Source organism: Limanda limanda, chromosome 18 (assembly GCF_963576545.1).
Source record: "Limanda limanda chromosome 18, fLimLim1.1, whole genome shotgun sequence".
In the NCBI taxonomy this organism is placed as follows: domain Eukaryota; kingdom Metazoa; phylum Chordata; class Actinopteri; order Pleuronectiformes; family Pleuronectidae; genus Limanda; species Limanda limanda.
In genome coordinates this window covers 5,848,848-5,918,384 of record NC_083653.1, presented here as the reverse complement: position 1 = coordinate 5,918,384, position 69,537 = coordinate 5,848,848, and the positions used below count along the sequence as shown (strand labels likewise).

At 40.5% G+C, this 69,537-nt stretch overlaps 8 protein-coding genes and 1 pseudogene across 8 annotated transcripts in view; 7 read left to right on the top strand and 2 right to left on the bottom strand.

The window, feature by feature from the left end:
* Positions 1–8,303, top strand: part of LOC133024622 (protein eva-1 homolog C) — a 71,740-nt gene extending 63,437 nt beyond the window's left edge. The window contains exons 6-8 of the mRNA XM_061091781.1: positions 3,300–3,434; positions 6,103–6,312; positions 7,682–8,303. Of these exons, the coding sequence (XP_060947764.1) occupies positions 3,300–3,434; positions 6,103–6,312; positions 7,682–8,061 (725 nt within the window). The 3' untranslated portion in view covers positions 8,062–8,303. The remainder of the gene's footprint in view (positions 1–3,299; positions 3,435–6,102; positions 6,313–7,681) is intronic.
* Positions 8,304–10,386: 2,083 nt separating this feature from the next.
* Positions 10,387–14,374, top strand: LOC133024917 (EF-hand domain-containing protein 1-like). The gene is made up of 9 exons (XM_061092084.1): positions 10,387–10,452; positions 10,943–11,164; positions 11,242–11,529; positions 11,896–12,045; positions 12,218–12,404; positions 12,846–13,072; positions 13,177–13,317; positions 13,797–14,010; positions 14,217–14,374. The coding sequence occupies exons 1-9, from the start codon at positions 10,387–10,389 to the stop codon at positions 14,372–14,374; spliced, it is 1,653 nt and encodes a 550-aa protein (XP_060948067.1).
* Positions 14,375–15,300: 926 nt separating this feature from the next.
* Positions 15,301–18,578, top strand: LOC133024846 (EF-hand domain-containing protein 1-like). Its single transcript, XM_061092009.1, has 9 exons — positions 15,301–15,366; positions 15,837–16,058; positions 16,166–16,453; positions 16,542–16,691; positions 16,862–17,048; positions 17,190–17,416; positions 17,528–17,668; positions 18,016–18,229; positions 18,439–18,578. Exons 1-9 carry the CDS (start codon positions 15,301–15,303, stop codon positions 18,576–18,578), a joined length of 1,635 nt encoding a protein of 544 aa, XP_060947992.1.
* A 382-nt stretch (positions 18,579–18,960) lies between these two features.
* Positions 18,961–28,068, bottom strand: tram2 (translocation associated membrane protein 2). The gene is made up of 11 exons (XM_061091126.1): positions 27,881–28,068; positions 23,698–23,761; positions 23,385–23,494; positions 22,828–22,944; positions 22,676–22,734; positions 22,223–22,307; positions 21,968–22,038; positions 21,714–21,818; positions 21,103–21,246; positions 20,421–20,578; positions 18,961–19,720 (listed from the first exon to the last, which is right to left on the bottom strand). Exons 1-11 carry the CDS (start codon positions 27,998–28,000, stop codon positions 19,644–19,646), a joined length of 1,110 nt encoding a protein of 369 aa, XP_060947109.1. The 5' UTR covers positions 28,001–28,068; the 3' UTR covers positions 18,961–19,643.
* Positions 28,069–29,872: 1,804 nt separating this feature from the next.
* On the top strand, positions 29,873–36,447 carry rars2 (arginyl-tRNA synthetase 2, mitochondrial). Its single transcript, XM_061091591.1, has 20 exons — positions 29,873–30,039; positions 30,198–30,271; positions 30,552–30,654; positions 31,064–31,147; positions 31,235–31,335; positions 31,426–31,481; positions 31,844–31,927; positions 32,223–32,299; positions 32,379–32,537; positions 32,654–32,760; positions 32,923–33,018; positions 33,240–33,300; positions 33,702–33,778; positions 34,484–34,608; positions 34,854–34,921; positions 35,005–35,114; positions 35,399–35,494; positions 35,598–35,672; positions 35,981–36,044; positions 36,336–36,447. Exons 1-20 carry the CDS (start codon positions 30,004–30,006, stop codon positions 36,420–36,422), a joined length of 1,740 nt encoding a protein of 579 aa, XP_060947574.1. The 5' UTR covers positions 29,873–30,003; the 3' UTR covers positions 36,423–36,447.
* Positions 36,448–36,843: 396 nt separating this feature from the next.
* On the bottom strand, positions 36,844–40,923 carry slc35a1 (solute carrier family 35 member A1). The gene is made up of 8 exons (XM_061091042.1): positions 40,726–40,923; positions 40,321–40,501; positions 39,548–39,707; positions 38,626–38,778; positions 38,462–38,528; positions 38,115–38,291; positions 37,890–38,024; positions 36,844–37,592 (listed from the first exon to the last, which is right to left on the bottom strand). The coding sequence occupies exons 1-8, from the start codon at positions 40,733–40,735 to the stop codon at positions 37,465–37,467; spliced, it is 1,011 nt and encodes a 336-aa protein (XP_060947025.1). The 5' UTR covers positions 40,736–40,923; the 3' UTR covers positions 36,844–37,464.
* A 3,050-nt stretch (positions 40,924–43,973) lies between these two features.
* Positions 43,974–58,232, top strand: LOC133024924 (phospholipase B1, membrane-associated-like; annotated as a pseudogene).
* A 2,352-nt stretch (positions 58,233–60,584) lies between these two features.
* LOC133024845 (phospholipase B1, membrane-associated-like) lies at positions 60,585–61,507 on the top strand. Its single transcript, XM_061092007.1, has 3 exons — positions 60,585–60,593; positions 61,011–61,085; positions 61,262–61,507. The coding sequence occupies exons 1-3, from the start codon at positions 60,585–60,587 to the stop codon at positions 61,505–61,507; spliced, it is 330 nt and encodes a 109-aa protein (XP_060947990.1).
* A 4,330-nt stretch (positions 61,508–65,837) lies between these two features.
* On the top strand, positions 65,838–69,116 carry LOC133024844 (phospholipase B1, membrane-associated-like). The gene is made up of 3 exons (XM_061092006.1): positions 65,838–65,882; positions 68,479–68,553; positions 68,730–69,116. The coding sequence occupies exons 1-3, from the start codon at positions 65,838–65,840 to the stop codon at positions 68,973–68,975; spliced, it is 366 nt and encodes a 121-aa protein (XP_060947989.1). The 3' UTR covers positions 68,976–69,116.
* The last annotated feature ends 421 nt before the right edge of the window (positions 69,117–69,537 follow it).

Genomic DNA, 69,537 nt, shown 5'->3' with positions numbered 1-69,537 from the left:
GGTTCTCGGTTTTATTGCCTGGCTCCTTATGTGTGGTTTGTGGCCATTTGCTTTAACTTTGACAATTATTTTTAGACGGGCAACAGCAGTCGATCTACTGTTCTGCACAGAGTAGGAAAAACACGAGAAATGGCTGTTTTTGTTGGAGCAGGCAATGCATCCATTTGTGTTCACGTGCACTTTTGTGTCTCGATCTGTAGCTGGGTATGTCTATACGCGAGTGTGTGTGTGTGTGTGTGTGTGTGTGTGTGTGTGTGTGTGTGTGTGTGTGTGTGTGTGTGTGTGTGTGTGTGTGTGTGTGTGTGTGTGTGTGTGTGTGTGTCGCATCACGGTGCCTCTCAGCTGTGACCTTGGGCCACATGTGCAGTCAATTAGGGCCAATCAGAAGGCTGTAATCAGGGCGTGGCAAAGGGGATAGTGGCAGCGTGGCAGATGGGGGGGGAGTTGTGAGACCTAAGATTAGTGCGTCAGACTGAAGAGGAAGCACACGGGAGGGGAATCGAATTTCTTCATTCCGCTGCCTGGTTCACCTTCCTCACATGAGTTTATTTAGTTTGTGCCAACCAGACGTGGATCAAATTAAGTCTCAATTTTCTTTGAACCCTGGTTATGAGACAGATTGGTGCGGTTTGCCACATGAGATGATGTAATTACGCTGCAGTGTTTAAGTGTGTATCTTTCTCTCAATGCAGAAAGGTGGAGACGTCAAAGCAGATTGAAATAAAGACCAGAAATCCTTCACTACTGCTATTAGGTTACATCCACTGTGTTTTCAAACTAAAACGATCTCTGTCCACGGATGAGTTTTGGCAATTCTCCTCTTCCATGTGTGTTGCATGTTCTCTATCCCATAATAAGTACCAGAGTACGTTCGCCTGCCTCTGCACGGCCCTTTTCCTGCAAGTTAATCAATCTCCGCAGTGCAGAGTGGCCCTGGAGGCAGCTGCAGTTGTTCTTTTAAATCCCGACATCAGATAGCGAAGAATTTAAATCTCTTCCATACAACCCTAGTTGGCAATATCACAATAAAATCCAACATGTTGTACTTTAGGGCCAACTCCTTCTGTAATCTTCTGGTGTGCACTTGTCAAATACTCAAAACCCCGACGGGAAGTTTCAGCGGTGAAACGTCTCGCTGAGATTTGAGTTTTCAAAGTTTTTATTGGCTGGAGAAATATGTATTGAACGTGTGTGTGTGTGTGTGTGTGTGTGTAAGTGTAGATATAAAACTTTCCTGCACCTGCTGCTGTCTAATCTAATTTCCAAAGTTTAACCAGTCACTTAACATTCAGCTCTCAGTTGAATAGGTAGCAGAAATCATTCCTGCACGAGCTCCAAGTTTACTTCTGTGTCAGAATATCACAAGGGAAGTATTCTGCAAAGTGCAACGGAGCGTGTGGGTGTGTAATAAACATCATTTCTTCATCTTTAAGTATGTGTATCCCGAAGGAAGCTGCCACGTCACGTTCGCTCATGCAACCGCTGCCGGTGACGAGGTGCCGGTGTCGTATGCACATCGTGAAAGTGCGATCTTCTAGGAATACGTTTCCTGTCAATCTCCGAGTCTTCTCGTTATTGCTCATAATTGGAAAACTCTTGTAATGTGTCCCAAGACAAAAGTATTATCCAGTGAACGGGAGCTTTGTCAGCTCTGCTCTGCCTCTTCCTGCACTTTGATTGGTTCCTGGAGCTCTGCCAAAGTCCGTCTCTGGAAATTTGATCCGCGTGTTTAAACAAACGGTCCTTTTTCCTTTTTTTTCTAAACCTCAAATCACAAGTCACAATCTGACTATTAGTGCGTGTGATGTCACCAGAAACCAACCGCAGATATTTGTTTGTCTGGAGCGAATGAAAACAGCAGAGCAGGCAGACAGACAGCTGGACAGAAGTCATCTGTTGGGCTGTAAATCACCTCCGATTCCGACAGGGCAGACAAACACGCTGACCGGAGCGTGGCCCGGCCTCCCAAACCACATGTGAGCGGGCAGGAATGTTATAGCCCACTGCATTGTGGGTTGGTGTCTGGGGGGAAAGAGCGCCGACTCCCTGACTCACAGGACACCGTGAGGTTGGGGGGACGGGGGTTGGGGGTGGGTGGGTGGAGGGGGGGGCAGCTTAGCTTTCGGGAATCAAGAGTGCAAGGTCAGGGGGAGTGTGTGAATCACAGCCGCGATGCTGTTCCGCAGCCGTTTCCTTCAGAGCTCCTTACTCCTCTGTCATCATGTAGTCTAAGTAGTTTGACTTTCATCTGTACAGCACCCAAGGGAGGAGGAGAAGCTGCTGAGCATCAATTATAATTGAGTGACTGATAAAAAATATTGAAATATAGTAAAAATTCAATTTATTTGACGTAATGCATGTGAAATGTGGACTGTCACATTCCTTTAATTGTGTTTGGCTCCATCAACCGACGTTTAATCTACAAAAATAATGATTATCAGACGTTAAGGTAATTTTTTCCAGGGAGAAATCCACGGGTTCTGATCTGCTCGTGTCTGTTTGTGTTCAGATTAAAAAAAGCATTTTGAATCATTTTAATCACGTCAACTCAAGTTATTTTTCATTTTCTTCAAAGGCTGAGAAAGTAAACGGCAGATGAAGCGATAATGACATTTGTTGTAACTTGCTGCCCTTTTCCATAATTCAGTCCCGGGCCGGTTTAATTTGCACACAGACACATTTTTGGCTAAGTTGCATATACATGAGATACGATCTACAATGTTTTTTTTAGTTATTTAAAGAAGTTACAGTCGTCATATTAACTGTGTTGTTTTCAGATGTTGCTGTTTTGAGTGGCTCTGATAAATCTGCTGCTCACTTCCTGCTGGGGACAGATTCATGGACCAGTTGGTGAAGTTAGAGAGCCGTTTAATTGCTCTTTGAGTTGGAGGAGACCAAAACCAGAGCAAAAAGAGAGTGAATATTGGACTTGTGATTTTAGGTGGCCACTAACACAGCTTCAAACGGATACTAACATAGAACTGTGTGTGTGGTAAATGCATCAATAAGCAACTGTTGTAAATGTGGGTTCACTTCAAAAGAGTTTTAATGTGTCAGTGTTTTTCTGAGACATTGTTTCTGACACAACCAGCAGCAAAAATCTTTTTTTAAATGAATTTGAATTTGAAAAATAAGACCCAAGAAAGCAGCCTGTACAATTGATTGATTGTCAGTATATTGTTCGGGTCTAGTGTGGAAGAAACTTGTCTCATTCATATACTTATAATTGTCTTTTCTTTTCTTTGATTCCACCTTTCCCAACCTCCCCTCCCTCGCTCCATCTATTTCTCTCTTTTCAGTCCCAAAGAAGTTGCTCCAGGAGCAGAGCCCCAGACCACCGGTGTTCTCCCCTCCCCCCGGTGCCCATGACCCCAACATAGTGGGAGACGGTCCTCCGGAGGGGAGCTCGGTCCAAAGCTCTGACGCTGTCCCAGGTGAGCAAAACGACAAACACACAAGCTTTCTTTCACTCTCTCTCTCTCTCTCTCTCTCACACACACACACGCACACACACACTCAATGCCTCCCATGGAGAGCAGTTAACACTAAACAGTCACGAGGCCTCCCAGGCATCAAGAGGAACAGTGGGGTCAGGTCTCAAGCTCGGGCATAAATGTACGTGTATTTAATGTCACACGAGTTTAACTGTTTCCATGTGTATCCGAGCGGAGCCGCTGGTCTGTGCTATTTATGATCGGAGATCTTAAAAAATATATAGACGTCTCTCTCCGAGACCCAGTGATTGCACTTACATGTGACCACAGTCTAAATCAGCCTGTTATAATGTCAAGCTCCCAGAGAGAGAACGAGGGAGAAGACAGAGCGAGAACAATGGAATGAGAGAATGAAACGTGGGGAGATGCCAGCAAGGAAGGAGAAGTTAAACAAAGCTTCATTCATGAGGGATGGTGGCCTGCGTCCAGCACACTAATTACTCTGCTCAGCTACCGGCTCTGCACTGATTAGGAGGATAGACGGATGAATGAGGAGTTACGACAGGAGATGTGAGCCGCTGACACATGAATGATCCCTGCGCTGGTTTCGAACACTTCACCTTCAGCTCATCTGGAAAAACCTGTTTCCACGTCTGATGGGACGATGGGGGGTGAATCATATGAAGGTGAAACCCGACGCACGTCTCTATCCTCTCGTTTGATTTGTCTCATTAGGGCCCGAGCACTGACATCAAAGGTGTCAGATGCGACCCTATTGAAATTGTAAGGATTATTATTATTCAGTCAAATGAATTGGCTTTTTGAGGGCTTGACCATGTTCAACTTCTTACCAAAATTTGCAGAAAGTTAGAAAGTGGTGAAAATTTACGTATTCTGAAGGAATTTTCAATGGGCGTCGCAAAATGGCTCAAGGTGCTCAAGTCTTTAGGTGCAATTGGAAAAACACAACAGGAAGCCTGCTATTTTGCATTTAGTGGCCATTTTGGCCATATTCCACATTTTTACTTTGATGTACTTGTACCAGGGCTTTCATCAGATCAACTTCAAATTGAGATGAGTGTCATCACAACAAGATGGAGAGAAAAACTGGTTGACAGATTTTTTTTTTTCTTTCTTTCTTTTCAAACAAGAGACACAGATTCATTCTTTCCAAAATATAAAACTCTACGAATCTGAACACCGCTCGGCAGGACAAGACCGTTTTCGTAGAATCTGACCCGCCTGTTGGAAGGTTAAAGAGATTCTTACTTTTTATTGACTCCGTCTTTGGAGCTCACTGCTTATTACTGCGCTGTTTCTGCAGCCGTGTTCCTCAGAGATCCTTTGGCTGCAGGTTTTCTTTCAGTCAAGTCCTGTTTTTGGAGTCATGATGCCAACTAGCTCCTCTAACGTCTACAACGCACCTCTTTTATAGTATTTTTTATTGTAACCATGAGGCCTAATTACTGCAATTTAATATTTAATAGAGTATTTTTGGTCGTTAAAAATTATTTCACCTGGATTTATCGTGTCAGAAGTATTTAACAGGACGATCAGCTGCTGTACTTCCATTGTTTTGTATTTTCCAGCGCTGTAAGAGTTTTCTGCTGACTGATTGTTTGGCTGCTTCTACGCTTGTTACAAAGAGGGATTGTGGTTGAATGTTGGTGGATGTGCAGTGGGTCCAGGTGGAAACATTTACAGTGAGCACTTCCAGTCTAAACTGCATTTATCAGATAGAGTCGGCCTGACACACCTCGGAGACTCTGCAATTAGAGCTCATCGGTGTGTGTGACGGTTCACTGAAGCATGCTCACCTACACGGTCAAAAGAAAGATCAAGTATGACTATGTACACACACATCGATCCTGAATACTACTCTTTATTTTGAAGTCTTAGCTTCAGGGTTGTTTTTTTGCTCATTCATGGAGCTTGAGTTACTCTGTCCGAACCTAAACAACTCTGTCAGGTTAACTAGGAGCGATTATACTCAGAAATATGGCCGTTTTTTAGATTTAATTAAATCATTCTGTGCCTCTTTGGCCTCCTCTCTCATCTCAGCTCCTCAAGTCTTTAATACACAACACAGCCCGGCACGTAAACACTGACAGAAGTCATGCTGCGGTGCAGATCCAGCAGAGGAAACAGTTGTTCCCATCTATAAATAGATCGTTTTCTGAGATTTATTTTGAAATGTTGCCCAAGTGCATGTTTTTCCCATGTGGTTCTGTGTTCCTTAATGACCTGAGTCAGAATGAGTCTAACAGAAGCGGATGTTGTGTTATCTTCTGAATCACACAACCTTCTGTGGATGTGTGTGTGTGTGTGTGTGTGTGAGTGTGTGTTGCTATGTGTGATCCATCTTTCTACAGAAGCCTTAAATTTAAAAACCCACAGTGGATGAGTCACTGGTGCGCAGGCTGAAGTCACAATACCTCCGAGGCAACGCACACTCACTTTACCATAAATGAGCAAAGCAGCACCGTCATAATCTGACTGTGTGTAGTTGAAAAACACACTCGGTTGGTGTGTCATTGCGCATGGGACCACAGAATATGATCTCAGAGTGTATCCACTAATAAAACCTTTCAAAAACATCTTCTATTCCAAATATTTGATCACATTTAGAAAATCTAACTTAAGTTTCCTGCTCCGTTGGCTTTTACAGAGAAGAAGAAGGTCAGGGAGACGAACCCTTACGAGGAGAAGGCTTCAGACGCTGAGAGAGGAGGAGGAGGAAGAGGAGGAGGCGGAGGAGGAAGAGGAGGAGAGGAAAGTGCGCTGCGGCCCAGAGACATGAATCCCATCATCAACTCCACCTCCAGCGCCAACATGGCTCTCATCAGCAACGCACTGGCAGCCTACAACTACGTGTCAGGTGGGGAAATCAAAGTGTTGTGTGTCACACGTGATGTGGACAGAGACGGATATCGAACCTCTGACCCTCTTCTTTTTTTTTTTTGAAAGAGATGAAATTCCGCCACAAGGATCTAATGTTACAACATCATTGTCGTTATTGATTCCTTCTCGGCAAATGAAATCAGAGAGGTTGTGTGGTGCGTTTTTGTTTGGATAAAATCCCCTGTTTCCTTTTTCCTTGGACTGAGTGGAGGGTAAATGTTGGTCAGAGGAACCCAGATGTTGAGAGAATATAATGACCACACACACACACACACACACACACACACACACACACACACACACACACACACCATCACTCACCTGCTTCAGCCAGCTGGTAAAGCAGAATTTTGTGGGTGTTTGGATATTTCCTGATTTATTACCTCCCACTCAAATTAAAAGTTTATAAGTACTGAGTTCCATAGCACGTTCAGTTGAATGATTGCATGTATATACACTGTCATGTATTCCACTGTAGCTGGAAAGGTTTTTTCACATTTCTAAGCTGCCATAACATTTTATGATCTTCTTTTATGTGCAGCCTATGTTAGGTTGAGGAATATTCAACCAGTATAAATCTTTTACAGAATGACCCTAGATGTTTTAAGAAGATCACAGTATACGGGGGGATAACAGTGTGAAGAAGAGTAGACGAACATAAATGCAGAGGTGTATCAGTGTTTAAAGTATTTATACAGAAGAAAAAGTCTGACATAGATGAAGGGAGAAGTATTGACAGTTGTAATGAGAGCGGTATTGCCAGTAAACGCAGTATATGTGCATCTAGGTTAATTTGTATATCTAAGTAATCCAGTTGCTGCCTCCAGGGTCCATGATCACGATCAATGTGACCTGGAGCAGGAAGCTGCTTGGGTTCATTCATGAGAAATACCCCAGTATGAGTGGTGCTCTGGAGGGAGAATCTGCAGCTTCCCAGTATCACACCTAAGTCTGTGATTGATGCAATGTGGGTCATTTGGCTTCTCAAACCGCAATGAAAGACAGATTGTGTTGTGGCGAAGGAGGAGAAGCTGCGTAGTCTTACTCACTATGTGTTTTTGAGGAGGAGTACAGAAAGTACCACGGTTAACGGGATTTGTGAGACATAACCAAACCAAAACACCGAGCCAGGGAAGTGAGTCACCGGAGCTGCGAGCCTGCAGCCGGCGTTCATCACAGCGAGTGAGACATCAAGTGAAATATTTCAGCTGAACGGGTCAGAGGGAAACAAGAAGGAGACCCGACTTCGTTCAGAAAGATCCAATTACATGTTTGATGTTTTCTGTGAGAGCTCCACTACTTGTTGAATTCCCTTCGCTCATTCTCCTGCTCTCCTTCCCTCTCAGACCACCCGGAGAGGGCAGCGCTCTTCTTCGTCTGCGGCGTGTGCCTGGGCCTCTTCCTCACGCTCTTCGCCCTGGTGGTCCAGATCTCCTGCCGCACCGACTGCAAGCCACGCAAGCACCCCCCCGCCAAGAAGCGGCCCCGTCCCGCCGACACGTCGTCCGACTCCAGCGACTCGGACTCGGACTGGGAGACCACCTCGGACCTGTCGGCGCGGAGGCACCGGCGGTTCGAGCGCACGCTCAACATGAACGTGTTCACGTCGGCCGAAGAGCTGGAGCGGGCGCAGCGGCTGGAGGAGAGGGAGCGCATCATCCGGGAGATCTGGATGAACGGGCAGCCGGACATCCCCGGGACACGCAGCCTCAACCGGTATTACTGAGGCTCTTCATAGGAAGATCACATGACTCGAACGCACTTGAAGGCCCCCCCCGACGAGGCCACACAACTGTGGACTCGCTGGTGAGAACAGTGGAAGTTACTGCAGACCTGGAAAGAAAGTCCTCCCTCTCCGCCGGTTGGCATATTCCTCTGGGTGTCATAAGCTAGACCCCATTTAGTGAGAGAAGAAGCTCTCTGCACGGTGAGCTCAGCTCTGCCTGAGGGTGAAAGGCTACGCTGCTTCGCCCGTGACCTCCGCAGGCCTTTTTGAAGTGGGTGGGGGGGGATTTATGGGGTCGGATGCCTTCACACTGGCCCACAGAGACTACATGGTGACTGAAGGACCGGGGGCCTCAGATGGGTCTGTTCTATACGGACCGCGGAGCAGCTGCAGGAGACACTTGGGGCTTCACGCTCAGAAGAACCCTCCAGTATTTAAGTGTGGACTCTAACGGAGAAGGAGGCGGAGTTAAGCTGAACGCAGCTTGTAAGACAATCTCTCCACAGTGGGAAAAAAAACAAACCATGCTGCCTTTTGAACTTAAAAAAAACCAAAAGATTATTTTTTGGGAGGGGGGGGGAGGGACTTCATCTCAACCCTTATGAAATATATTTTATGATATTTAATAGTTTATTGATGTCGTGTATTGTTTTGTCCTCAAGTATGGTTTGTTACGAGCTATTTTTTATACTTGGCGAAGGTTGTCCGGCACCTCAGGGATGCAATCCTCGTGTTTCTGTGTTTCTTTGAGTGATGTCTGCGCTTCCTAAGAAGGGGATCGGCCCATTTCAACAGCTGTGTCAGCATTAAATACACAAAAATACAAATTAAAGATGTCATATTAAGAGCCTCCAAGAGGATGATTCAGCGGTTTTAACCTTATTTTTGATACCCGATGTTTAATATACACTGCAGTGCCTTCTCTATACTTTTCAAGAGTGCAGCTCCTGTTATCACTCGGAAACTGGTCAAATGATTTTATAGATTGGAAAGAAAAACACCAAATTTATCTGGTCGTACATGTATTCCCGTCTTACTGTCGCTGGAGCGGAGCGCGTGTAAAAGCTGAATGTCTCAAATGTCAAAAGTTGCACTTGTCGCCTCATCAGTTGTAAAAATGTCGTAAATATGCCAATTGTTGTTCAAGTGGATTTGTTGGAAACTGTTTTTTTCTCACAGATTATAGTGAATGTCAGATGTTGGCCTTCTTCTTCTTCTTCTCCTTCTCAAAGTTACCTGTGCTGCACAGATGCTCGTGGTGATCGCCTGCTCACGGCCGTCTGAAGAAGGAACGAGCGCTGCAGCTTCTGCTCCTCGTAAATCACGTCGCCAGTTATATCGTCACAATATAAGCTATCGTCAATCCAGCTCTGTGTGTTTGTGCTGCCCTGGATTCAAGCATAGGAAACAAAATATAGTTTTCATTTAAGAAAAAAGAAAAAAAGAAGCTTGGTTGGAGTTTTAACTGAGAGCACACGGGACATATTGGGGTCATTCATGTAAAGACTGTCACTCAATGTAGGTTCTGTTTTAATAAAGACAGCTCTTGTGTTTGACTTTGAATGGGATTCAAATGTGCCAGTAGCTGGTGAAGTGAGACCAAAATATGACTCCTGTGCTTGGAATAAACTGCTCAAAAATATCTCATTCACTCTTTGTCCCAATTCTTTTTTTTTATCATATTTGGGTTTTTAAATGACCCGATCTTATAATATAATGATTTTATTCACGCAACTATTGAGAGTTATAAAACAGTGCAAAGAACTGATCATGAGCTTTCATCCTTTTGTACACACGTTATGACCTGTGTGCTAAGATTTATTGGCGTTGCTCGCCCCCTGGTGGGACTTTCAAGGCATTACTTGTATAAATAGTACAGCTTAAGAATCACCAAATTATTTATTTACACGACCTATAAAGAACAGTTTAAAGTCATTTCAGTGATTCAAGCAGTTATAGTCGTAACTGAATATATAACATATACAAATTTTAATTATGTATAGTTAAGGATGTGTAGAATATTTAAAATGTGTATAATTTTTACTTTTTCACTCTTCAGTTTTTTATCTTTGATTTAATTGTTTGTTCCTCTCATTTCCTCTTATATATATTTTTAAGAGCTTTTAAAAAATATATTAATTTCTTTCGGGTTTTGGGTTTACTGTTGTCCCGTTTCCATGGAGACCATACACGTAGCACGGTGGAGCTGTCGTGCAGCAGCAGCGGTTGTTGTTTTGTTGTTGTTATAGCTACACATTCTATAGTTTATCCTCTTCTACAGCTGGATAACTAGTTCTATAACCCGGGGGAGGTTTATTTGGAGCGATGTCTTGGAACTGGAACAGCCACGGGTTACCGTTCTTACCTGGATACACTTTCCGGGATGTGACGGTACGTTTACGGTTGTTATGCGAATGACTTAAAGTGAAACGAGCTATCTTTATTTATAATGTATATATGTTTACTCAACGAAACGGTTTAAGGTCCAGCTAACGGTAGCCAAACTGAAGTTATATAATTTAGCTTATGTTCATCCTGCATTCCTCCACTTTCAGCTCATTTTTAATTTTAGCCTTCTAATAACAGACGGGAATTGATGACTTGAATTAAAATCTTAAAATCAATTCTCCGTTGAGGTGTCGTCAAGTAGAGATATTTTAGAAATATTTCAATCCAATTATTTATCTGGTACTGGTATTTTTCTGTCCACTCCTTTGTGTGTCACACAGGTATTCACGTTATACATTATTTTGTATGTATATTGTAACAATAGGATCACATACAATGTTAATCTGACTTTAATTTAATGGGTTACTTGACTTTATACTTATCAGATTGAAAAGATCTAATGCATGTTCTTGTCAATGATCTTTCCGTGCAGAAGTCGGCCTTCCATCGATCCCAGACTCTCAACTACAAGAACGGCTTCCCTCTGCCGCGTCGCCCGACTGTCGGCATCGGACAGGATCCTCTTCTGTCAGAGCAGCTGAGCCAGCAGGAGGTCAACACGCTGACCTTTCAGATACCTGACGTGAGGTTTGAATCCCTTTACAAGAGACCACCTCAAGACTTCGTACCAGCTCACGTGGCCTTAGACAAGAAGGTGAGGTACAACTCTGAAGACTAAGAAGAGTGTTGGATGGTTTTTGTTTGTCTGTTCACCAACCTTTTGTGTTGTAGGTGCTGCGGTTCTATGCATACTTTCAGGAGGACGTCCTGTTTTCACCTAACGAGCAGTACCGCGTGCGCCCTGTGATGATATACTTCTACCTGGAGGATGACAGCATGCTCCTCTATGAGCCCACAGTGGAGAACTCTGGGTTAGCGCAGGGGAAACGGCTGAAGCGGCAGCGTGTGCCCAAGAATGAACGTGGAGACCATTACCAGTATAAAGACCTCAACCTTGGCATAGACCTGGATGTGTACGGGGTCAATTACCACATCACACACTGTGATGAGTTTACAACGGTACAACCTGTTTGTTTTTCTGTATATTTAATATGTACCTGTCAGCTTTTGATAATAATAATCTCTGTCCCTGCTAACATATTTGCACTACTGCACAAATTGAACATTCATCTGTAAAGATATATATTTAGATGTATATATTTTATTTTCTATTTTAAATTTTTGATATTCTATTTCATTGTTATTCTATTTTGTTCTTTTTTATTCTATTTTATACTATTTCTATTTTATTTTTTTGGGTTGAAATTACTGAGCATTGCTTAAAGAGAGTGTGTGACCCAAGCATTTCATTGACAGTGACTACTTCATGTTATCTCTGTTCATTTGACAATAAAAATCTTGAATCTTGAATCTTGAATCTAACAGGAGTTCATGGAAAGTGAGGGCATTGTTTTGAACGACCCTCAGCCGATGCCAGTTGACCCTTACAGCAAAAGTCGTGAAATCCCTGAGCCTGCCCACACCACGACCTCCGATTGCGACCCCTACCACCAGTTTCTCACTTTGGACGGCAAGGTAAAGTAAATTCCCTCTGCTCCGAACTCCCTGAGTTACTATTACAAACCCTAACCTTGGCCAGCTGACAACACAGAAGCTCTAGTACAGTAACATCTATTCAAACGGCTCAGAAAACATGAGCTGCAGTGATCCAGTTCTAGTTTCAGTCCCTTAACTTCTCTCTGTTCAGGTGCTGTGTTTCTTCGCCCTGTGGGATGACGCTGACTCACTGTACAAAGAAACCAGGACCGTTACCATCCACTATTTCCTTGCGGACGACACAGTGGAGATCAGAGAGGTCCATGAACCCAACAGCGGTCGTGATCCCTTCCCGGTCGTGATGCGCCGACAGAGGCTGCCCAAGCATCTCAAACCACGTAAGATGCTAAACTGAAGTGCTGGCTTGAATTTGTATGATCAAGCAGTTGCAGTGGTATGAAGTTGTAACGATAGAGACATTTTTAAAGAAAATAACATAGGGACAGTAAGTAGGATCGCAGGTAGCGTGTAGACTCATATTGTCCAATTAAATCAGTGATGTAAAGTTACAGCTAATAGGCAGCTATTGTAGTGTTTCCTAGTATGTGCATATATAGTCTTGGTTCCCTCCTTACTGGCAATGGCTTTGAATCTTGTCTTGTTATCAATAAAATGTGTTTCCTGAGTTACACTTCTTGGGTCATTTGTAACGAAGTTGTAACGATAGAGACATTTTTAACGAAAACAAATAGTAAATAAATAACAACAAGTGATGATGATATGGTGGCATTTGCATTATTTAGCCACTGCATAATTGTTCTTGTCTTGTTTCCTTCCAGGGCCCTTCCCCAGCTGTGTGCTGGAGGTCTCAAAGCACGAGGTGGACGAGTACTTCTCACCCACAGACTTCCAGCTGGGTCACACAGTGAAGCTGCGCGGCCGTCCCTTCATGCTCTACGACTGCGATGACTTCACTAAAGAGTTTTTCCAGACCAACCACCCTGACATGGAGATGAAACCCATTGAAGTTCCAAAGAAGGTTAACGTGCATCACGACAGAAAGAGGGTGAGAAATAAAAAAATCTGTCTTCATCTTTTCTTTCACAAAACTGAAGACCATGTAATCTGACTCGTGTTGTGGTAACTATTTGCTCCCGTCCACATCTACAGGAGGTTCCTCCCTACAATGGCTTTGGGTCCCTTGAAGATTCTCTTCAGAATTGTTTGTCCCTGATCCCAGCGCCTCCGAGGAAGGATGTGATGAAGATGCTGGAGAACAACCTCAAAGTGTTGCGCTACGGTGCCACAATGGTGAGTCGGCGGTTTTGTGCCACTTGGTCTAATCCAGGAATCAAAAAATGATCCAAGAAGTGTAACTAAGGAAACACATTTTATTGATAACAAGACAAGATTCAAAGCCATTGCCAATAAGGAGGGAACCAAGACTATATTATGCACATACTAGGAAACACTACACTAGCTGCTTTCATCCCTGATTTAATTGTATTGTCTCCTTACTGTTCCCATGGAGCGCCTTGTTAATAATGTCTTTTGTTAGAGCTGGACCTGCCTACAAGATCAGTCCTCTCTTAAATAATCTCTCAAACATAACTGTTTATTCTTGTGTTCATTGCTCACTCTGGTTTCCCAGGTCCCATTTTCTTTTTTTATACATGTCTCTGTTGAGTTATTCTTTTTAAAAGTGAAATACAAATGATTAGTAATCATTATTATTAAAACTGATCATTTATCTGTTTGGTTAAGCTGTCCCTATGTTATTGACATTCCAGGACTCACAAAATCCGTCAGACGAAGGCCGACATTTTGTTATGACTTACTTCTTGTCCAACGACATGATCAGTATTTTTGAGAAGCCCACTCGCAACTCGGGGATCATCAGTGGAAAGTTCCTGGAAAAGACGCGCATCCCCAAGCCGGGCTCTACTGTGGATGATCCTGAGTTCTACTCACCTGCAGACTTTGCTATTGGAGCCACGGTGGATGGTGAGGATAACAGCGGCCTACATTTATTAGCCTTGTTGCAAATGGGTTTACAAAAGGAATTCTTATTCAGATACTACAGCATCAAAAGGGGATGTGTAGCTCATTATCACAACCAGCGATGGTCCCAAGTTTGATGGGGATCAATACCAAAGAGTTCAGCTCAACTAATGTCACCTTTCTCTTCTTTGTCGTGTCTGTTACTTTAGTTTTCGGCCACCGCTTTGTGCTGACCGATGCCGACCAATACGTCCTCACATACCTGGAGTCCATATCAAGTCAGATCCCTTCTGAGACGCTGGACTCTGTGCGTCAGAAGCTGGCTGAAGGGGACGTGAATAACCAGCCAGGTGACCAACATGGCTAAATAGTCAGCTAATCATCTCTTTTAAATTGTTTGTCAGTGATGCTTGGTGTCACCTTCTTTAAATGCACAAATTTAATACTCAGCAAATTAAGCACTAACTTCTTTATTTTTTTTCAATCAGGTGATGAGGTAGAGGAGCTGCCTCGTGATGCCAGTGAAGGATAGCTGCCCTCTGTGTTGTTCTCTGCTCAATAAATCTGTCCACAAGAATATGAATCAAAACCTTTGAAGAGTACTCCATTACACAATAAATAAATAAAACTGGATGCAATACATGAAGAGGTATTTGTCTAATGACTGTCAGAGATCAAAGGCATCACACAGTGGCTACAATGTGAAGGACAAATTGAAAGTAAAGGAAAACCTTTGTGGGCAATTAGTAAAGTGCAAAATAACGGACCACTCATTTAAACAAGTGAAATACAAGTGAGCTTTGGTGGAATAGCTGAATAAACCTCGAAGAAGAAGAAAGCATTTTGAAGCACAAAACCACATTTGGTTACAAACCAGGAGCTGCATTCACTTTTTGGACAGAGGGAAAAGGTATTTTAAAAACAAATGTATTTCAAACATCCATACGCTGCTCTTAAAGGCAGGATCGGCTCCTAACTGGGGCCATATGGATGATGGAATAAAAAGTGATAATTTCTTACTTTATTTTTTGGAAACCTTGTTAGTTACAGTCTCATTTCCAAATATTGCCTAAACATGAATTATAGACAGCACATAAATATACAAATTAGAGACAATACTACAGTATTGCCTACGATCACCATACTGTCATGTCTAACTATGCAATTACCTTCTATGGCCTCAATTGTGATCATTTGGTTCCAATAAACATTGAGTATAAATTATATTGTTTATCGGGTTGTAGAGCTGAAGAAACAAAGAATACGAACACAGGGAAAAGTTTATTTGGAGCGATGTCTTGGTACTGGAACAGCCACGGATTACCGTTCTTACCTGGAAACTCTTTTCGAGATGTCACGGTACGTACGTTTTTTATATTAATGACTTAATATGTAATTAAGTAATTTTCTTGATTTAAAATGTATTTAAGTTTACATAGCTGGAGGGTTTAATGTTTCATAAAGGTTAGCCAAACTGAAGTTATATAATATTTACAGTTTACTTGCTGGGATACTAATGTACTTTTTGCATTTCTCCAGTTCAAGCTGATTTTTATATTTAAATTTTCACTTTCAAATAACTGCACAGTTGACAGAGGGATTTGAAACACATTTTCTTTCCAATTTAGCAAGATAAAAATCTCTGTTGAGGTCTCGTCAAGTAGTTACGTTTACTTTTAAACATAAGAAATAATACATTCCAATTATTTATCTTTTACTAGTTCTTCTGTCCACTCCTGGGTTGTGTTTCAGACAGGTTTTTATGCATTGAACTGATTTATGATTGAAAAGATCTAATGCATATTCTTGTCAATGATCATTCCCTGCAGAAGTGTGCCTTCCATCGATCACAGACTCTCCACTACAAGAACGGTTTCGCTCTGCCCCATCGCCCCGGGGATGAAATAGGAAAGGATGCTCATCTGTCAGAGCAGCTGCTCCAGCAGAAGATCAACACGCTGACCTTGATGACACCGGACGTGAGGTTGGAAGCCCTTTACAAGATGGCACCTGAAGAGTTCGTACCAGCTCACGTGACCTTAGACAAGAAGGTGAGCTACAACTTTGAAGACTGAGAATAGTGTTGGATGGTTTTTGTTGCTGTGTTACCTGACTATCAGTCCCTTGTTTGTCTGTTCACCAACCTTTTGTGTTGTAGGTGCTGCGCTTCTATGGATACTTTCAGCAGGACGTCCTGTTTTCACCTGACGAGGTGTACCGCGTGCGTCCTGTGATGATATACTACTACCTGGAGGATGACAGCATGCTCCTCTTTGAGCCCAGAGTGAAAAACACTGGGTTACTGCAGGGGAGACTGTTGAAACGGCAGCGTGTGCCCCATAAAGAACGTGGAGACCACTACCATTATAAAGACCTCAACGTTGACATAGACCTGGATGTGTACGGGGTCACTTTCCACATCACCCACTGTGATGAGTTTACAAAGGTACAACCTGTTCAAATGCTCGTTATTTTTCTGTATATTTAATACGTACCTGTCAGTTTTTAAAAATAATCTCTGTCCCTATAAACAGGAGTTCATGAAAAGTGAGGGAATCATTTTGAACGACCCTCGGCCGATGCCAGTTGACCCTTACACCAACGGACGAAAAGTTCCTGAGTCTTGCCACATCACACCCTCACAATTCGACCAAACACACCAGTTTCTCACTATGGACGGCAAGGTAAAGTAAATTCCCTCTGCTCCCAACTCCCTGAGTAACTTTTACAACTCTGATCCGGACATCTACCAACACATAAGTTCTAGTACAGTCACATCTATTCAAACGGCTCTGAAAACATGAGCTGCAATGAACCAGGTCTAGTTTCAGTCCCTTAACTTCTCTCTGTTCAGGTGTTGCGTTTCTACGCCCTGTGGGATGACGCTCACCGTCTGTACAGGGAAACCAGGACCGTTATCATCCACTATTACCTGGCCGACGACACAGTGGAGATCAGAGAGGTCCATGAACAAAACAGCGGTCGTGATCCCTTCCCGGTCGTGATGTGCCGACAGAGGCTGCCCAAGACACTCAAACCCAGTAAGATGCAACGTTATGGAAATGCAATTTCTAAACGAAACATTCATTTGATGACAACAAATATTCCAGCAAAAAGTATTATACGGTGGCATTTTCATTATTTAGTCACTACATAATTGTTCTTGTCTTATTTCCTTTCAGAGCCCTTCCCCAGCTGTGTGCTGGAGGTCTCAGAGGATGAGGTGGACGAGTACTTCTCACCCACAGACTTCCAGGTGGGTCAAACAATGAAGCTGCTGTCCCGTTCCTTCTTGCTGTACGACTTCGATGGCTTCACTAAAGAGTACTTCCAGACTAACCACCCTGAGATGGAGATGAAACCCATTAAAGTTCCAAAGAAGGTTGACATATATCACAACAGGAAGAGGGTGAGTCGTTTTCTTTAACAAAACTGAAGACCATGTAATCTGACTTGTGTTGTGGTAGCTATTTGCTCTCGTCCATAACCCTCTCATGTCCATGTTTTCCCACATCTACAGGACGTTCCTCCCTACAATGGCTTTGGTTCACTTGAAGATTCTCTCCAGAATTGTTTGTATCTGATTCCCAAGCCTCCGAAGAAGGATGTGATCAAGATGCTGGACAACAACCTCAAAGAGCTGCGCTACAGTGCCACCCTGGTGAGTAGACATCAGGGAATGGGTTTGTGCCACTTGGTCTAATCCAGCAATCAAAAAATGACCCAGGAAAATGTGACCCTGGAAACACATTTGACTGATTAACCTGACAAAGTTCAAAACCAGAATTGCCTTAGACCATATTTAGCCCATACTAGCAACTCTACATTACCTTCCTGTTGGTTGTTATCACATTTAAAAACCTGCATTGGCTTTCTCTTTCTCACAAGGTGGGACTGCCTACCTAATTTGACGTGTTTACATTACACACCCTATTACTCTATTACACTGTATTGTGTGTACAGGTTCTGTGAAACACTGAAGCTTCTCCTGTGTTACTGACATTCCAGAACTCAAAGTATCCCGTGGACAATTCCCGACGTTTCATTCTGACCTACTACCTGGCCAACGACATGATCAGCATTTTTGAGAAGCCCGGTCGCAACTCAGGAATGATCGCTGGCAAGTTCCTGGAAAAGATGCGCATCCCCAAGCCGGGCTCGACTCTGGAGAATCTTGACTTCTACTCACCAGCAGACTTTGCCATTGGAGCCAAGGTGGATGGTGAGGATCACAGCAGCCTACATTTATTAGCCTTGTTGCAAATGAGTTTACAAAAAGATTGCTTACTCAGATACTACAGCATCAACAGGGGATGTGTAGCTAATTATCAAAACCAGTACGATGGTCCCAAGTTTAATGGGGATCCATACCAAAGAGTGAAAGCTCAACTAATGTCACCTTTCTCTTCTTTGTCGTGTCTGTTACTTTAGTTTTCGGACACCGCTTTGTGCTGACCGATGCCGACCAATATGTCCTCACATATCTGGAGTCCATATCAAACCCCTTAGAAATCCCTTCTGAGACGCTGGACTCTCTGCGTCAGAAGCTGGGTGAAGGGGCAGCGAAATAAAGCCAGGTGACCAGGATGGTTAAACAGTCAGCTAATCATCTCTATTGTTATTGTCTGAGCGTCAAGGTGACTCATTGGTTTTATTCTGCCTGTCCTTCTGTTTTATTTGAATAAATGATCTAATAAAATCTCTACATATCTATAGATACACTATATGATTATGAATATCCCTGGCCTGGTTTATGTACTGTTGTGTGTGTGTGTGTGATATGTATCCACTGTGTTTAGAAGCATGAGAACTTGTAGGTATAGTGTGTGTACATGTGTGTGAATTTGTGTGCATATGTGGGCATGTTCTCAGACATCTCCGTCCCATTCTCATGAACGCAATATCTCAAGAAACGTGGATACACAATGAAATGGAAACACAGACAAGTTTTTATCTTATTTGAGAAAATTGCATTATTTAATAAAGTAATTAACAAAAAAAAAACATGGAATGGCATGCGGTAATATCCAACATACATACTCGATACATATCTATTAAGTGACCAGTGACAGATGTAAATCATTGGGAGGAGCCTATAGGTGAACACCATTGTTTGGCCAGAATCCCTTCTCTTGGCTTGGTTAAGGGATAACGCTACAGCCGGCATACAGTAAGCTCTTATCATAGCATTTCATCAGTAACAATCATTCTGCTCCAATGGATCGGACCAGAAAAAAAGCAAAGCCGGCTCAATGGGAAGAGATGCAAACACTACAACCAATACAGTACTTATGTATGAGGAAATGCACTGACACATTCATCACTGACACGCACAGTAACTTTTGTGCCATTTACTGATTTCACTTTATGCATACAGTGGTGTTCCTTGGGAAGGGAGAGCAGGCTGCGTTGATGTATGAAAATACTGATATGATGAGAAGAGTAAATGTCTTTTGGGCTCAAAGAGATTTCCTTGGTTTCCATTTTCCAGCATTCAAGCGACTGAGTCCCTATAACATCTCAGGATGTAGTCAACCAGGAGCCCAGTGGCCACCGGCCACCAGGTCCTCCGATTTGCTGTTGAGAAAACCTTAGCCTAGGCTAGGGCTGCTGTTCAGGCCAGTCTGTGCGTTTTCTTAGGTGGATTTGAGTTTTTTGATCCGAGGAGATGCTCCGTTCTCGGCTTTAAGAACTCCGTTTTCATGGTGACCAACTAGCAGAGAGAGAAATGAGGCGAGAGGGTGTTAATGCAGAACATATACTGTGATCTGGACAGAACAGGGTTTTAAAGCAACGTTATGCAACTTTTCTCCCCTTAAAACAGCGGCTTCAAAATTAGTTTGATGGTTAATTAACTTGGAACAGAGAGAATGGTGTCGCTTTCATTCCCACTCTGTTCTTGCTCTATGTTCCTTTTCTGAGCAGTGTACGGTGTCCTGTGATAAGTGTTTAACTGACTGATAGTCTCAGCGTTAATTGTCAGAATCAGGTCAAACAAGTTGAAGAGTAAAGCTGAACTGTAGATCAGTTAAAAAGACTTTCATTCAAAACCAGCGTTTATATCCAAAATTCAGCAGGACACTTTTAAAATATGAAGCATTCTTAACAGAGTTTGGTGGATTTGTTACAGTAGCAGTTCTTCTGGTTCAGGAAACTCAGGATTATGGGTAATATTCACCGTTCAGTTGTGATTCAGTTCAGTGAGTGGGACTAGGCAGTCAGAGCTCTGCTGGCTGCAGGGGGCGCTGTTGCTCAGAAAGTTACACAGCGTTGCTTTAAGAGGGAATCATGACAAGTCACATTCCTGAAATCTAATGTTGTGAAACGGTTGTCCCCTCGCCTCCACTGCAGCTATTTATGCGAGTCCATCCGTGTGTGTGATGAAACATGTTTGACCAGGTGCCTGTACTCACGTGAGTCTCTCTTCAGGGTCCGTAGCGGTTGTTTTGGGCCGGCCTTCTTGCGGGCGGCCTGTTCGTGTCTGAACTCCCTCCAGCGCCTCAACTGGAAGCGGATAAACTTCCAGAGAAGCCAGGATTGGGTCAAACACACCAGCAGTAGAACAGTCATCCTGTCAGGGCCCCAAGGCAAGAAGATTAGTGCAATTGTGTGTGGGGGTTTGGGGGGAAATGGGCCTGACATTGCACATTAATGAAAATGACTCTCTTGCCTTGACATGTGTTATTGGATCAAGGTCTGAATTCTTTAATTTCTCAGGGTTTTACAGTAGCTGACTCCTGGTAACACAGTTAGATCTAGACCACTGTTTGAACCCTTTAAGTTGAAGAATTACAGTTTAACAGATTTCCATAATCAATGTTCTGAATATCACATCATAATAATGACTTATTAAACCTAATTTAATGGTTCGTGGAGATCATATATTTTCTGTCACTAAGCTTAAAAATGTGTTGTTTTTATGTTGTAAAACGATAAAAAAAAAACACAAAATCGTCAACACTTTCTTTTATGTGTGTTTTTTTGCCATTTAGTTGTTAGGACAGCTGTAAAAACTAACAGCTGTGCCACAAAATTAATCATTGTCCACAAATGTAGGACACAAGTGTTTTTCTGTCGGCCCACGTGTGGCTTTACCTAATCAGCACAGTGTTGAAGTTTCCCATCTCCCAGTCCAGCCCCTGGTTCTCAGCACGAGCCAAACCGAAGCCAACAGCCAGGAACATCAGGGTCAGAGTGGTCATCCGTGTAAACACAAAGCCGACCGCCCACAGGTCAAACCTGAATCCACCACACAGGGACACAATCAATAAAAAGATTTAAGGTGCTGAGATAATCAACCCTGACGACCATCAAACCAAACAAGGCAACAATAAAATGCACTGTTAAAAGGTGGAAAACACTGAAAACATGTGATACAGCAGCTTGGGGAGGAAACTTTCTTCGAGAGTTTAAAGAGTTCAGTGTTTGTGATAAGGAAATACCAACAGTCTGTAGTTCAAGTATTTTATTCTGAGGGTTGAGTTACAGTGGAAAAATAAAACCAGCAGTAGGGATTGTGTGTTTGCTTTCAACACAAGTGAGGCAGCAGAGGACGGACCACAGACAAGCAGAGCAACCTCAAGTATTCAAGCTCGTCTCCCTTGTGCCCGGGGGTTGTATTCAAATCAATTCAAACTAATTCTGTGTCATATCAAACTTAGTAAACCTGGATTTTTGGAAACAGTGACAGTGGTGAGGTTACTTACATTTTGTGATGGTTCTCATCAGTGAAATAGAAGAGTCTGGCGATGTGGAAGCCCACTTCTGACACGTACTGGAGGAAGAGCAGGACCACACCCACACGACTCAAACTACACGGGAAACAAGAGCGAGGCAGTCAGGGCCGAGGAGCAAGGAGGAGCTGGGAAACTCATTTTTGGAAAAGCAAGTGTAGAAGTATTTCTTGGCCAGACTTTGAGGTTAAAGGGTTTTTTAAAAAGTCCTTCCGTCGGATGCTTACTTTAACAAATAGGCTGCAGAGATGTGCAGCAGATACAGGCAGATGTACTGCAGCTGGCGGGAAATCTCCTCCTGAAAAAACAAAAAACTGTGTTTATTCACAAACGTACAAGTCTTTTGTTGTTTCTCATTCTCCATCCAGATCACACACATGCCGGACACACAGAGACAGACACACACACACACACAACCACACACTCATGTTCTCTGGTCACACTCCCTTAACTCCTCCAGTTCCCAGGATCCCCTCACTGACCTTCCGTACTTTCTGGAAGTAGAGCTCCGGCAGGGCATGGAGCCAGTAGGCCAGCTGAGTGAGGTAGAAAAACTTCACCTGAAACCTGCACCACAGATACACAGCGGAGAGAGAGGGATGGAGAGAGAGGGAGAAAGCAAGCAACAATTAAAGGCAGTTGACAAGAATAGAGACCTTTCATCTGCTACAGGGTTCCCGTTAAACTATTGACTCTGTGAGGAAATGATGATAAGACACAAACTACAGGAGGTCGACCAAAGTTACTGAGGCCTTGTGGTCCCAAAATGCACATTGTGCGAGTTAACTTTGTAGTGATTCATCAGTAAAACATCTAAAAGTATGTTACTGTACGTTATATGTATTTTGATGAGAGAATCATTATAATCTACAAACTATGTTTATTTGTTTTGCAAATAAGACACTGACAGTGTTAGAGGAACTCATCGGTCATACCTGAGGTGAACATGGGGATAGTTCTCCCAAAGGCTGCTGGGATGCAGGATATATCCTTCCTGTGTGGAGACATTAGAGACACGTCATCACTGTGTCTGCTCAGAGTTTAAACAACACACATCCTTAACGATACGAGTAAAAATCTCACTTACTGTTACGAGAACGTAGAGGCTCCACACGCTGGACACCAGGTGAAACACACACAGTTGACCCGACTCGTTGAACTTGGTGTTCTTGCTCTTGGAGAGGTGGAGACGGCGGTTCACCTTCTGCAGCGCGGACAACAAAACAGACAGATCAGGTAAATGCAGCTGGATCGGGTCCGAACGGACGGCAAACTGAAGAGGAGTTCCTTTCAAGACTCTCTGGAAACCATAGTGATGGAGCTAAAATAAAACCTACTGGCCTATTTCTACACAATGACACAGGGGCTGGTACAGTCGGCTGGATCAAATGCTACCGTCTCTTCCTCATACTGCTCCTGGTGCGATGCCCAATAAGGTTCAAGACTTTTCTTCGGTTTTAATCGAGTCTCGTCTTATCTTAATTGCATTTTATGAAAACTTTTCACAGATTTCCCAGGGAACTCCTTTAAGGATCTTGAATAAAAAAAACCTGGCATATTTGGGTTACTAATATCCATGTGTGTGCAATCTGTACGACTCCTCCGATTCCTGGATGCATTGTAACACACTGACCACATACTTACATCCAGAAGATACTCCTGCACTACGGCATGGAGTATGATGGTGATGAAGAAATAGAAAAGGATGGTGGCAGAGTCCTTCCATCCGTAGTGGTACAGCGTCACCTCTCCCTCTAAAACACACACACAAACACACACACACAGCATGTTTGCAGTCAGAGGCGTGTGAAACATCCTGGTGCAACGTGAGACGTGTTTGTAATCACCCTTTGACAGCAGTAACACAATAATGGCAACATGCAGAAGTGAAACTGAGGCTAAATAGATAATCTGCTGTGAAAGAACTGAATAGCAAGTGTTACATTGCAGAGCGTACCTGATGATAGTGTGGTGACATTGTACTGAGGCTGAATGAACAGTATGGCCGTCTTCGCTGTAGCCTGCAAATGAGACGAGATGTTAATCAGCAGCGTCCGAGTGAGACCTCAACAAATCCCATGCATGTGTGTGTATGTGTGTGTGTAGGGGAACAGTAGGAATCCAAGCTTATCAGAACATATAATGTTGTTTGTAATACTGTCAGTCAATCCTCCTCCTTCCCTGGTATTGTAATTAGCCACTGGGAGCTGAACTTCCTGAGGGGCGCCGTTAAAAGAATATGTCAGCATGATGCGGCTTGTGTGGACCTGGGATGTGGAGGCTGTGACACAGCTTCCAAAAATGTTTCATGTCAAGAATCCTCCTCGAAGACACAAGAAGATAGAGCGTGTTTCCTAAAACTCTTGAAGTAAAGCGACGTCGCCCTGTGGCCTTTTCTCATAGGTTCCAATGTGTCAGTGAACCGTGAGAAGCTCAGCCAAGTTTCACTTCTCAGATCATTTCTGGAACTGTTACAGGTCTGATGATGTTTAGATAAGGAAATTAGCAAAGACTTTTAAAAGATTTTTTTACTTCTTTTATTTGCCTGTAAACAGTCATTCAATCTACAGATCTCACATTAAATAGGCTGGAGTCAGAAAATGATCTGCGTATTTATTATTTGCATACTTGTTAGGGATCTGTCATTTAAAGGTTTCAATACTATAAGGATCGCAGTTTTTTCATTACAACTTCTGTGTCTCTTTCTTTTCCAAATGTCGATTTTTTTTTTTGATTTACAACTCTTTGTCTTGGATAGTTTTCTGTAATATATGGTAAATATGTATACACACTGTTGGTGGCCTGGTCCCGTTTGAGCACCACAGTCACCAGTCGTCCCTTGAGCACCGCGGCCACACGCTTGAACTGTCAACACCGAAACCTCAGACTGAAAACCAGCTGCAGCTCCTTCTCCCCCAAACCAAGAAAGCTGAAGGAAATCCCCTCCTTCTTATTTGTTTCAGCCGAGCAGCTGTGTGATCACAACCAGAACTCTGAAGTGAGACTGTGGAGCCTGAAGGTTCGTTTCTGTTCACACGGATGAGAAACTGTCGATTCAAACACCAGATTGAGTCAGACAGTGTGTGTATGTATGTGTGTGTGTGTGTGTGTGTGTGTGTGTGTGTGTGTGTGTGTGTGTGTGTGTGTGTGTGTGTGTGTGTGTGTGTGTGTGTGTGAGTGAGTGAGTGTGTACATACATACATATATGTATGCAGTGGTGTATAAAGTACTTGAAAGCCATACTTGAGTAAAAGTACAGATATCTTACTTGAAAGTGACTCCGGTTAAAGTAAAAGTCACCCGTCAGAAAATGACTTGAGTCAAAGTCTTAGAGTTGCTCATATTAAATGTACTTAAGTATCAAAAGTATTTGGTGTTGAAATGTACTTAAGTATCACAAGTAAAAGTACAAGTACCAAAATTAAAAATGCTAAGTGCTTTTTATAGTAGGCCTATAGAGACACAAAACAACCCAATATTGTTCAGGATTTATTTCAACTGACTGAAAAATTATGACAACACTATATATATATAATGTATAATTTTACAAATTTTGAACCCGGGATGCTGAGGTTAAAAAAGTATTGGACAAGTGCATCTGAACTTATAGAGACAACAAAGAATCAATACAACAGAATAAACAAGTACCTCTTGATTCTACCTAAGAACAATAATAGACCAAATGAACCTTTGTGTCTATTAGCTGTATTTTGTAACTGCCTGGATGTTTACCTGCCTGTATACCTGCCCGCTAGCTTGTCCACTCATTTACATGTAAGCCTGTTTATTTATCATTAGACTATCTTCACTGAATGGGCCTGTGTTTGTGTTTGCATTTGTTTGAAGCAGGGTGACAATACACCTGTAGGGTATCTTGCCTGGGACAGCAAAGTGAAGACACAACCCTGCTTGAAGTTGTACACATTAGCCAGTTTGTACAATACATATATAAAGACTCAACAGCTTCTAAGTTGTGTTGAGTCAGCACAAAGGGCGACTAAGGATTGGAATGGGCAATATATAGATATATAATATCTTTGCAAAAAATATATTGGCATTATAGTGAGTGGAAAACTGGGCCTGATTACCCAGGGTTCCATTTGGCGAGGTCCATTAAAAAACCTGAATTGTGTGTGTGAATATGCAGTAGTCCAAGACACAGTGTTTGTTTTTGGTTGTGTTGGCTGAAAGTTGTTTTTGTAGACACGGCCAACCAATGATAGTCTATTTGCCAACAGTTTTTGTTTAAACCAACTACTTCCAATATTTTCTTTAAGAAAAGTTAACCACTTGCTGCTTCGAGCTATGTATTTATGTGCAGATGTTGACACGAAGCAGGAAAGGGAAAACGAATGTGAATCGAAAAAGGAATACCATCAAAAAATTATGTAAAGTCACCTAATAAAAGCCCTCAAAAAGCCAATTAATTTGCCTGAATAATAATCCTTACAATGTCAATAGGGCCTCAGTCTGTCAGTGCCTGTCAGTGCTCGGGCCCTAATAATAAAGACTGAACCGAGCTCCTGCAGGAGCGAGAGAGAGGTGCAGCGTGCGTAAAGGTGCACGTTGCGCCAACCTCCGCTGCTCAAGTAACGAGCCAGTTTTGAGAATGTAAGAAGTAGAAAGTACAGATATTTGTGCTCAAATGTAGCGAGTAAAAGTTAAAAGTCGTCAGGAAAATAAATACTCAAGTAAAGTACAGATATGTGAAAAATCTACTTAAGTACAGTAATGAAGTATTTCTACTTTGTTACTTCCCACCACTGTATGTATGTATGTCTGCGAATTTGTGTCTATGTACGGGCGCAGGTGCATGTATGTATATAAGTGCGTATATGTAAATATATATCTATGTACGTATGTGTGTCGATATGTGTATATGCATATCTATATAAATGTGTGTATGTATGTGTATGTATATATATATATATATATATATATATATATATATATATATATATATATATATATATATATATATATATATATATATATGTATATATATATACACACACACACTTGTGTATGTATAAGTGTGTGTATGTGTATAAAATGTGTACATGTCTGTGTGATTGGGTATATAGAATGTGCATACATATATATAGAATGTGCGTATATGTATATATGTGTGTATATAGAATGTGTGTATATAGGTATATATCTATGTGTGTGTATATATAGAATGTGTAGATACAATGTGTATATTTGTTTATATTTGTGTATATGTGTGTAAAAAGTGTGTGTGTGTGTGTATATATATACGTGTGTGTATATTTAATGTGTATATATGCATATGTGTTTATATGCATGTGTGTATATATATTTAATGTGTATGTATGATTGTATGTATGTATGTGTGAGTATCAGCTGAGCTTCCAGCAGCAGCTCAGAGATTGAGACGTGGCAGTTAACTACAAGCGTCGAGCTAGCGACAGTAGCCACACCCTTTCCGATTTGCTCTTTCAAAATAAAACCCTAAAGCACGGTCGTGTGCTACAACTCCAGTTTACCAACAGCGAGGCTTTTAATTTGAAATCCCCCCCCCTACCTAAACCCGGCTGTAGGTGGTTTCTGACACAGTTTGGATGCAAAAAAAAAAGTGCTGCAGCGGATTGACTTTAGTGAAAAGTGGAAGAAGACTGAGGGTAAAACAGGTGAATCATAGAGAGAAGGAAGTTACATCATGAAAAGCGATAGAGGATGTGCGTGCTGAGAAAAGAGTTTGAAACAACTATGCATGGATTCAAGAAACGTCCATTGAGGTTAAACCATAAACAAGCACCACAGGAGAGTAGATAAGAAAAGTTCCAGGTTGAACCCTGAAGTTCTCTGCAGCCTCTCTCTCTCTCTCTCCCTCTCTCTCACCCCCAGTCCTCCCATTCTCCACTTTACTGGGTGAATAAAAAGTGAGGAAGCAGCAAACATGTCCGACAGCACTGATGCACATTTTTCTTCCAAGAAGTGAACTTTTTCACAAACCAAAACCCCCCAAAAACCCTCTGGTTCCTCACTCACCTGGGTTCGTGTGTGAAGGAGCAGGTAGGAGCTGGAAAACATCTGCAAACATCTGAGTGACCCCATGGAGGAGAAGAAGGAGGAGAAGAGGAAGAAGAAGAGGAGGAAGAAGAAGTTGGGCTCACCTCGAACATCAGTCCAATGAGAATGAAAATGACCAGAGTGAACACGATGTCGGCGTGGTTCTGGATGAGGAACTCCTGGCTGAAGAAGGGGTAGCTCTTGTTCCTCCTGCGGAAAGCCATGTCCGCTGCTTCTGGATAAATCTCACTCAGAAGAATCTCGGGCTGCGAAGTTCAGGAGTTAACTTTCTCTGAGCAGTGCGCATGCGCGGCCTCTTAAAGGGCCAGTGCCCCAAATACCTTCTGTGTGGGATGTGTTCCAGTGAGGTGCACGAATGATACAGGTGGGAATAAAAACATGAAGAAATACATATAGCTTGTAATAGATAGATAGATAGATAGATAGATAGATAGATAGATAGATAGATAGATAGATAGATAGATAGATAGATAGATAGATAGATAGATAGATAGATAGATAGATAGATAGATAGATAGATAGATAGATAGATAGATAGATAGATAGATAGATAGATAGATAACTTTATTCATCCCGAAGGGAGATTAAGTCATCATAGCAGCCGGTATATTTTAATACAATAAAATACAATACAATAGAATAAAGTAAAAAAAATATTGAGGTAGAAAGAATAAAAACAGAACACAAGATAAATAGGTAGATAAGGTGCAGTGGCAAGATGATGGTAATAGTACTGATGATATGATGGTAATGTTATTGTTACACAGTATATAAAAAATAGTACAGTACATATAGTATATAATATAACATAATATATATTTATATATGATAGTAATTATACCAATATAATAGCAGTATATAATAATGGCAGCAGCAACAGTATATATGATAATAATAGTAAATATAATAATAACATGTACACATGTATAAATATGTGTATATAGACTTATATATACAAAGAATATACAGAGAGTATGATATAATACGATATGATATATAGGAGAGGTATAAATATAAGTATTTGACTATACAATAGATAATATACTATGAGTGTAAGAATATGTAGAGTGTGCAAAAGACAATATTATTGTATAAATTGATATATAATATCAATATGGTTTATATTAACACATATCACATATGATGTGAAGTAAGTGTATATGGAGCGGAGTGTTGTACAGGGTACACAGTGCATGGAGAAATGAAAATGAAAATGTATATGTGTTTTTCGACATTTATTCATTCATTACTCCATTAATTTATTTTTCTTTAGTATCTTATATTGATATCTCTACATTTATTTATTAAGCGGTCATATTTTTCGTGTACATTCCACATTTTCTTCTTGTTTGTTTCCCAGGAAGTTGATTTATTGTTATGCTCAGTTAGAGTCGTTCAGAAAAGGCCTCTTACTTTGACCTTTTTAATTGAAACTATAAGTCTGTAGCGCCTTCATCCTTCAGAAGAACATTTCTACTTCAACCACTAGAGGTCAGCAGAAACACGATCTGCTTGCACTACTTTGATTTTATATGATACACAATCATCTCTGACATTTCTATGTGAACCGAATTAGTTTGTTGTGTTCCCAGCATTGACAATTAACATTTAAAAAGTTAAGAATATAAATAATAAATTATATATTCAATAAAGATGTTTTTTATCTTGTATTTTTGTTTTGGGAATAAGACAAAAAACAATGTGGAGATTGTTCGGTTTTGTGATTAAATAAAACATTTAATCTCTGTTTATTTTATTCTGGATGAAGTGTTTGTTCTCTGATTTCTTAATATAACAGTATGAGGCTCTGCTGTCAGTCAAACCAGGTCTGTGATTGGTCAAACGCAGTAAACCCCGCCCCTTTCATGTGCACTTGCTCAGATCTTGAACCTGAGTTATCTCAACTTGTTGTCAACCAGCGTCATGTGACCACTGAGCCTAGCTGTGATTGGTGGGTAAGTTTATCCGGATCTCAGACACATATCCGGGATAAGTTGAACAAACCACGGGAACTCCAACTTTTTCCTGTGACGGTGACGTTACTAGCAACAAAGCTTGTGATTGGACGAGCTAACCCGGAAGTGCTGCTGCCGGGCGGAAGTACACTGGCACACACCGCTGCAGCCTGTGAGAAACAACATGAGTGGATTTTAATCAATGTTTCCTAACGAGGATTGAAACGTAGTGTTGTCACTTTGTAGGAAACATGTCGAACTTCTTCAGGAGGAGAATCGCAGCGAAGGTAACGAGGCTGAACGTCTACAATGACAATGCTAACGTGCTAATGCTAACATGCCTGTGACCCTGGACACAAATCAAAACAAGGAGAGTGTTGAGCCTCGGTCTGTCATTGACTTTGTGTGTCTGTGTTTGTGTCTGTGTGTGTTTGTGTGTGTGCAGCTGAGCAGGACCCTGCAGCAGCCCGAGGACGTGTTCACTCCAGCCCTGTCAGCTGTTCCTGTCTTTAAGAAACAGTTAAGTGTCTTTTATTTATCTGTTCTTTATCAAGGAGAGAAACACATCACATGCAGGGGGAAGTTCACACACCAGATCCCGGGGGTTTGTGTTATGACTCAAAGAAATACACATGCATAAAGTAGGGTTTATGATAGCATTATTTAAATTACACTTGATAGTTATTTGATAAATACATGTCCTCTTATGCTTGTTTTTTGAAACACCATGATGAAAAATGCAGTGTTTTATTTTGTCCTCTCACCAGTTTATTAAAGCTTGTTGATCTCGTGTCCTCAGGAAGACGGCTGACTTTAAACTGTCCATCAACACTCTACGGGCCAGTGGAGTTTTGCCGTCCAGCGGAGACGTTCAGCTGCAGGCGGAAGACTTGGCCGCTCAGGTATAATATATAATAGATAGATATATAATGGATATAATAGATCTCAAGGGAATTATGGCAATGGGAAAAAGCAGCATTACGTCCCTACAGCATTGTAAACATACTCAAAGGGAACACACGCATTTCATCCAATATTCCCTGTCTTTTCCTTAATAAATGGATATGTCTCCTTTTTGTCAAATTCTACCCACAAAATACATTACATGTACAATGATGTTAAGCAGAGGAAAGTGTCTTTGCTTGTATTCGTACATTATTGCACATTATAATCTGTTGATCAAAAAATGTATTATTATAATTTTAGCTTTTGTTTCATGTAGCGTACAAGGTTTCACAGTCTTGGCTCTTTAAAGGTAACACATTAGACAAAGTGTTGTTTTTAAGTTGTTGTTCTTGTTGTGTTTCTCAGCTGAAGCAGGACAGCGTGGTGGAAAACATCTCTGCAGATCGAGGACTGATCAACTTCACAGTCAATCGCAGGCTTTTTGTGGAGGTGTGTGACACAACATTTCCACAGTGCTGGAAAATAGTCTTTCTTGTTTCTGTTATTTCTGAATTCATTCTGCTTTATTTGTTTTAGAAAATGTTGGAGCCGTTAGAAAATCAGGACGATACTAAGTTTGGGTTAAATAGTGAACTTTTGAATAATCTCAAGAGAGGAACAACATTAGTGGAATACAGGTATGTTTGTCTATCTTCACTCCATATGTCCTCACCTTTTATATATGAATGAATATTTAAACAGACACAGGTTGTGTTTGTATGTTGCAGCTCTCCTAATATTGCCAAAAAATTCCATGCTGGACACTTGCGGTCAACAATTATTGGTGAGTTCATTTATTCTGTAACTAAAGCCAAAGTAGCTGATAATGATCTCTATGTGTGTGAAGTGAGTTACACTGTGAACTAGAGCTTGATTGATAAATCAGCCAGTATTAGGTCATTGCAGAAACATCAGTATGTGTCAGCCGATCTATTGTTTGACCATCAGGGGGCAGCAAAGCTTCTTTTTTCAACAGTTAAAAGTCTGCTTCTTGTATATTAATTGGTGATAACTTTGAGGGGAAAAAAATGAATTGAAACCTTAAATGAAAGAATATTACTACAAATAATCTTGTGTAGTACTGTGAACTCCTGATTTGATCTGATGACTTTGAATAATTAACAAAGAAATTAACTCCCTCTCCAGGTAACTTCATCGCAAACCTAAAGCAAACCCTCGGAAACAACGTCATTCGGATGAACTACCTTGGCGACTGGGGAATGCAGTTTGGTGAGTAGCTCATGTTTAAACTAAAACGTCATTAGACCAAGTCCCAAATAATCCTTTTATTCCATCAAGCGGCACAAATTTGAAAAGCTCATAAATATCAGTTCCCTCAATGTGTCTGATTTTTTTTAATTCATGACCCATTTATCATTCCCCTGGAACAAAATAAATATCTCACAAAGATAAAGAAAGTTTAAAAATACATCTGGATTCCCTCTTTCTCTAAATCCAACAAATTAATACATTGAACCAGTATCATAACGTCCCAGATGTAAAAGTGTTTCCTCTTTGATTTCAGGTTTGCTCGGAGCTGGGTTTGGACAGTTTGGATCTCAGGAGAAATTAAAACAGAATCCACTGCAGCATTTGTTCGAGGTGAGTTTGTATTTGAGCAAGAACTGTGCTGGGATCCAAAGAACAGTGCATACTTCACAAGGGACGTGTCTTCCTTCAGGTGTATGTTCAAGTGAACAAAGAAGCAGAGCAAAGTGAGGAAGTGAGGCAGAACGCCAGAGACTTCTTTAGACAGCTGGAGCAGCATGACGTACACGCCGTGTCGCTATGGCAACAGTTCAGAGACATCACAGTGAGAGAGTATCAACACATTTACAAGGTACAACCAGCCGCACGGCATCGAAAAGAGTTAAATCACCAAAATACACACTTGATGGGAGAAATGAAACAAAACATAATTCTAACATTTCACAAACTGAAATCTGATCTTTGCAGCGTTTAGGCGTCCACTTTGATATTTACTCCGGGGAGTCCGAGCACCAAGGTCAGGCCCAGGAAGTGGTGACGCAGCTGCGGAGTGGAGGCCTGTTGAAAACCTCAGAGTATGTGATGGTTTCTGATCAGTTAATGGTGACAGAAGTGTTTGTTTGTTAGCAAGAAGATAGAGTTTAATGTAAACCTTATTTTTCTTCTAGTATTGTTTATAAGAATTTGCACCCAGCACCGATGGGAGTTGTATTATGACACTCTATATATTATAACAGGAAGGGAACTGGTGTAGTGGATCTTTCCCCTGATGGAGACGGGAGCAGCGTCTGCACGGTGCTCCGCAGCGACGGCACAACGCTCTACATCACCAGGTCCGTGCGAGTCACAACAAAATGTTGAATTTCACAGAATTCGTTTTTCAGGCCTGGAGAAGGTTATATCATAAATATATATCATTAAACCGAAATTCTGACATTGGTTTATCTCTTTACTATCAATTATCCAATAAAGGTGAAAATGCCCCAAAAGATCTTTGGTCTTAAACACAGTCAACCGTGCAACGTTAACCTCTTTTGCATTTTCTCCATTCCAGAGATTTGGCTGCAGCTGTTGACCGAAAACAGAAGTACCACTTTGATGAGATGATTTATGTGGTGAGGACTCTGACTCATTCACCTTTTCACTTGTTCACCTCTGTCGTATAATTTAAAGACAACTTCATACAAAGCACCAAACACATTCGTCTACTACAAAAGCTACTACTTTTCACTGCAGGTTTAAGTGATGAGTAGTTTGTACAATCAAGGAATTAGTGTCACAAATGTGATATTTATATCTTAGCCACGATATGATGATGTCAGTCTCACAAGTTAGTTTAACTTCTTTAGATTCTTGTCTTTGTTTATTTACTACTTCATATCATCCAAGTGAATATTTGTTTAACTCCTTTTCCTCTTGAAATTCGATTATTATTATTACTGGAGTTTCTTACTTGTTTGCTTTTACACTTGAATCACTGCTGCGTCTGTATTTCATTTTCTTTTTCTTTTGTAAGACGGATAAAAGTCAAGCGACTCACTTCCAGCAGTTGTTCCAGATTCTGCTCGCCATGGGTCATCCTTGGGCGGAGAGGTAGCAGGAGAGACACCACACATCACACGGACATTTTATAATTTACTTATCACACTGATGGAAATACACAGTAACTTTATAGAGATAGAAACTTAACACTCAAATATTGAAATACTAGGAAAACTTTTCTTACTAACAAAACTATCTGCACTGTCTTTATAACTGCTAGAGCAGAAATTAAGAATGGAATGAAAAGGGAATTCCTTTGGATTTCATAATAATTTAATCCGTACTCCACCCACCACAGACCAAAGATTTAATGAGAAACACTCGTCTTTTCTCTGCTCTAGAAGAGTCAGAGCTGTGAATGTTTCACCACATCCTGGCTGGTAAAACATGTTCACTCAGTAAATACAGTTGGTGCTTTACTAGACTATTTTATATACAAGTTATAGATAGCTTGTTTATAATATAAGATACTCTACATGCTCTACACTCTACTGCCCAACATTTCAGAGGGAAATCTACAAGTTTTTTACTTAACTACTCTTATCTGACAGCTGTATGTAAACCTATGAAACATTATAATTTGGTATAGATCGTAGTATCCAGCAGTGTATGAATGACATAAAATCACCCCTCAGTCATTTTCAACATAATGTTTCCCTATAGATCAGTAATCATAACATTTCTACTTTTAATGAAGAATTGTTCCAGTGTTGTATTGCGTGTGTCTCGAGTCATGTGTGTTCTTCCTGCCTGCAGCTGTCAGCACGTTTCCTTCGGCCTGGTGCGGGGGATGAAGACCAGGACCGGTGAGGTGGTGTTTCTGGAGGACGTGCTGGACGAAGCTCGGACCAGGATGTTACACAACATGAGCCAATCAAAAAGTAAAGTCTGTCATATACATTAGGGGATTTATTTCTAAACATGATACACGAGTGGCAAAAATCTGTTTGCATGTGTCCCAGGAAGCATTTTAACATTTGTATATTATGGCAGTAACTCAAACACATTATTTTGTGCAGATCTTCCATAGACATTTAACTGCAACACCTCAAACTTAAAGATGGAGTTATATTTTTGTAAATGATGTCATGAAGTAAAGTGACAACAATTCTCGTTGTTTCCACAGCAACAAAGAAACTGGACGACCCAGAGGACACGGCAGAGAAAGTGGGAATCAGTGCCCTGATAGTTCAGGTGAATTAAAGATTTAAACTACTTTGACTCTGTAATCTAATGACAGACAGAGACTTTATGGATTTTTCATTTCTGTGTTTCAGGACTTTAAAGGTCCCCTGTACTCAGACTACACGTTCGACTGGGACAGGATGCTGCAGGCACAGGGAGACACGGGCGTCTTCCTCCAATACACACATGCTCGACTCTGCAGGTCGGTATCTGTTCGCCCCTGAAAATAATAAAACAAGACAACAGGAATATTTGCATTCTGTTGTGTAGCAAATCACTCCACTGGCTGATTTCAGTTGCTAGTTCTCTTTCAGAGTTGTTTTTTTTACGTTTGTTACAACACAATATCACTCTTGCAGGAATTCCATATTTAAAAATCCAAACCCACTGAAACCAGAGACATTAGGATGATGGATGAACCTGTCCGAAGCCAACAAGACTATTGAGATGGTTATTGAACATTTTAATTTTTTTGTTTTACTGCAGTTTAATACGGAGGAACGAAGAAATAGACTCTGCGACATTCGACCCGTCTCTTCTCCTCGAGCAGTCGAGTGTCACCATCCTGCAGCACCTCCTTCGGTTAGCAAACCACTCATCCATCACCACCATCCCCTTATTCCTCTGCACCCTTTACAAATATTTGCCCCACTTAAAAACCACACGGCCTTTGTTTTGTCCTCAGGTATGACGAGGTGTTGTATCAATCGGCCCAGGATCTCCAACCCAAGCATCTCGTCAACTTCTTATTGAAGCTGTGGTAAGGAACAGGATTTCAGACTGTTTACATATGGAAGTATAATTGAAGGGTGTAGCGTTAACTTAGGAAATCATGTTTGGCTCTGTTCTCCTGAAAATATTTTATTATATTTTTAATTTGGTAAAACAGACCAGATTCTATTTTCAAAGAAAGTTTTCTCTGAATTCTGAGATTAATATTTTTTTATTCTAAACAAAGGATACGTTTCTCCAAAGTAAATGCATTTCGCTTCCACATTAACATGCACACGTGTTAATCCAACTGTGTACTCAGACGTAATCACGTTTTTACTTTTCTCTCTCTTCCAGCCACCTGATCGCCTTGGCCCACAGGGAGCTGCCGGTGAAGGGAAGCCCTCAGGAAGTTGCACAGGTAGACACTTTTATTCCTTTAAATGCACCATCATGTAATGTAATACAACTAGAATGGCCCTCAAACCTCATACCAATCAGAGGAGTAGTTATTCGAGATCCTGCAGACAACAAACGCAGACGAAAACAGAACCTTCTCTGCAGACAGAGGCTTCAAGATTTGGAAAATATTTTTCTGATAAATGTTGTGATTCAAATCATTCATACATTGTGTTTATGATGGAATTTTGCTGAAGTTTATATTTGAGATATTTGAAATCATGCTTTCTTTTCATTTGTTCAATGTCAATAGGCGAGATTACGGCTGTTCAGCAGGTCCTGCTCAGTCCTGGCCAACGGGATGAGGATCCTCGGCATCACACCGGTTGATAAAATGTGAAAGTAGATAAACTGTACTGTAAATAAGAGCCCTACATATTAAAAATAATATTTTTTAAAAATGAATTCAGGTTTTTTTCTCTCACTGAGATTGTTATCAAGTAATTGAGTTTTATATTGATCATCGTCCACATCTGTAAAAACAAGAGCTGAGTGATGTAATTCAGTTTATGTCGATGACAGAGCTCCGACTGGGACAAGAAATTCAGTCAGTTTCTCCTGAAGCTTTTTTTATACAGAACCAGTTTACTGAACTCTAAATGGAGTAACAGTTTTGATTTTTATCAACAGGAACACAAAATATGAATGAATATCATTGATAACCTGTTTAAGGGAGATAAGAGAAGAGTTTTTATTGACCATCCACTCTAAAGAAACCCAGTCAGCCCATTTGTAAACAGTCAAAAAGTTCAGAGGCACTATTTGTTTGTAACATATTTCCATTGAAATTTAATAATAGCTTTAAAACAAAGCAGAATCCAACACAGATCTGATACGAAAGACACGAGACAGTGAAGATATTAAACATCACACATGCAACCTTCTCCTTTCCATGTTTGTTCTCCTGTGGCGTGGGCCTGTTGAGAATCAGCAGTATGTGGTTATGAGCATAAGAGACCGGTTTTAAAATCGACTAATTAAAATAACTCTGTTAGAAGGAGTTATGATATTCAAACGCCTCTGATAAAATATATGGAGGCCCCAAAGTAAACGTGTATATAGTTGAATCATTTCACTCCAGCGTGGTTGAAGATGAAAACAATACTTCACTGATTGCCTCACATTATTTACAAACTTTAAAAAATAATCAAATATGAATTTGACTTAATAAAATTTAAAAAAAACTACGATTTCTGGTGAGCTGGATTGAAACATAGAAGTGTAACGAAAGCTGTCGTCGACGTGATGAACTGAAAACGGAGCGAGTCCAACCGAGTGTTCATCTGGAAAACAGCTGGATCGGCTCCCTGATCCCCCGAGGGCGGAGCCTCTTGACCTCCACACGCCGTCCAGCACACCTGGTCCTGCTGCAGCTCGCTCACTCACACAGTGATCAGTTTCTGTTTGGACTCTGCGTCCTTCCGGCTCAGATTGGACGTGTCTAGCTTTGGAAGTCCATACAGGTAGATGGAGACGCACACGAGGAAGGCACCAGAGGCAAATGTGATAGCTGCACAAGACGGGGAGAAAAAGAAAAGAATAAGACGGTTGTAGAACGGTATCATCCGGAATTCCACAGGTTTCCAGGAAACATGGCGCCACAGGGCAGATCAAGAATAGTTTCCTCAATCAGATAAGATGTTTGCACATTTTTTCTCTCATCCTCTACTCACCGTGAACCGGTTCAGGATAGTTTCATCATCAAATAATATGCACTAAACACACATGTCCTCGTTTCAGAACAAGCTGGACCAGAAAAACTAAACATTTCTCAGCCGTCCGTCCGTCAACATTGGGGTTAACTTACTTATCTTCAGACCAAACAAGATGACAGATGCCACAGTGGAGATGACGATGGCGGCCGCAGCGGAGAAGCCTTTCATGATGTTGTCCGTGTACTTCACCACCACCGACGTGTACAGACCTCCCACACTGGCCAGCACTGACAGCACAGACGGAAAAGTGTCAACCGAACAATTGTGAAAAACATGTCAATAAATAGATTGGCCTTCTCTGCTTTGATCGTACTTACACACTACAAAGCACACCCAGGGCGTGTAGCCGAAGAAGAAGCCTTTTTCCAGGACGTTTTCACCGTCCTTCATGAAAACTCCCATCAGTGTGACCACAATGCCCGACAGGTACATCTGTATGTTCCTCACCCACAGAGACGTGTCGGAGCTCTTCAGCACCTTCTCAAAGTAAACACCTTAAATCGGAGCGAGAACACAAGTTAGAACCAAGAAAACACAAAAGTCTGAAACCAGACGGCATGTAAATCACCTCCCATGCAAATAAGAACACGTCACTCAGCAACTTCAGTTTCACATTTGAATGCACATCACACAGTTCCTTGTTAAAACTCAGGCTCACAGTTACCTGCAAATCCAGAGCAGATGACAGCAATGGCGATGGCCATGAAGCCAACCAAAGGATTTTGCTCGATCTGGGGGGGAAACACAGACATGAGCCACCCGGTAATAATATGCAGGATCCATGGCGGTGGTGGTCACATGACCTAGACAGAGATGTGTCACCCGTACCTGGACTTTGGTGGCTTCAACAGGCCTCCACTGTACGAGTGTGACTCCTCCGCAGAGCATGAAGACAGAGAACCACTGCAGCCGGCTCAGAGAGCGGTTCAGCATGAGGACCGTGCACAGGGCCGTGCACGGGATCTTCAGCTGATAGGTCACCTACACACAAAAACACACCTGGGGTCAAACAACTTTATGTTTATACTATTTATAAAAAGGGAAAGAGGGACGAACGTTTCCTGTGGACACGCGTAGCTGTTGACTTTTCAACATGAGTCACATATTTTAGGGGCCAATGTTCATAGGAACACTGCATTCTACCCTAAAATCTGTATACAGGCGGTGGACTAGTGGCAGAAACTTGGACTATGGGCAGAAAAGGTCTCTGGTTCGTCTCTGGTTCGACTCCACGGAGAAACAACAAAAAGACGAACCTGGATTGATCTGTCCAAAAATCCAAGACCCTACCCTGTCTAGTGCCCCTGAGCAAGGCACCTTACTCCCCTAACATCTGCTCCGCTCTGTGTGTCCTGCACCAGATGGGTTAAAAGCAGAGGTTAAATTTCCCTCCTTGCATGAGTGTGCTTGTGCATGTCTGTGCATGTGTTTGGGACAAATAAATGTATCTTAATCTTAATCTGTATATTAGTAAGGTGAAAAATGTCACAAAGGATCAAAGTGATTATGGTTGTGGTTCCAGATTGTTTTCCCCTATTTTAAGTATAAATATCATAGGGCTCAGGCTTTCGTTGGAAAATGTGAGAAATTTTACAACAGGTGAACTTTTAAACCCATTTTTTGGGCTGAAACCGAATCAATTATTTTGATATTTGCTGAATCTTTTCAGAAAAAACTTGAATATTCCCGTTTCAGTTTCTCCACTGTGAGGAACACTGTACCTTTATCTGAACATCATTCAAATTGCTACCTGATACACTGCAGCATCGAGGTTGCTCAGGGCCAGGAAGGCCATGTTGTTCTGAACTCCGTAGACGACCGAGGGCACGCTGAGCTTCAGCAGCTCCTTGGGGCTGTAGAGCACGTGCTCCACCAGGGCGTTCTTCAGCCGGCTCAGGCTTCCCGTCTCTCTGGGGGAGAAGACAGAAACCAGACCAATCCAAGGAGGAGAAGAGGAAATGTTGACAAACTTAAATTAAATCTAAAACATGTTTGTAGTGTTTTACACAGTTTATACGCCATGCCCCGAATTTATTTAAGTGTTCAAAAGTGGATGACAAAAATATCTAGAGTTGTTTTTCAAAATGTTCCTTAATTTCCCAGAGAATAATTCATGGATCAAATAAAATGTGTATCTATGTTAAGTTTATATTCTTACCTCCAGCTGTTTCTATATATGAATTGACTTTAAATTAAATTGTATTATCTGTATTTATTCCTCAGGCTTTTTCCTTTTTTCCCCTTGACTTGTTTATTACTGTTTTCTATAACTTCTTTAGTCAGATATATTGTAAATGAGGTCTCTACAATCAGTGTGTCCCAGAGTTTAAATAACAGTTACATGAATATTGGTATTGAACATGTATTAGTCCCTAACGACAGTATCTGCCCCCAAACCCCCCAATGGACCGATTAACCAACAGCTGGCAGATTGATCAGTATTGACAACAATAACAACAATAGATTCCTGTACATTGTGTTCGATTCCCCGGGGGGTTTAGCGTGAATCTGGCGGACTCTTACTTTGTCAACATGCCCAGGCTCAGGACGAGTTTAATGACCTCGGTGATGCACACGGCCGTGGTGGAGAAGTACAGGTCCCCGGAGGAGATGGTCCTGGTGTACCGGAGCACCACCGTGTACGTGGCCGCCACCAGGGTCATCACCGTCAGGCAGTACAGCTTGAACACCACGCTGACGTTCTCTGGAGGAAAGAGGGGAGAGTCACTCAGCTAACGGGACTCATCCTCCATGTTGGGAGCCGGACACACACCAGGCTCCATCACACACACAGACACACAACACCGACATGTGTCAGTGACGTGTAACCAGCAGATTGGAGACATTGTGTTTCCTTTAAAGTCGTTTTTGTGTTGTTTGACTCTTAGCTAGCTTCAGTGCTAGCATGTAGCCGCAGGTTGAACTCACCGACGGCCATTGTGTGTGTGTTGTGTGTCCGTCCTGGGGGGAGAAGGGGTCGGTTGTCCTGCTTGTTACATGGCGGTAGAACCTCCACATGCACACAGGGCTGGTCCGAGGGGAGTCCGCCGCCGAGGACGCGAGGACACCGGGGGAGGACACCGGAGGAGGACCACGACTGAGGAGGTGCCTGCCTACTTCTCCCAGCATGCACCGCGGGTCAACAATGTCCGGTGACGCCAAAGCCCCTCCCTTTCCAGTGGCGTAGCAGAAATATCCCGGGGCCCGTTTGATACACATAAATAATAATAATAATAATTTAAAATTATTTTTTTTCAAAACACAGTCACAAGGCGTTGAGAATATTTTTGAAACAAATAATAGGAAAATTATTATTATTATTATTCCCCCAGTGTCTTCCACTTGATGCAGCTCTCAGTAATGACCACAGGGGGGCAGCAAAGTTCTCCACAAGAGATGAAGTATATTCAAGGACGCTGGCAGAGAGGCAGACTACAACTGCATTCAGAGAAAAATCTGAACTCAATAAAATAAACCTTCATTTAATTTTCTAAAGTTGTTTAAATTTGAGAGTAGCATAAATGGCCCCAGATAATAAAGATAGTGTAAAAAAAATATAAAGAAGAATTCTGCATTCTAAAGTAAATTAAAGTACATACATATTACAGTTAATATGGAATGTAAAAGAGTATTTCTTTCGAATTTTATTTTACTTAAATTATAAGGTGGAGCTCATTTTAAATAATTTATAAACAGATGGATATTCTTATCTATGATAGACGTTTTACTGGTACCTCATAAAATCTGATCTGGAACTGTAGCTGCGATTAAGTGCACATATTGGATTTATAAGTGCAATATTTAATTGCTTTATTGGCTGAAGATTTAATTTATGTTTTGTTCCGGTTAATCTACAGAGGTGAATGTGTTACCTGTACAGTCTGCCATCATACATAACAAAACAACTCACCATTGATCAATGACACCGCACGATTAATATGATGGTGTGTTGCCCAAAAATCAAGATACAGTAAAACTGCTCTTGGCTTCTTATAAAAAGAACTATTTAAAAATCAAGTAACAGATGAAGGTAAATTCCCAGAAAATCATGTCAATCTGATTTGATTCTGGAAACGTTTTTTCGAACCTGGGATTTAAGATTCAAAAGCTTTTGGGGCTGATGTCTGTGCTGATATGTTAGAAAAAAAAGACACTGGAAACGACTTCTGTCTCAGGTTTATACAAAAATTTCAACCTGTTTTAAGACTGGTAATATAACTCTTTGACACCAGGTTTGAATTATTCCTACAGATCATGAGGGCGATTATCAAGTCTCTGCAGATGTGTTACTACAGGACAAACTGTTCAGCTCATCTAAGCCTGTTCAAAGATTAGCATTGATGAGGGTGATTCGGCCTCAGCAGGAGGTTCAAACAGAGTTACTGTCCTTGAGGGAAGATAACGGACTATAAAGGCAGCACGGCCTCATATCAGGATTAACCTAATCACGATTGCAGCGGACTCTGTGGTAGTAGAGGTGTTCTTAGTTCTGCAGCAACAAGGAAGCGATGGAGAGATCATGACTGTACTTCTGTTTTTCAGTAAGCCACAGGCTAAATCTCGGGTGAACGTTGGGGGGGGGGGGGTGCTTGAAGGACGGGAGCTGGTGCTAATGTCTGTAGCTCATGAGAACAGGAACAGTAGCCGTCAGCATCTGGTTGGTTGTTTTCATAACATCTCTAAAGACCCTCACATCTAATCAGCAGAGAGATAAGAGATACTCGGGTTTATAACGTCGAAGCATCAGCGTTATGTAAAAAAGAACGTTTCTTCAGTGGCTGTCGTAGAGATGATTTAAGAAAAAAAGATTATCTTTACGAACACAAAGATTTAGAAGGAAAATCACATATTTCTATTAACACACTAAAGGGACATTAAGGCACATTCTTGATTGAGGACAATCAGCAGAGAACTAGTTATCTAGTTAAGAATCGTTATAAATGACCTGCTTTCTAATCAAAGTCCAATTTTTTTTATTCCACGTTCACGAAACCCATACGATCGGCTGACTTGATGTCAAGCCAACAAGAAGATATATGGTTGACGGGAATAGTTTTTCTTGCATCATGTGATTCTGCTAATAACCAGGAGAATCACCTTTGACGCTTTGCCCTGTTACAGCAATAACCATTCACATGGTTCCACAGGAAGCCAACACAGTGGCGTGATGCCTGAGGTTGAGTGAGGTCAAGGACCGATTCATCAGATACTGTATCAGGAGAAACACTCGTCTGGCTCTTTCCAAACTAAAGAAATCAAACCTACGAGACAACAGGACATCCAACTCAAATCACCACATGATCACGCTGGTTATTTACATTCAAATTTGGAAGCAGGCAGATATTGTTGTGTTTTATTTTCAGTCTTTGTGCTAAGCTAAGCTAATAAACTGTCGCTGGAGGTGGTTATGTGTGATGTTCAAGATATGAGGAGCAAAATGTTTCTCATGTACAGAGAAAAAAATATTTGTTTTGAGGCAGTTAAAAAGTAAATATTATCTCATAAAGAAAAGCCTCTGTGTATAAATTTATGTGAAGTAAAATGTATGTAAAAGATAAAGAGGTTACCTGCACAGTTACGTTCAGGAACACTTATTACTTTCACTGCGTTTTGTAAATCTTTTTAAAGTTTCTGTGAGCATTTGTTAAACGCGCTACATACAAATTAAATGTATGATGATAATGATAATGGCTTTTTTTATTATTGTTATTCCTTCTTTAGGTTTAATGCGTTGAATTTCTTATACAATCATCGGTTCTACGAGGAGATAAAGTTTGTACTTTTTATTAAAATGCTTTTTATTTTAGTTATGGTTGAACATGACTTCAAAATCAAAGTTGAATATGAATATTCTGTTTATACAGGGATGTTATAAAGAGTCATGTTTGACTCTATGTAATCATATTTTAGATTGTGATATTTATGGTTTCTTTATTTATTGCAACCAAATAGGTGAAAGTGTATTTTCCCGACAGTCTATAAATAGCAGCACATTAACCGCTGGTGTTCACTGTCACTCATTAATAAATGATAAATGTTCATTAGGATCTTATCAGCATCAATGTTACAAAACCTTTGGACAATAAGTCTGGTCCCTCCCCTCGGAGCATGGTTATGATACAACTGCCAACCAGGTGGAAAGGATATTGACAACGATATAATATTGAGAGGAAAGAAGAAGAAGAACGGCTGCACAGACGACCCACGTGGACCAAATCTGACCAAGAAGATGCTTCCACGGCTGGTTTACATCGCTCTGCTGAGCCTCACATGGAAAACAGGTTTCTGCTACATCAAACTTCTCACTGCTGGTTTTCTTTCTTTTGAGTTTGGTTGCTGCAAACGTGTAGCAGATGAAAGTTTTAGAGGACGAAGCTGAACGTGTTTTATAGTAAAAACTGACATTCAATATATATATTTTGAGTTTATCTGAGGGTTTTCAACTCTAATCTCTTCAGGAAACTTAAAATCTTGTGGTTTTCTTTTTATTTATTTGGTATTTGATGAGTTTGGATGTGAGGTATTTTTTCCATCTGTTTTATGCCTATTCAGTTACAACGATACACTAAGAATATGGTAATATGTATATCATATATATGAGTTAACAATTAAGAATACAATGCAGGAAAGTCCTTTTAATATGCATTAATTATAGCATTAATCTATACAGTATATGAATATAGTAATATTATACTTATGTTAGTTGTCTATCTCTGAGCATCTTAACCTATGTCCTGTTTTTCTTTTCTGAAATATTTGGTGTGGACCTCAGGAAGAGAAACTTATACTCAACATCAGTTAATGAGAATCCTAATAAAAATAATTTTTAAATCAAACATCATCTTCTCATGCTTTCAGTGAATGGACTGCCCTGCACTCAGATGTTTGCTTCTCAGCCGCCTCCCTCCACTGGTGAGTCTGGTGTGGACTAGATTTTATTTAATGGTTTTGAACCACGTCCTTAAATCAACACAAAAGTTTGATCAAAGCTCATAAGATTCAAACTGGTTTACGAATACGTGTAAAAAAAAATCTAATGTGGAGTAAACTACCTCAGTTTATGTCTGAAATCGTCTACTTCTTAAAAACTACTTAATTTAAAGCAGTAATTGAATCCAGAGTCCAAAGTTACTAATTTATTCAATCACTATAATTTGTTACTAGATTCTGTGTAAAATGTTGTTTCTTTCCTGTGAAGTTGACGGCGTCCGGCCCTCAGACGTGGCTGTGATCTCCTCCATCGGACTCCACATGCACAGGTGAGCACAACTCAACAGTGAACATCAACAGGTCTTTGAAAGCAGCTTCACAACCCCTGTCATCAGACACACTGTGTTTTCTTTCCCTGCAGCACTGAGCTGTCCGCAGTGGTTTCAAGACTCACAGGTAGATCTCAGACTTTTATTTTATACTTTAGAGGAAAAACAAGCTTTGCATTTTGAGGCTAATTTAAACCTGGGTTTGTTTCTGTCTGTCAGAGCTGATGTTGATGTTCAATCCTGCACTGATCATAGAGGAAACAAACCTTTATGACCCTCAACAAAGGTACGGACAGAACATAAAGATGAATACAGTGAGGGACCAGGGACTGATCTTTAATTGTTTTACTCTGTGTTCTTACAGGAGACTGGTGGAGCAGGCACAGGACGTGTCCCTCCATCTCCAGAACAACAAGGTAGGAGCTTTTACTTCTGCTCTCCCATCTCAAGGGTTGTTTCAGTTTGACCTCTTTTCCTTTTTGTATTTAACTTATATCAAATGGCTCCTTTATTATGTTGATGATGCAATCACACTAGGATATACATTAGTCTTCTTTCTTGTTTCAAACAGCATGTTGACACTGACAAGTTCTGACACGTTGTGTAACTCTGATTTAAATATTTAATTACAACCAGGGTTCTCGGGGGCAGAATTTGAACAAGTTATAGTCCTCGAAAGCCAATTCATTTGCCTGAAAAAATAAAATAATAATAACAAGTGTTCTAATCCAATTGAAAAAAAGATCTATCTATCTGTCTGTCTATCTATCTATTTATATTTTTTACATAACCTTTTTTACATAACTTTTTTTTAGTCCTGTGCAAACAGGATTATAATCAGTACATATTGGTCTTCTGCAAACATCAATTGTTTGATTTAACAACTAAATAACTTGTGCACAAACTAACCTTGAACCTGACTTCAGGGCTTATATGTACTGGAAATGTATTTTTTATACAACACAAAGTAAATATATGTACAACTAGGACTGCAAGGCAGCACTGAACGGGCCCCAGCACATGTTTTTTGAAGCGTTTAATGCGTTCTGCTCACTGCGGCAAAGATAAACGCTTCCTGCGTCCGTCACGTGATGTTGATCCTTGCCTGCGAATTGCTCATTACGGTCAACGGTATCAATTGCATATCACACTGTGAACATTTTCAGGCCCTAAATATATAAATTATCTGATGCCTGTGATATAAACAGCTGTTATTTGTTTCCACCTGCAGGGGACGGATGTGGACGGAGACTGGAAGCTGGTGCTTCTCTTCGTCCAGGTGGATCGTCTCTGTGCCGCCAAGCAGCCGCAGGTAAACTGGGAAATATTATTATGATGTTATTTTCAATATAGATATTAAAGGAAACTTGTTGTTTCAGATGTATAAAAGATAAAAGTTTCCCTCTGTTGTGTTTGTGTGCAGGTTCAGTCGGTTCTCCAGACGCTGGTTGAAGAGGTGGACGATGCTCTGCAGCTGCTGAGCTCTCAGGTAAATTTCACTTTATAAACTGTATTTTTAATTCATTCTTTTACTGTCACTGTGTTTGCTGAAGTTTTTACATTTCTGTCACATCACTGTGTTGTAGTTAAAGCGGACCATCGTCAGCGTTGCATTGTGGGACGGAGAAAAACACAAGTACGTTAATACTCCAGTGCTCATCATTCCCTCTGATCCTGACACTTAGTTCTCATGTCATGTTTCTACCTCATTGGTTTTACTGCAGCTTTCATTTTCATGAACAACTTCTCTTGTTCCACTCTTTTTCTCTTCTCTGGAACATAGTGTGTTACATATAACAAATTATGTGTTAACAGAGGGTTCACATGTATTATGAGGCTGTAAAATGTCTGTGTTGCTCTGTAGTTGACTCAATCTAATCTGCTTTATCAGTTTCTTCTGTTTATCGTAAAAAATGGAGATAGTGAGAGACAATGTGTTTCCCTGACAGGACGTGCATGGACGCAAACAGCGAAGGAGAAGTCAGACTTCTGAGGACCATGCTGACTCAGTCTCTGCAGGTTTGTGCGTAATTCAGCCTCAACAGTTCAGTCCTGTGGTTATTTTAGCTGCTGTGAATTCCTGATCTGTGGTGGTGGGAGTATGAACCAGTAAATACCTTATTACTTATTCAAGTTTAACCTTTTTTCTCCGACTGCCCTGAGCAGGAGTCCGTGGGCGAGCTCTTGGTGAAGAGACGCTGGTACAATGACAGAGACGACTTCAGCGTCTCTCTGCAGGACAAACCTCTCATCACCGGCCCTGTGAGTTCAGCTCATACATTATAATTCCTCTAACGTGGACTTTCCCATCAGTGTCACAGTGGAAACTTTCCTACACTGTAAATATTCCTTATTAGGTCAAGGTTGTAGAGATGAATTGTTTTACCTTTGATTTTTAGTGAAAGATCTCTAACATTAAAATACTATGAACATTTAAACTAATTTACTGTCGCACGTTGATTTTACAGAAATATAATTATAAGAGACAGTTTTTCTGTCTCTTAAAATACTCTTAAAAGAAATGTTCAAAGCACGGGATAAACTAGGACACGATTGGTACAGTAACGGGTGCAGGGGGAGCAGACTACAGAAATAATTAGAAAGAACTAGAGTAAATTTAAGTCCCTATCCACTCAGGGTTACAACTTGCTCACAGCTCAAAATGAAAAGTCTGACTGCTTTAATCTTACCTGTTCTAATCAATAACTAAAGAGCAAACCATGAATTCTGAGGCCTGACGAGAGCCGTGTTCTTCATTTGTGTTAAGTAAAGAAACAATTCAAGAACGCTGCTCGGTCTCTGAGCCGCTGAACGAGCTCCTGACCAGTGACACACACACAGAGTCTTGATTATCTCACAGCACAAACAACAGATTTAGTTTTATATCTAACATGCACCGTGTTCTTTTTCCACTAAACAGAGTGGGAGACATGTGTCCGAGGTGAAAGCTACACAACAAACTGATAACCTGATGATCCAGATGTGGACAAACCTGGTAAAGCCTGACGCAGAAACTGCTGTTCTCTCTCACATATACTATAGACACACACACACACACACACATTCACACACATGTAGATTCATTGTTCTCTGTGTGGCAAACATGAAGACAAGGAGTTTTCTGTCTTGCAGCTGCAGCCCACAGTCGGCCAACACAACAGAGACGACAGTGGAAACATCATGACACTGCCATGTCCCACTGAGGTGAGGAACTGTACCACACACACACACACACACACACAGACACACACACATACTGTATATCAGCTGGACAAAATGTACATTGTGTGTAAATAATACTAATTGTGCGTCTCCTCCTCCTCAATCTGTGTCCTGCCCCAAGGACCGACCCTTCCTGAGGACAGAGGGAAACTCTCCTTCAAATAGCCCCAGCGATGTGTCTCCTCTACTTCTCTCTGTGAGTAGTGATTTCGAGCCAAATGGAGGCAGTGGCGGCGTTATTGATAACTTCCTGTTTGGTTCTGACCGTGGATGTGCTCTGTGCGTCTGCTCAGTTCAAAGGAACAGAGATGCCCTGCAGGGACTTCAGCCCCTCGGCCTCCGTACCCTCCTCAGGTAAGATACTTAACACTTTAACAGAATTCTCAATTGTCTGCAAGGGCTTTTTGTCATATTTCAAAATACTACTTTGCAGTACTTTAATCCCACTGTACAGTATTTCTAGAAAGTTGCATTGCTCTATTATTATAGTAGATGAGCAATATTGATTTACAGTTGCTCTGAATGTCACGTGTTGTCTAATTAATGAAGTCTGATGTTATTCTGATTGACTTTTACTGTATTTTCCCAGTTCATGAGCTCAGGCCTGCAGACATCAACGTGGTGGCTGCTGTGGGAGACTCTCTGACAGTGAGTCGTTTTCTCATTCTCTATGTTCTACATATAGAGATAGAAACATATCATCTAAAATAAGCAACCTGAAAAATAGAGATTGATCTTTAACTCCAAAATGTACTAAATATGCAATGATAGCACCCAGTGAGGTGAAGGATTGTTCTTGGACATTTGATAATACTTCACAGCTATTTAATAATGTAGATTCTTATTCTGCGTGTAGTTATATGCAGAGATTGATTTAGCACAGTTTCTGAACCCGCGGTCATGCCTAGTAACCACAGTTCATAAGATTCATAAAGACAGAACTTTATTTGAGTGATAAATGAGATATGACGAGATGATTAAACATTAATCAGTAATTAAAAAAAACCTTGATTAGATAGTTATTTGGCTCTGTCTGACAGATTAAAGATTTAAAGGTCTCAGCAGACCAGTACATATTACATAATCATGCAGAACTGTGGCCCAACAATATGATGGATTCTTATTTTAGCATCTATTGATAAAGTAGAAACTGATACTGTACGATCTTGTAAAACTGGAAAGGTGTCATCACGTCACAAAAACATGTTCGGTTTCTTCCTCCATCAGGCAGGGAACGGTATTGCAGCCGACAACATCCTGGAAGTCCTGACTCAGTACAGGGGTTTGTCCTGGAGGTGAGTTTTTCCTGGATATAAAAAACTACAGCTTTCAAATCATTCACTGAGAAAATAATTTATTTAAAGACATTATTTTCCTCCTTAGCATCGGTGGAGATGAGAACCTCACCACTGTCACCACTCTGTCCAGTGAGTCTCTCTCTCTCCATAGCCTTATGTCCCTCTTATCAATTTAAAACAGGACGTTCAGGTCTGTTTTTGTCACTGTGATGTTCATGTAGACTCTTTGTTTTATTACCTCACTGTGTCTTTTCTCTTTTAACAGACATCTTGAAGTATTATAACGGCAACCTGACGGGCTTCTCTGTTGGTTTGGGCAAAGAGCAGACTCCTCAGGCTTTTCTCAACCAGGCTGTGGCAGGAGCCAAAAGCGGGTGAGTCCTCCTGGAGGCAGCAGCTTCCTGGTTTTGTTATTATCTAAAAGATAATCTAAAAGAAAATGGGATTTGCATATAAACGACAGTACAATACATCTTTAGCTAAATGTGCTTTTAACTGCCTGAGTAAAATCTTTGACAATTGATTGCAGTATTTTGTTCTGTTTGCTTTTTAAGGGACATACCATCACAGGTTCGAACCCTGGTGGCGAGGATGAAGAACGACCCTGTGAGTTTAGACATGTATTCATTTATTTTCACTCCACACTCTAAAATCATGTTGTACTTGTATGTGTTATATCTGATTGTAGAGAGTGAAAACGCCTGTAACAGGTCTGCATGATTAATTATTTTAAACAAGGAACATCCACCTGTGTGTAGCTTTGACAGTTCAGACAGGAAGAAACACAGAAAAGTACAAACTGCATCACGTGACCATGTTTCATCTGCTTTCTTGTCCAGAGAATCAATTTTGAATCTGATTGGAAAGTGATCACTTTGTTCATCGGAGGAAACGACGTCTGTGACCACTGCTATAACTCTGTGAGTAACCTACTAACATCAGGTCGCTGTCAGAGGCGTCAACAACATGACATTAAAACGTCCTCTTCTCTTCACAGCTGCTCTATTCTGCAGAGAATTATGTTCAGCATGTCCGTGAGAGTCTGGATTATCTGCACAAACAGGTAAACAAACCAGACTTTGCACTGGACATGTGGTTTTTCTGTAGATGTTCATTGGTTGAATGTTTGTTTGCATTAACCGGGCTCGTCCCTGTCAGGTCCCTCGAGCTCTGGTGAACCTGATAGAGCCTCTGCACATCCTCGTCCTGAGAGAAATGCACATGGACCCTTCACTTAAATGTCCAACTTTCCTCGTGGAGTGAGTTTCACTTCTCTCTGACTTTTGAATGACTTGTAAATTCATTCAAGTTAAGAAACACGACTCCTACTTGTATAATCTAATAAATAATACAATTCTTAAAGTGATTTAGAACCATGTTATCTCTCCTTTCACAGAATTCTGTGCCCTTGCGTTATTTTGCCAAAGTCCAACTCTAAAGCTCTCCAACTGTTGGAGGACATCAACAGAATGTATCAGGTGAGTAAACACCTTGAACAGTCAAATTACTTTCCTCTCCATCCTCCAGCTCTGACCCCTTCTCTCTCTCTCTCTCTCTCTCTCTCTCTCTCTCTTCCTTTAAGCATTCGCTCCATGAGCTTGTGGAGTCCGGCCGCTACGACACTCGCTCAGACTTCACTGTGGTCATCCAGCCTTTCCTCAGGGATATCATTCTGCCCAGACTGCCGGTAACTATGACAACTCAAAACAAAGCTTTCTGAGAACCATCAATCACCTCCTCCGCCGTCTATACAACAGAATCATGACACACTTTAAAGTCACTATATTTAAAGAACAGAGACCTTTACTGGTGGACCAATCCAGGACTGGGGTTACACTCAATAAACATGTTTTCAATATTATTGAATGCTTTGGCAGTTTTCACCATCCTGCGTCTGTCGAGCCCGGTCACTTCTGGACCAGACAGCGTGTTTGTTGATTCGAGGTTCAAGTGGGAAAGGTTAATAATTTAGACAAGTTCAGTGTTCAAAAGTTTCACAGTAATACGTTTATTGTATAAGAACAATACTTACAGAGAGTCTCTGGGGCTCTGCTGGACACGTCACCAGGTTCACTGGATCATGTCGAGAAGAAGCTCCCACTTTCCCAAGTCCACAGTATTTGTAAAAGACACAGCGTGCAACACAGAGGCAGTTCTTTTCTTGAGGGCACTCAGCAATTGGCCAGATGTATACTGTCTCTCAAAGTGCAGTTTTTTGCAAGCACATCATTGTGAGAGAAGGTCCACTCCACCAGGTGTCTCACCATTGTGCCCTTATCAAACAGGGAGTTCTCCACAGTGGAGAGACCCAGCAGATTAGACTTTAGAGGAGGATTTAATATCTTTTTCTCATAATAATTCATGAAAAGGGTTCATTGTGTTAGTCCTGTCACGTCCTCTCTCCTTCCTGAGAATCCGTGCTTTCATTATTTCAAATCTCAAGATGAATTCACTTCCCACACTTCTCTCCAAGCTGTACTTTGCAGTCAGATTGACAATCAGATGGTTGCGCTCTGTGTTTGACCCTGTACCTGAGTCCAGAAATTATATATCACTCCAGGATAAAATAAACAGTTGTAATATTGTTAATTCTATAGACTAAACAGCTAATATTGATTCACAGGATATAGAGAACAAAACATAGATATCTCAACACGTCACACCGGTCAAAATACTCCAACATCTCACTGCTCTGATCGCTGATATAAACACTTGACTTTTATCTTCTCTGCAGGATGGCCGTCCTGATCGCTCCTACTTCAGTGCCGACTGCTTCCACCTCAGCCAGAAGGCCCAGACGCAGTTCGCTCGCTCCCTCTGGAACAACATGGTAACTCTCAGACAGACAATCACACGCTTTCACTTATCTTATATTAATGTACCAGTATATTAAATCTATTCCCACTGTCGCCCTGACTCCTGTTTTCCTAGCTGGAACCTCTGGGCAACAAAACTTCCGTACAGGATTTTACTGCAGAGATTAACCTGAAATGTCCAACCAAGGTAAATCACATTGTGATTAAACTGAGAATTTAATATTGGTTCATGTCTCCTAGTTTCACTTATGTCCAGACTGTGAGGACTGCAGTCATAGGTTTTGATTGGATGTAGCACATTTCTATATTTTGAAGCTGCTGTGATTTAATCTAGTTTCTTCTCTGTTTTCTTCCTGCAGACTTCACCGTATATTCGCACCTTTAACAACAGCGATTACAAATATACTGGCCCCCCCCCCAACACCTGGACCCATAACAGTAAGCACCCCCCGTCGAAGGAAAGGACGACTGTGGAGGATTTGAGAAATGATTTATTACAAAGTTTGATGACTATAAAGTGGAATTAAGCTAAATTTTCTCTGAATGTGAAACAACAATGAAAGAATGATTGGTTGATATGTTCATTGATTCAAAATAAATCAACTAATTTATCATTTTAAAGTCATTTATCAAGGAAAATTGCAATAATTTCTTGTTCCAGGTCTTTATAAAATGGTCATTCTATGGACACGTCAATTTTTCTGTCCCTATACTTTACAGTTTGTATTATAGCGTTTTCTTTTTTGGGTCACATTAAATAAAATGTGTCACGTTTGACATGCTAATATTCTTCTATCTTAATTTTCTATTTCTATCTATTATATTTTGCAACAGAGGGTACAAATATAATGAATTGCATCAGCGCTTGTTTAAAACCACCTGCAAATGAATAAACATTCAACTCAAAACTTTTTTTTTTACAAATGCATTCCTAACCCAATTCTATGCTGAAAAGACAAATGATAAAATACATTTAAAAATAAAATAAAAATATTTCATAAAAGTTCTTTAAAATAACGTAAGAAGTAAAGAACACCATTGGTAAACAAAATCTGGTAAATGCAGTTTTTAAATAAATGCACAAAAAAGAGAACATGTAATTAAGCATATGCAGGTTTAAATGTTAGAAAGAAAAAAAAAACTTTGAGACTTTCCAAAACAAGACGTTTCTGTAGAATGACCCAAAAGTTAGGATTTGCTGCTTTTCTCTGTTTCATGAAACTATAAGTTGAATTTTGGCTTTGAGGTTCTGGTTAGACAAAAGAATCAATGCTATTTAACTCAAATAAACACATTTAATGGAACTAAAAGTTTGCTGCAACCGAAACACAAACTCTTACGCTGCACACTTGCACTTAACTCACAGTGTGAATGAAGCAAAATTCACCACTAGTGAGCACCAATAAGGGAAACTGTCATATTTCGGATTACCCCATTAATTCATTATTTATCCGTTTCCATCAAATCGCAGAAACAGACAAATTCATTCAGGTTTTGGTCCCTTTGATAGAAATATGCACAGAACTAATGATTTATTTAGAATCCTAATTCATCACTTGAGGAAGATTCCTCTCACACGCTGCCACTTTCTATCTTTTACCTTTTTGTCATCCAGAACTGGGGAAGTGACTTCTCCTGCATGGACCTCGTTCCATCTGACACTGTTCCAACTTCAGGTGAGACGATAGTCATCAGTTCATTATCAGCAGACAGTCGATATGGGATTTGATGTCCTCTTCTATCCGGAGGCAACAACCTGTAATGAAGACATGATGGCGTACAAACACAAACTGTCAGTGAAAGTGATGGAATGAGCAGCACCATTCATCAACTGCATTTTCTCAACATCCTACGAACAGAAATGAAATGACACCAAGATGATTTAACTGATAATCACATGCACATAACATACATGGTGGCTTTAAACTCTTTCTCCCCAAATACTGAAGGAGCTGGTATAAATGTGACATAACACAGGAAGGATGATTGTGGTTTTGTCTTGATGATAAATCTCTTCTATGTGTTTTATCTGTAGTTAACCAGCTGAGACCAGCAGACATCATGGTGGTGGCAGCGCTGGGAGACTCACTAACGGTGAGAGTCAGAGCACATTTTCCATTTGATACTTTTAATTATCATCAAAATTAAGTAGTACTTCATATGAGGATAAAATAACATTAAAAAAATTTAAATTCACCAAGAGATGAAAGCTTTTGAAATAAGTTTTAGGAATAACATGTCTTTATATATCTTTAAATAAATGATTTAATAGATGCTGCATATAAATAAATGATTAACAGGTTTTTCATTTGTATTTTATATAGTATCTGGTGTGTGTGTGTGTGTGTGTGTGTGTGTGTGTGTGTGTGTGTGTGTGTGTGTGTGTTAAATAGAAACATTACACATTATCACCATCAGTGAAACCGTCAGTTATTTGATGTCATTGAACTATGAACTCTCTAATCAATTCATTATCAGCCAGATAATTCCCATCAGTGATAAACTTCTCTTTTATGTTCTGATTCCGATGTCGTGCTGTTTTTCTGTGGCTTCACTTCTGTGGCTTGTTCTGTTTACAGGTCGGCACTGGAGCGAAAGCAAAGAACATCTTTAACATCAATAAAGAATATAAAGGAGTATCGTGGAGGTAACAGGAGACTTTGTGTAAATAAAAGCCACTGTAATTGTTACATTTCACAAATCACACCAATGTTTGTTGGGCTTTTCTTGCAGCATCGGGGGGGATAAGAATCTCGAGACTGTCACAACTCTTCCAAGTGAGTTTAGACTTTTTAACCACGTTACTGGACGCTTTGGCAATATGAATTAGATCCCTGACATGACAACTGAACTTGTAATTGTAGTTTAGTGTAGTTTGTTCCTGTTGTTAAACTTAGCTGACATGTTTATCATACGTATGCTTGTCACGTGAAAGTTCACAGAAGTAGTAACAAGAGAGTTTATGTTGAATCCTTGCTACTTGCAGTAGATGGTAAAACAATTGTGGATGTTTTAACGGAACACCAACATGGGCAGGATTTCTCCCAGTAGCAGAATGCACAAGCAGGGCACGGCCCCTCGAGAGGCAATGGTTTCCCGAATGATAACTTCATGTTCAGGTTCAGGTAGCTTTAGAGAAGTTGTTTCACAGTAGGATATTTGACCTTTCCCCTCAGACATCCTGAGAAAGTTCAACCCCTCCCTGAAGGGCTTCTCTACGGATCAGGGTCTGCCGAAACAGAAGGGCTTCAACATGGCTTCACCTGGAGCTAAGACCTCGTAAGTGCACACGTGTTTTTGGTTCCTCCACATGAGTAAAACCTCCGAACCCACCCGTTGTTATTTCACACCTCCTCCTGCTTGGATTTGTTCTGTACAGAGAGATTCCAGCACAAGTGCAGGATCTCATCAAGGCCATGAGAGAGGATAAGGTGAGACGTCCTCAAATACGACTTTACTCTCTCCATGTCTCATTCACACAGTGTGAAACTTAACTCTGATGTTGCTCATAAATCCGACACAGAAGGTGGATTTTGAAAAGGACTGGAAACTTGTGACAATATTTGTCGGGGGAAACGATCTTTGCCACTATTGCATAGACCAAGTAAGTGCTCCTCAACGTTTTCTTACTTTACACAAATATTTCTGCAAGTTCTGGAATGGCAATAAAAACATCCTTTACATATTTCTACAGAATACTCTGTCACCTAAGAATTACAGCCACAATCTTATGGTCGGCTTGGACATGCTCCATAAAGAGGTGAGTCATATTAACAATACAGAATTAATCTAATCTCTAAAGTGGATTGTATTTTACTGTCTGTACTTCACCTTTATCTCTCATATATCTTCAGGTACCGAGACTGTTGGTCAACATTATGGAAATTTTGGAGATACTTCCTTTGAAAACAGTTCATGGGAAGTCACTGGGCTGTTCTCTAGTGCCCAGGTTTGTTTTGTTTGATGTTTCTGGCTTGTTATCCATTATCTTAAATATCGTGTGCAATAACAGTACATACTAAGTCTACAAGATCCTTTCTTTGGTGATATAACTGTACGTTTATACACGTTATAAATAACAAGCAAAAATGTTATGTACTTTAGAAAGATACTATAATCAGGAGGAAAATGTTTAATAAAGAGTTTAACACTATATCCTTGCCTTATTTTTTCATTTCAAACTTTAGCTCACCCTTTAAACTAACAAGTGTTTTTTTTTTGCAGGACCAGTTGTCCCTGTCTCATAAACCCAGCTGAAAACTCCCCGGAACTTGAAGAGATCAAACGAATCAATCATGAATACCAGGTATAAGCTTTTTCTAATAAAAATGAACAAAAAATACATGAATGGCAAATTAATCTGAGCTCTAATTTATTCTTTTTATTAATCTCATTCCTAGATTGAAACTCAGCATCTTATTTCTGGAGATCGCTATGAGGGGAAAGAGGATTTTGCCGTCGTCCTTCAACCGTTTCTACACAATTCCTTTATCCCTCAAATTGGAGTGAGTTGCAGAGGCAGACGTATCAAAACAAGCATCCACACACAAAAAATGAAACGTGCTCATACTGAAAATCTGATCTTTTCACCAGAAAGGAGAGGCCGACCCCAGTTTCTTCTCCGTGGACTGTTTCCACATCAGTGAGCGAGCCCACGCTGAGATGGCCATCGGCCTTTGGAACAACATGGTGAGTGCTGGGCGGTGACGGACCAAAGTGAAGCTGAGAGACCATGTGTTTTCAAGTGTATTTTGATTTGAGAGAATTCCTTTTTCTGTCCATAACAGCTGGAGCCTGTCGGGAGGAAGCAGTCGTACAACAACTTCACGTACGATCGCTCCAAGATTCACTGTCCCTCTCAGGTATGAGTGGTGATTTCAGACAAGAATACACCACATCAGTCAATAAATTACACATATTCATTTACTGCCTTTCTATATGCTTATTTATTTTGTAAATTATTGTATTTACCATCAAACAGCTTGGGGGCGTTTTTCAAGGGTTTTCAAAATGTGTAAATATTTGACCTTGCCTACAGGCCAGTCCCTTCGTCTTCACCAAGATAAACAGCCTTCCTGTTCCATCAGTAACCCTCCCACCTACCTCCAGTCCCAGTTCAGCCGTCCCTGCGCCGAAGTGCCCCTCCTCTCTGCCCGTGTGGGTGCCAGTGGTCTCGGGAGTCGGCAGTTTACTGGCTGGCATCATCGTCGCCTACATGCTGTTCTCCTGCAGACGGAAACACAAAGTGCAGAGAGGAGTGGAAATGAAGGCCACCAACTTTTAATGCCAACTTTCTCATTGTCAACAGAAGCTCAAGCCTTAAAGCTGCATTAAGCCATTTTTATAAGATCATTTTTGAAGAGGACAGAAAGTAGGACAGTTTTTATTCTTGCTACTTCAATGCACATTATTTGGTTCTTCACCTCTTATCAGAACAATCTGTGAGTTTTTTTGTTTTGCCAGATGTTTGACTGTCAGCTTGTTTGCTTTTTTAAACATAGACAGTGAGTGAACATTCAGAAGGTTTTATTTTAGGGTGTGAAGCGCTGTGGCTCAGCACATAGGAAACAACATATAGGAAAAACATAGTAAAGGAATAAAACCTGCAAAGAGCTGTAGACAGGTTTGTAAATTCTCTGTTGAACTGGCAGTACTGTTTCAGGTACTCAAATAATGAAATGCTAGTTTGAAAAGAAATCTCTTAATTGCACAAGACTGCAAAATATGTGTCATTATTTTTGTACTGCATAGAAATTGTGAAATATTCCAAATGTAATTGATTGAAATTCCAGACTTTTGTACATTTGCCGTTATCATTTCTATTTATTGACAAAATAAAATTCTACAATAGCCAAGTCAATTATTAAGTGTATACTCGTCGATGGTGATGGAACTTCAGAAAGCACTGAACTACAGTACAGTTGCAGCGCATGTGCCGTCAAATTGATGAAGTTGTGTAGAATTCACAGTGTAGAATTTACTGACATCTAGTGGTGAGGTTAAATGTTGCAGCTGAATACCCCTCACCTCACCCTCCCTTTTCAAACATAAGAGAACCTGTGGTAGCCAGTGGTGTATAAAGTATTTAAAAGCCATACTTGAGTAAAAGTACAGATATCTTACATGAAAGTGACTCCGGTAAAAGTAAAAGTCACCCGTCAGAAAATGACTTGAGTAAAAGTCTTAGAGTCGCTCATATTAAATGTACTTAACTATCAAAAGTATCTGGTGTTGAAATGTACGTAAGTATCAAAAGTAAAAGTACAAGTACCAAAATTAAAAATACAAAGTGCTTTTTATAGTAGGCCTATAGAGACACAAAACAACCCAAAATTGTTCTCTTCAGGATTTATTTCAACTGACTGAAAAATTATAACAACACTATATATATAATGTATAATTTTACAAATTTTGAACCCGAGATGCTGAGGTTAAAAAAGTATTGGAAAAGTGCATCTGAACTTCTAGAGACAACAAAGAATCAATACAACAGAATAAACATGTGCCTCTTGAGTCTACCTAAGAACACTAATAGACCTAAGTATAACCACTAAAAAAGTTTGTAAATATCACTAAACATGGATCTTTCATCAGTAGCAGGAGTGATATACAATGCCCCTTATGATAACTCAGTGAAGGGAAACTAGGCACACAAAATAAGATAGTTTCTCTTTTGTTAACAGCCTGGACAGTGTTAGTACAGAGAAGAAAAAAACACTGGACACAGTCTGGTTTTGCTGCCAAATTTCAGACTGAACAAGGAAATAAATAATTGAAGACCAATGTTTTTTTGAATGCTTAATTACATCTCCAAAATACATCCAATTGAATATCTTAAGGTGCAAATTTGGTTACAGTATTTTGGTGACTTTATTTTGAAGTTTATAAATGATCAGTGTCTTGCTTGACGGCACTTCAACACTAACCTTTTGTGTCTATTAGCTGTATTTCGTAACTGCCTGTTTATCTGCCCGGCAGCTTGTCCTAGCATCTACATGTAAGCCTGTTTATTTATCATTAGACTATCTTCACCGAATGGGCCTGCGTTTGTGTTTGCATTTGTTTCCAGCAGGGTGACAATACACCTGTAGGGTCTCTTGCCTGTAGGGACGGCAAAGTGAAGACACGTGGGCGGCTGTGGCTGAGGGATAGAGTGGTCGTCCTCCAACCTGGCGGTTCGATCCCCAGTCTGACCCATCTGCATGCCGCAGTGTCCTTGGGCAAGATGCTGAACCCTGACTTGCCCCCCCATAGAATAACAAAGTGCTGTGAATAGATGCACTGTATGAATGTGTGTGTGAATGGTTGAATGTGAAACTGTACTGTAAAGCGCTTTGAGTGGTAATCAAGACTAGAAAAGCGCTATACAAATACGAATCCATTTACCATTTACACAACCCTGCTTGAAGTTGTACACATTAGCCATTTTGTACAATACATATATAAAGACTCAACAGCTTCTAAGTTGTGTTGAATCAGCACAAAGGGCGACTAAGGATTGGAATTGGCAATATATAGATATATAATATCTTTGCAGAAATTATATTGGCATTATAGTGAGTGGAAAACTGGGCCTGATTACCCAGGGTTCCATTTGGCGAGGTCCATTAAAAAACCTGAATTGTGTGCGTGAATATGCAGTAGTCCAAGACACAGTGTTTGCTTTTGGTTGGGTTGGCTGAAAGTTGTTTTTGTGTTTGTTTATATAATTGGTTGCGTTGTTTGTTTTTCCATCTCGACTTTTCTTGAGTTTTAAATGTGTTTGTTTTGTGTACGTGAACGTGTAAGACTAAGTAGACAATGCCAACCAATGATAGTCTATTTGCCAACAGTTTTTGTTTAAACCAACTACTTCCAATATTTTCGTTAAGACAAGTTAACCACTTGCTGCTTCGAGTTATGTATTTATGTGCAGATGTTGACACAAAGCAGGAAAGGGAAGACAAATGTGAATCGAAAAAGGAATACCTTCAAAAAAATCATGTAAAGTCACCTAATAAAAGCCCTCAAAAAGCAAATTCATTTGCCTGAATAATAATCCTTACAATTTCAATAGGGCCTCACGTCTGTCAGTGCCTGTCAGTGCTTTGGCCCTAATAATAAAAACTGCAGGACTGAGAGAGAGGTGCGCCGTGTGTAAAGGTGCACGTTCCGCCAACCTCCGCTTATCAAGTAACCAGCCAGTTTTGAGAATGTTAGAAGTAGAAAGTACAGATATTTGTGCTCAAATGTAGCGAGTGAAAGTAAAAAGTCGGCAGGAAAATAAATGCTCAAGTAAAGTACAGATATGTGAAAAATCTACTTAAGTACAGTAACAAAGTATTTCTACTTTGTTACTTCCCACCACTGGTGGTAGCCTTCAGTTGGTATAACAACTGATGTTTAAATCAATAACAAAAGAGCAAACCAGAAATTCTAAACATTTCAAGAACGCTGCTTTCTCTCTGAGCCGCTGAACGAGCTCCTGACCTGTGACACACACACAGAGTCCTGATTATCGCACAGTACAAACTACAGATATAAATGTTTGCATGTGTTGGGCAAAAGTGAAGCTGAGAGACCATGTGTTTTCAAGTGTATTTTGATTTTGAGAGAATTCCTCTTTCTGTCCATAACAGCTGGAGCCTGTTGGGAGGAAGCAGTCGTACAACAACTTCACGTACGATCGCTCCAAGATTCACTGTCCCTCTCAGGTATGAGTGGTGATTTCAGACAAGAATACACCACATCAGTCAATAAATGACACATATTAATTTACTGCCTTTCTATATGCTTATTTATTTTGTAAATTATTGTATTTACCATCAAACAGCTTGGGGATGTTTTTCAAGGGTTTTCAAAATGTCTAAATATTTGACCTTCCCTACAGGCCAGTCCCTTCGTCTTCACCAAGATAAACAGCCTTCCTGTTCCACCAGTAACCCTCCCACCTACCTCCAGTCCAAGTTCAGCCGTCCCTGCGCCGAAGTGCCCCTCCTCTCTGCCCGTGTGGGTGCCAGTGGTCTCGGGAGTCGGCAGTTTACTGGCTGGCATCCTCGTCGCCTACATGCTGTTCTCCTGCAGACAGAAACACAAAGTGCAGAGAGGAGTGGAAATGAGGGCCACCAACTTTTAATGCCAACTTTCTCATTGTCAACAGAAGCTCAAGCCTTAAAGCTGCATTAAGCCATTTTTATAAGATCATTTTTGAAGAGGACAGAAAGTAGGACAGTTTTTATTCTTGCTACTTTAATGCACATTATTTGGTTCTTCACCTCTTATCAGAACTATCTGTGAGTTTTTTGTATTGCCAGATGTTTGACTCTCAGCTTGTTTGCTTTTTTAAACATAGACAGTGAGTGAACATTCAGAAGGTTTTATTTTAGGGTGTGAAGCGCTGTGGCTCAGCACATAGGAAACAACATATAGGAAAAACATAGTAAAGGAATAAAACCTGCAAAGAGCTGTAGACAGGTTTGTAAATTCTCTGTTGAACTGGCAGTACTGTTTCAGGTACTCAAATAATGAAATGCTAGTTTGAAAAGAAATCTCTTAATTGCACAAGACTGCAAAATATGTGTCATTATTTTTGTACTGCATAGAAATTGTGAAATATTCCAAATGTAATTGATTGAAATTCCAGACTTTTGTACATTTGCCGTTATCATTTCTATTTATTGACAAAATAAAATTCTACAATAGCCAAGTCAATTATTAAGTGTATACTCGTCGATGGTGATGGAACTTCAGAAAGCACTGAACTACAGTACAGTTGCAGCGCATGTGCCGTCAAATTGATGAAGTTGTGTAGAATTCACAGTGTAGAATTTACTGACATCTACACTTACTATACTTGAGTAAAAGTACAGATATCTTACATGAAAGTGACTCCGGTAAAAGTAAAAGTCACCCGTCAGAAAATGACTTGAGTAAAAGTCTTAGAGTCGCTCATATTAAATGTACTTAACTATCAAAAGTATCTGGTGTTGAAATGTACGTAAGTATCAAAAGTAAAAGTACAAGTACCAAAATTAAAAATACAAAGTGCTTTTTATAGTAGGCCTATAGAGACACAAAACAACCCAAAATTGTTCTCTTCAGGATTTATTTCAACTGACTGAAAAATTATAACAACACTATATATATAATGTATAATTTTACAAATTTTGAACCCGAGATGCTGAGGTTAAAAAAGTATTGGAAAAGTGCATCTGAACTTCTAGAGACAACAAAGAATCAATACAACAGAATAAACATGTGCCTCTTGAGTCTACCTAAGAACACTAATAGACGGAAGTATAACCACTAAAAAAGTTTGTAAATATCACTAAACATGGATCTTTCATCAGTAGCAGGAGTGATATACAATGCCCCTTATGATAACTCAGTGAAGGGAAACTAGGCACACAAAATAAGATAGTTTCTCTTTTGTTAACAGCCTGGACAGTGTTAGTACAGAGAAGAAAAAAACACTGGACACAGTCTGGTTTTGCTGCCAAATTTCAGACTGAACAAGGAAATAAATAATTGAAGACCAATGTTTTTTTTAATGCTTAATTACATCTCCAAAATACATCCAATTGAATATCTTAAGGTGCAAATTTGGTTACAGTATTTTGGTGACTTTATTTTGAAGTTTATAAATGATCAGTGTCTTGCTTGATGGCACTTCAACACTAACCTTTTGTGTCTATTAGCTGTATTTCGTAACTGCCTGTTTATCTGCCCGCCAGCTTGTCCTAGCATCTACATGTAAGCCTGTTTATTTATCATTAGACTATCTTCACCGAATGGGCCTGCGTTTGTGTTTGCATTTGTTTCCAGCAGGGTGACAATACACCTGTAGGGTCTCTTGCCTGTAGGGACGGCAAAGTGAAGACACGTGGGCGGCTGTGGCTGAGGGATAGAGTGGTCGTCCTCCAACCTGGCGGTTCGATCCCCAGTCTGACCCATCTGCAGGCCGCAGTGTCCTTGGGCAAGATGCTGAACCCTGACTTGCCCCCCCACAGAATAACAAAGTGCTGTGAATAGATGCACTGTATGAATGTGTGTGTGAATGGTTGAATGTGAAACTGTACTGTAAAGCGCTTTGAGTGGTAATCAAGACTAGAAAAGCGCTATACAAATACAAATCCATTTACCATTTACACAACCCTGCTTGAAGTTGTACACATTAGCCATTTTGTACAAAACATATATAAAGACTCAACAGCTTCTAAGTTGTGTTGAGTCAGCACAAAGGGCGACTAAGGATTGGAATTGGCAATATATAGATATATAATATTTTTGCAGAAATTATATTGGCATTATAGTGAGTGGAAAACTGGGCCTGATTACCCAGGGTTCCATTTGGCGAGGTCCATTAAAAAACCTGAATTGTGTGCGTGAATATGCAGTAGTCCAAGACACAGTGTTTGTTTTTGGTTGGGTTGGCTGAAAGTTGTTTTTGTGTTTGTTTATATAATTGGTTGTGTTGTTTGTTTTTCCATCTCGACTTTTCTTGAGTTTTAAATGTGTTTGTTTTGTGTACGTGAACGTGTAAGACTAAGTAGACAATGCCAACCAATGATAGTCTATTTGCCAACAGTTTTTGTTTAAACCAACTACTTCCAATATTTTCGTTAAGACAAGTTAACCACTTGCTGCTTCGAGTTATGTATTTATGTGCAGATGTTGACACAAAGCAGGAAAGGGAAGACAAATGTGAATCGAAAAAGGAATACCTTCAAAAAAATCATGTAAAGTCACCTAATAAAAGCCCTCAAAAAGCAAATTCATTTGCCTGAATAATAATCCTTACAATTTCAATAGGGCCTCACGTCTGTCAGTGCCTGTCAGTGCTCGGGCCCTAATAATAAAGACTGCAGGAGCGAGAGAGAGGTGCGCCGTGCGTAAAGGTGCACGTTCCGCCAACCTCCGCTGCTCAAGTAACGAGCCAGTTTTGAGAATGTTAGAAGTAGAAAGTACAGATATTTGTGCTCAAATGTAGCGAGTGAAAATAAAAAGTCGGCAGGAAAATAAATACTCAAGTAAAGTACAGATATGTGAAAAATCTACTTAATTAAGTAACAAAGTATTTCTACTTTGTTACTTCCCACCACTGGTGGTAGCCTTCAGTTGGTATAACAACTGATGTTTAAATCAATAACAAAAGAGCAAACCAGAAATTCTAAACATTTCAAGAACGCTGCTTTCTCTCTGAGCCGCTGAACGAGCTCCTGACCTGTGACACACACACAGAGTCCTGATTATCGCACAGTACAAACTACAGATATAAATGTTTGCATGTGTCGGGCAAAAGTGAAGCTGAGAGACCATGTGTTTTCAAGTGTATTTTGATTTTGAGAGAATTCCTCTTTCTGTCCATAACAGCTGGAGCCTGTTGGGAGGAAGCAGTCGTACAACAACTTCACGTACGATCGCTCCAAGATTCACTGTCCCTCTCAGGTATGAGTGGTGATTTCAGACAAGAATACACCACATCAGTCAATAAATGACACATATTAATTTACTGCCTTTCTATATGCTTATTTATTTTGTAAATTATTGTATTTACCATCAAACAGCTTGGGGGTGTTTTTCAAGGGTTTTCAAAATGTGTAAATATTTGACCTTCCCTACAGGCCAGTCCCTTCGTCTTCACCAAGATAAACAGCCTTCCTGTTCCACCAGTAACCCTCCCACCTACCTCCAGTCCCAGTTCAGCCGTCCCTGCGCCGAAGTGCCCCTCCTCTCTGCCCGTGTGGGTGCCAGTGGTCTCGGGAGTCGGCAGTTTACTGGCTGGCATCATCGTCGCATACATGCTGTTCTCCTGCAGACGGAAACACAAAGTGCAGAGAGGAGTGGAAATGAAGGCCACCAACTTTTAATGCCAACTTTCTCATTGTCAACAGAAGCTCAAGTCTTAAAGCTGCATTAAGCCATTTTTATAAGATCATTTTTGAAGAGGACAGAAAGTAGGACAGTTTTTATTCTTGCTACTTCAATGCACATTATTTGGTTCTTCACCTCTTATCAGAACAATCTGTGAGTTTTTTTGTTTTGCCAGATGTTTGACTGTCAGCTTGTTTGCTTTTTTAAACATAGACAGTGAGTGAACATTCAGAAGGTTTTATTTTAGGGTGTGAAGCGCTGTGGCTCAGCACATAGGAAACAACATATAGGAAAAACATAGTAAAGGAATAAAACCTGCAAAGAGCTGTAGACAGGTTTGTAAATTCTCTGTTAAATTGGCAGTACTGTTTCAGGTACTCAAATAATGAAATGCTAGTTTGAAAAGAAATCTCTTAATTGCACAAGACTGCAAAATATGTGTCATTATTTTTGTACTGCATAGAAATTGTGAAATATTCCAAATGTAATTGATTGAAATTCCAGACTTTTGTACATTTGCCGTTATCATTTCTATTTATTGACAAAATAAAATTCTACAATAGCCAAGTCAATTATTAAGTGTATACTCGTCGATGGTGATGGAACTTCAGAAAGCACTGAACTACAGTACAGTTGCAGTACATGTGCCGTCAAATTGATGAAGTTGTGTAGAATTCACAGTGTAGAATTTACTGACATCTACACTTACTATACTTGAGTAAAAGTACAGATATCTTACATGAAAGTGACTCCGGTAAAAGTAAAAGTCACCCGTCAGAAAATGACTTGAGTAAAAGTCTTAGAGTCGCTCATATTAAATGTACTTAACTATCAAAAGTATCTGGTGTTGAAATGTACGTAAGTATCAAAAGTAAAAGTACAAGTACCAAAATTAAAAATACAAAGTGCTTTTTATAGTAGGCCTATAGAGACACAAAACAACCCAAAATTGTTCTCTTCAGGATTTATTTCAACTGACTGAAAAATTATAACAACACTATATATATAATGTATAATTTTACAAATTTTGAACCCGAGATGCTGAGGTTAAAAAAGTATTGGAAAAGTGCATCTGAACTTCTAGAGACAACAAAGAATCAATACAACAGAATAAACATGTGCCTCTTGAGTCTACCTAAGAACACTAATAGACCTAAGTATAACCACTAAAAAAGTTTGTAAATATCACTAAACATGGATCTTTCATCAGTAGCAGGAGTGATATACAATGCCCCTTATGATAACTCAGTGAAGGGAAACTAGGCACACAAAATAAGATAGTTTCTCTTTTGTTAACAGCCTGGACAGTGTTAGTACAGAGAAGAAAAAAACACTGGACACAGTCTGGTTTTGCTGCCAAATTTCAGACTGAACAAGGAAATAAATAATTGAAGACCAATGTTTTTTTGAATGCTTAATTACATCTCCAAAATACATCCAATTGAATATCTTAAGGTGCAAATTTGGTTACAGTATTTTGGTGACTTTATTTTGAAGTTTATAAATGATCAGTGTCTTGCTTGATGGCACTTCAACACTAACCTTTTGTGTCTATTAGCTGTATTTCGTAACTGCCTGTTTATCTGCCCGCCAGCTTGTCCTAGCATCTACATGTAAGCCTGTTTATTTATCATTAGACTATCTTCACCGAATGGGCCTGCGTTTGTGTTTGCATTTGTTTCCAGCAGGGTGACAATACACCTGTAGGGTCTCTTGCCTGTAGGGACGGCAAAGTGAAGACACGTGGGCGGCTGTGGCTGAGGGATAGAGTGGTCGTCCTCCAACCTGGCGGTTCGATCCCCAGTCTGACCCATCTGCATGCCGCAGTGTCCTTGGGCAAGATGCTGAACCCTGACTTGCCCCCCCATAGAATAACAAAGTGCTGTGAATAGATGCACTGTATGAATGTGTGTGTGAATGGTTGAATGTGAAACTGTACTGTAAAGCGCTTTGAGTGGTAATCAAGACTAGAAAAGCGCTATACAAATACGAATCCATTTACCATTTACACAACCCTGCTTGAAGTTGTACACATTAGCCATTTTGTACAATACATATATAAAGACTCAACAGCTTCTAAGTTGTGTTGAGTCAGCACAAAGGGCGACTAAGGATTGGAATTGGCAATATATAGATATATAATATCTTTGCAGAAATTATATTGGCATTATAGTGAGTGGAAAACTGGGCCTGATTACCCAGGGTTCCATTTGGCGAGGTCCATTAAAAAACCTGAATTGTGTGCGTGAATATGCAGTAGTCCAAGACACAGTGTTTGTTTTTGGTTGGGTTGGCTGAAAGTTGTTTTTGTGTTTGTTTATATAATTGGTTGTGTTGTTTGTTTTTCCATCTCGACTTTTCTTGAGTTTTAAATGTGTTTGTTTTGTGTACGTGAACGTGTAAGACTAAGTAGACAATGCCAACCAATGATAGTCTATTTGCCAACAGTTTTTGTTTAAACCAACTACTTCCAATATTTTCGTTAAGACAAGTTAACCACTTGCTGCTTCGAGTTATGTATTTATGTGCAGATGTTGACACAAAGCAGGAAAGGGAAGACAAATGTGAATCGAAAAAGGAATACCTTCAAAAAAATCATGTAAAGTCACCTAATAAAAGCCCTCAAAAAGCAAATTCATTTGCCTGAATAATAATCCTTACAATTTCAATAGGGCCTCACGTCTGTCAGTGCCTGTCAGTGCTCGGGCCCTAATAATAAAGACTGCAGGAGCGAGAGAGAGGTGCGCCGTGCGTAAAGGTGCACGTTCCGCCAACCTCCGCTGCTCAAGTAACGAGCCAGTTTTGAGAATGTTAGAAGTAGAAAGTACAGATATTTGTGCTCAAATGTAGCGAGTGAAAGTAAAAAGTCGGCAGGAAAATAAATACTCAAGTAAAGTACAGATATGTGAAAAATCTACTTAAGTACAGTAACAAAGTATTTCTACTTTGTTACTTCCCACCACTGGTGGTAGCCTTCAGTTGGTATAACAACTGATGTTTAAATCAATAACAAAAGAGCAAACCAGAAATTCTAAACATTTCAAGAACGCTGCTTTCTCTCTGAGCCGCTGAACGAGCTCCTGACCTGTGACACACACACAGAGTCCTGATTATCGCACAGTACAAACTACAGATATAAATGTTTGCATGTGTCGGGCAAAAGTGAAGCTGAGAGACCATGTGTTTTCAAGTGTATTTTGATTTTGAGGGAATTCCTCTTTCTGTCCATAACAGCTGGAGCCTGTTGGGAGGAAGCAGTCGTACAACAACTTCACGTACGATCGCTCCAAGATTCACTGTCCCTCTCAGGTATGAGTGGTGATTTCAGACAAGAATACACCACATCAGTCAATAAATGACACATATTAATTTACTGCCTTTCTATATGCTTATTTATTTTGTAAATTATTGTATTTACCATCAAACAGCTTGGGGATGTTTTTCAAGGGTTTTCAAAATGTCTAAATATTTGACCTTCCCTACAGGCCAGTCCCTTCGTCTTCACCAAGATAAACAGCCTTCCTGTTCCATCAGTAACCCTCCCACCTACCTCCAGTCCCAGTTCAGCCGTCCCTGCGCCGAAGTGCCCCTCCTCTCTGCCCGTGTGGGTGCCAGTGGTCTCGGGAGTCGGCAGTTTACTGGCTGGCATCATCGTCGCATACATGCTGTTCTCCTGCAGACGGAAACACAAAGTGCAGAGAGGAGTGGAAATGAAGGCCACCAACTTTTAATGCCAACTTTCTCATTGTCAACAGAAGCTCAAGCCTTAAAGCTGCATTAAGCCATTTTTATAAGATCATTTTTGAAGAGGACAGAAAGTAGGACAGTTTTTATTCTTGCTACTTCAATGCACATTATTTGGTTCTTCACCTCTTATCAGAACTATCTGTGAGTTTTTTTGTTTTGCCAGATGTTTGACTGTCAGCTTGTTTGCTTTTTTAAACATAGACAGTGAGTGAACATTCAGAAGGTTTTATTTTAGGGTGTGAAGCGCTGTGGCTCAGCACATAGGAAACAACATATAGGAAAAACATAGTAAAGGAATAAAACCTGCAAAGAGCTGTAGACAGGTTTGTAAATTCTCTGTTGAACTGGCAGTACTGTTTCAGGTACTCAAATAATGAAATGCTAGTTTGAAAAGAAATCTCTTAATTGCACAAGACTGCAAAATATGTGTCATTATTTTTGTACTGCATAGAAATTGTGAAATATTCCAAATGTAATTGATTGAAATTCCAGACTTTTGTACATTTGCCGTTATCATTTCTATTTATTGACAAAATAAAATTCTAC

What these genes read in the sequence shown, in the direction of transcription:
- LOC133024917 (XM_061092084.1), top strand. Translation starts at nt 10,387, where the DNA reads ATGTCTTGGAACTGGAACAGCCACGGGTTACCGTTCTTACCTGGATAC. An exon ending in GCCCAAGCATCTCAAACCAC is followed by an intron (nt 12,405 to 12,845) that starts GTAAGATGCTAA and finishes GTTTCCTTCCAG; the next exon opens with GGCCCTTCCCCAGCTGTGTG. An exon ending in TGCATCACGACAGAAAGAGG is followed by an intron (nt 13,073 to 13,176) that starts GTGAGAAATAAA and finishes CCACATCTACAG; the next exon opens with GAGGTTCCTCCCTACAATGG.
- LOC133024846 (XM_061092009.1), top strand. Translation starts at nt 15,301, where the DNA reads ATGTCTTGGTACTGGAACAGCCACGGATTACCGTTCTTACCTGGAAAC. An exon ending in GCCCAAGACACTCAAACCCA is followed by an intron (nt 17,049 to 17,189) that starts GTAAGATGCAAC and finishes ATTTCCTTTCAG; the next exon opens with AGCCCTTCCCCAGCTGTGTG. An exon ending in TATATCACAACAGGAAGAGG is followed by an intron (nt 17,417 to 17,527) that starts GTGAGTCGTTTT and finishes CCACATCTACAG; the next exon opens with GACGTTCCTCCCTACAATGG.
- tram2 (XM_061091126.1), bottom strand. Translation starts at nt 28,000, where the DNA reads ATGGCTTTCCGCAGGAGGAACAAGAGCTACCCCTTCTTCAGCCAGGAG. An exon ending in TATCCCCATGTTCACCTCAG is followed by an intron (nt 22,308 to 22,675) that starts GTATGACCGATG and finishes TCTGTGGTGCAG; the next exon opens with GTTTCAGGTGAAGTTTTTCT. An exon ending in ACTTCCAGAAAGTACGGAAG is followed by an intron (nt 22,039 to 22,222) that starts GTCAGTGAGGGG and finishes TTGTTTTTTCAG; the next exon opens with GAGGAGATTTCCCGCCAGCT.
- rars2 (XM_061091591.1), top strand. Translation starts at nt 30,004, where the DNA reads ATGTCGAACTTCTTCAGGAGGAGAATCGCAGCGAAG. An exon ending in GGAGGAGAATCGCAGCGAAG is followed by an intron (nt 30,040 to 30,197) that starts GTAACGAGGCTG and finishes GTGTGTGTGCAG; the next exon opens with CTGAGCAGGACCCTGCAGCA. An exon ending in AGTATCAACACATTTACAAG is followed by an intron (nt 32,538 to 32,653) that starts GTACAACCAGCC and finishes TGATCTTTGCAG; the next exon opens with CGTTTAGGCGTCCACTTTGA.
- slc35a1 (XM_061091042.1), bottom strand. An exon ending in CATCTGCTCTGGATTTGCAG is followed by an intron (nt 38,292 to 38,461) that starts GTAACTGTGAGC and finishes CTCCGATTTAAG; the next exon opens with GTGTTTACTTTGAGAAGGTG. An exon ending in CTTGTTTGGTCTGAAGATAA is followed by an intron (nt 37,593 to 37,889) that starts GTAAGTTAACCC and finishes CGTCTTGTGCAG; the next exon opens with CTATCACATTTGCCTCTGGT.
- LOC133024845 (XM_061092007.1), top strand. An exon ending in AGATTCACTGTCCCTCTCAG is followed by an intron (nt 61,086 to 61,261) that starts GTATGAGTGGTG and finishes CCTTCCCTACAG; the next exon opens with GCCAGTCCCTTCGTCTTCAC.
- LOC133024844 (XM_061092006.1), top strand. Translation starts at nt 65,838, where the DNA reads ATGGTGATGGAACTTCAGAAAGCACTGAACTACAGTACAGTTGCA. An exon ending in TGAACTACAGTACAGTTGCA is followed by an intron (nt 65,883 to 68,478) that starts GTACATGTGCCG and finishes TGTCCATAACAG; the next exon opens with CTGGAGCCTGTTGGGAGGAA. An exon ending in AGATTCACTGTCCCTCTCAG is followed by an intron (nt 68,554 to 68,729) that starts GTATGAGTGGTG and finishes CCTTCCCTACAG; the next exon opens with GCCAGTCCCTTCGTCTTCAC.